A 60,948-nucleotide genomic window follows, 5' to 3' on the forward strand; every position below is an offset into this window, starting at 1 on the left:
AAATTTCAGCTGGGTAAAATTAGAAATGCCTCACATGTGGGAGCTTTGGAATTGACGTTTGCCTGGTAAAAACACTAAAATTCTATATACAAACACTTGTTCTAGGAGGTTTTTAAATGCCTCAATACCACAGACATTTATTTCCATCTTTTCAAACTACAGTGAACCAGATTTTTTGTTCAAGGCTCGTATTCATACTTTGTTACAAGAAACACTAATTTTCATAAAGGTTTATTGTGTTTTGGGTTTTTTAAAATTTGCAATTACATTATCTGTTAGGATTAGATAAACATCCAACCTAGAATTACCTTCCATCTTCATGTATTTCCTGCTGAAAAATCAAAGTGTGTCTCTCCTAGGTTCTCTTGTTTCTCTGATATTCACAGCAAATGGTTGCTGAAAGTAGTCACTGGAAAACAGCAAAAAGTACAGGTGCTAGCTTTCAAACATAAAGCCAAAGCAGTGTATTAGAACCATCCACACACATGCATTTCACACTTGCCAACCAGAAGTGTAGAACGGATATTACTGTTTAATAATATGCACATTTTCAAACATCTAACAAGCCATTACCAACAATGGTGGGTAACAAAAATTCAAACTTAACAATGGTAAGCAGCATTATCTTTTGAGCAAAAAAGAGCTAAAACACAGTTTAGCAGTTTTAACTGTGAAATGAGTTCTCACTAGAACAGTCTGCCTGCCTGCTGTTTATGACTTCCATATTCCAAGTGTTTTTCTGTAATGAAGCCACAAAACCACCAGGCATTTACCCCTATTGGCTTTTCTGGAGTTCATAGATGCATAATCAGGAAACAAGTTGTTCCACTTTTTACATCAGTATCCTGCTTATGCTCCCCTCAGCCTTATAGGGAAGAAAAATTTGGTCACATCTCAATGTTGCTGCAAGTCTTGTTCCTTTGTCACTGCAGTCAGAGTGACAAATGCAATCTGGGAACTTCTCATTTAGGACACATTTTAGCAGAGATGAACATTTTCTGTAGAGTCCTTCCTGTGGATCAGCTCTATGCTCCTCCTCATACCTACACTATTTCATCTGGATTCTCCTACATCAATCCCAGTTTTGTCTAAATCACCTTTCAAAGGCTTATGGCCTTCTTATGAAACAAAAGAAAAAGAAACCATCACATCTCTAGGTAATCTCATTCAACTCATAATCATGCTAACTAAAAAAATGCATTCCTATTTCTCATCTTAATTTCTTTGACCAACAGCATGCTGGTGCTGTGTTTCTCTGTTCCTTCACAATTTTAACATAATTTGGGCATAACTCATTTTGAATTAATTGAATGAGTTACAGAGCATTTAAAATGTACCTCCATATCATGTTTGCCAGTTTTAAATTCGTTTTGATCTTATTTTGATTTTTTTAAAATTTTCTCTTCTTTGCTAACCCATGATAGAACTTAATGCCAGTCCTCATGGTTCTGGTGGAACACCAGAATCCCATCCCCAATCCTAACACTGCTCTTGCTGCCTGTTTATAAAAAGTTAAGAGCTGAAGCAGCCAATATAGCCACATTGCAAATAAAGTTGCAACATATTTTTCACTAGAACACAATACTAGCTTTTAGTGATCACACTCTACAGCATTTGCATGCTGTATTGATCATCCCATTATTTGAACCACAGTGCTTATGAGGCTAAAAAACTAAACAGACAAAAAAAATCCAACAACATAAACCCATAAGATGAGCCTCACTGTGCTTGGTAACTATCAATTATGAAATGCTGAGGACTTACTAAGAGTCATTTTCTGAAAAAAGAGTCTTGCATTTTGTCATTGCTCAGTGGAGAAGGAGGGTCAGCTTTATTTTTTAGAAGGCAAAAATCTAAACCAGGGTTACTAAATAAATTACTAGAACTCACAGTTATGGATTACAGTAAGACCACCTTCCAAGGCTCACCTTATAAGTTATATTTCATTTATTCTGAGAAACTTATCTTTCCCAAGCTCTTCATGAAGCAACTAATGTTTTGATATTAACATCAGCTAAAAGACAAACCAGAGCAATGGTGTTTAAAAAAGAAACCCTAAACACCACACTCCTCAATTGCCTTCCCTATAATTTTTAGCAATAGATAGAATTAATATCTTATAATCAGCTCCATATTCTGCTGCCTTGAGCAATACAGGTGCCCAAAATGCAGATGAAACTTCAAGTTCATGCATACTTTCAAAGGTCATGTGTTTTGGGGTTGTTCCTTTTTTCTCCTTTCTAGTAATCTAAAAGACCCTTGGCTATAAATTGTTCCTTCTAGCAACCACATGCCAGGATTTTGCTGGCTATTTTTATTCATTAATACCAGCTGCCTCACAGTGCCTGGATGTAACAGCAAAAATATGTATATATGTTTTAACCATATGGCAAAAACTGATGAAGACCTTTCATGTAGGATAATCCATATACCCAGAGTGTATGAATCTCTTGTGCAAAGGCCAGACCAAAAGGCCTGTTCTCCACTTGAACTTTCAAGGACTCACATCACTACAAGTTTCTGAGCCAAACCCAAAAGTGCCTGTTTGTAGTGCTTCCATGAAGTCAGAAGAGCAACTCCAGCTTCCATCAGTGTGTCTTTTCTGCTCAAGTGGTGAGCACAACCTTCTGTCCAGAGGTAGATTTTACCATTGCACATAAAGATAAAAAAGCACAGACTTCCTTCTAACAACCATTTGTCATGCTACACTTAGGTTCCAAAAGTGTTCTGTTGCCATCATTGCTAAACAAATAAGATTCACTTTGACATTATCTAATACCAAAGTTTAACTCAGATAAAAATTAAAATAGATGAAATAGTTGCAAAAAATCATGTATTCAAAGCACAGGTTCTAATAATCTAAAGTATTAAATAGAGTCAAGGACATTAAATGCTAGCACATAATCAAGTGCAGAATGCTTTACTTCAGCTCATAATTTTTTGCACAAAATAACAAGCTCTGTACCTCTTAACCACAATAGTCCTGAACACAGAAGCATAGCTGCACATCAGAACAAAATAAAAGAAGATCAAATTAGAGAAGCAAATGTGACTGACAGAAGACAAACAAGAAAATATGATAAAAAAACCATTGATTTATTTTTCAAAAGGTTACAGACTATTCTACATTACTTTTCTTTCCATTATGATCTTCCCTTTCAGTTAATAGAATATTTTCAATTCATGATGTTTATATTATGTAACAGTAGATCAGGATTTTTTTTTTTTTGTATGCACAAGTGCATATATTCATGAGTTTTCTTTCATACCAGTCTCCCATTTCCTTCTTTACTACTGCCTCCAGGTCTAAAATATTTCTTGTTAATATACCCAGCATAATCTCTAGCATAGGAGAAAAGGACATTCCAGCCTTATGAAGTCTTGAGTATTCATTTGTGCTGCAACTTAATTAAAAAAGCAGACACTGAGAAAATGCTTGTATCATCTGGGACATAATGTCTTCAAGATTTTTCATTTCTAAGTGTGGGACAAAGTTACATCCACTCGAAAAGTCAATTACAGAATCATCAGATCATAAGGGTAGGAAAAAACATCCAAGATCATCGAGTCCAACTTTTGACTAAACACCACCATATCAACTAAACCATAGGACTAAGTGCTGTGTCCAGTTATTTATCAAACACTTCCAGGAATGGCGACTCCACCACTTCCCTGAGCAGCCATTCCAATGCTCGACACCCCTTTCAGTGGATAAATTCCTGCAGAATTCCTCTGTGTTATAGACTAGAATTACTCCTTTTAAATGACACCAAACTGAATTATAACAAATGATTAAATGAAAGTTAACTGTATGCATTTTCCTCACCATACTCTCAGTGAATACTAAGGTAATTCAAACCAGGATTCTTCTACTCTGTGTAGAAGAGGAAAAAGTGGTAAGAGCTTTGCTTGAAGCATTTATGAAATCCTGAACAATAATAAAACCTAATAGTGGTGAAAGATTTTTACTTTTGGCTTAGCAGGGAAAGCTTTTCTCAGTGGTATTATCTATTCTCTCTGTGTCATTGTACACACATCATGAAGTTAAAAATATTGCAAACCCACATTGAGTGTGCTTCTCTGAGCTGGGATAATGCTATCTTGAATTCTAAAAATTTTCCCTTGTGTGTCAAATCTTGGCTTTGCTCTGTAGTGGCCATATTAAGAGGCCTACGAGGTTTGTCAAGGTAACTTTGACAACTGAATTGAGTAACCTGAAAGTGCTTAATATAATATTCTGCATAATCCCTAAATATCCAAGGAACATTCCAATTCTGCAAAAGATACTGTTTGCCCTTCCTTCACTGATTTTCATTCTATTGGTTTGCAATAGTTCAGGCTTAGTTGCCTCGCAAATATCTTTTCCCCAACTGTTAGCAAAGAATGACAGAATCTGAAAATTCACGTTATACTGTTTCTGCCAGAGACTATGGCATCTGTCCTCTGCACAAAATAACTAGACTAACCAACCACTTGGCTGATTAAGCAATATGGCATCCAGCTCATTCTTCCATAGCTGTGTTAGCCAGCAATCTCAACAGGGATAATCAAGTGGCTTTGTCACTGAAGAAAACAGATGAATTTCCAGAGAAACATATGTTGTGGTTAAGACACTTTCTCTCTTTTCCCAATCTCTCTCTCTCCCTCTATCTCTTTATATGGATACACAAACACTTAAAAATACCTTGGTATTCCTTGAATGAGAACAACATTGAAGAGAAAAAAATGCTGCTCAGTTATCACTCCATGTAAAAAAATTATAAAAAGGCAGAGCTTTATTTTAAAAGGTCTCTTGTATTTCTCAATATATGATTTCTTCTAAGAAACACTTAGCACTAGAACTCTACAGAACTAATTCTGCAAGCCAAAAAGCATTAGTAACAAACTCACCTCTTGAGCAGAAATTGGGATAAAACTCATCTAGTAACATGATTTCACCATACTGAGTACATCTAACTCACCTATCAGGCATCTTGTCCAGTGGAAACAGACCAGCATATCTAGTGCACTTTTCTAATAAATGAGAAAAACATCACAACATGAAAAAATTCAGGCAAAATTAGTTCAAAAAATAAATTGCTTCTAAAAATGGCTGAATTTTTATGTTTATGGTTTTACTGTTAATTGAAATGGTTAAGCCACAAGTAAAATAATTTGGTTCATGGGTGAGCTCTCCCCAAGGCTGTAACCAAGGAGACCGAGAGAAGAAAGATAAGAGAACCTTGCAGCTGGACAAAGTATTTTTAGAAAGTTAGTTGAAGTCACTATAACTTTTCACCAATAGTATTATGTTGACTTATTGTGGCCAATAGTTAGGGTAGAAGAAGCACAAACAATTGGAAAGTGTATAAAAGTCAGCCATGTTCAATAATAAAGAGTTGCCAACTGAGACTGCTTGTGGTCTCTGCTTTGTGTCGTGACCGCCTCGACAGCGACAGGTTCACGGGTGATAACTATGGTTTAGTAGAAATCCAGAGAAACTAATAAACCAAAATTGACAGAAGTTAGATTTGACAAGTTCTCCTGAGAAGCAATAAAAAGCCCTGTCAGACTTTAGAAAGATTAATCTAGTCTGATATTATCCCCCTTATGTCTGATGAAATAGAACACCAAACAATTACATACCCTAAAAATGAAAATGAAATTTTTTTTGCTTAGGACTTATAGTGAGAAAAAAATTATTCCTTTAATTTTCTATATGACAGAACTATTTTCTTTATGACAGAAGTACCCTAATTTCATTACACTAATGTATGCTTCTGTGAGAAGCAAAATCACAAAAAAGCACAGATAAAGATCAGATATCTCCTTCTTCAGAAGATAAAATGGAGAGAGTAAAAAGGACCATGTTTCAAAAGTTCTGCTCTGATAAATATGACACTTCATGACTGTCTCCAAAAAACAAAGTTCAAATAAGCCTGTAATTAAATCCTATTCAGTTCCTGCTTTTTATTTGGGCAAAAGATCAGAGCAAATGCAAATAAGCATGTCACATATGAAAAACAGGTCTGGCTGGTACTTCATTTTGAGCAAGATTGATACAGTCCTGGTTATTCAGCAGAACGTTACAAAGAGAAGATTTTTATTCTTCTACAGAATAGAATAAACAGAGAATGTTTAGTTTTACTAAGACAGAAAAAGAAAAAGAAATCCCTCATCAACCACTAAGTTTTCAACAATATTCTAATCCTCCAATTAAGTTAGTCTAATATACAAGACAGCAAGGCTTGTTCAGCAATGTCAGGAAAACACCAAGTACTGACTCCTGCAGTGAAACCACAATGCACTTTCTTTGCACTTACAGAATTACTTTTCCAGGGACAAGATTCACCTCTGAACATAAGAGGGCATCTGCCAGCCCTGGCTGCCACAGAAAGTAAGTCCAAATGGTTTGAAAGCCTCCCAAAGCAAGAACATGCTTAAACAGCTGTTCCCATGGTAGCCTGTTTTCACAGAAATCTATGTAGCATTTTGCACTTCACCCATTAAATTAATCCCAGAGCACGAGCGCTAAGGGCAGATCTGCTGTTAGCCCACTGGGAATGACATCTTCTAATTAGTGCAAGGTCAACAGCCCTCAGAGGCTCTGACAGAGCCCAGAGACATGCTCATGTGTAATAACCATCACTGTGCAGATTAAGTGTTGTGTTTTCAGGCTGGGTTGAAAACAGTCATGGTACCAGAGACAAAGGAAAAATCTGAAACATTAAGAAATTTATCACTTTACAAATACACTTTTCAGTCCGCCTACAATTTAAAATTTTTATTAATTAAAAAAAATTTAGTAGCTCTTGGATAACTGAAAATCAGTTTAAAAACAAAAAATTGTGATAATTCTTTAAGCAAGTTTAATCTTTCTGCTTTTATGCAACCGTCTCTTTAATAAAGAAATCTGATCAAGAAAAGTATCACTGAAAATACTAAATTCTTTTAGTGTTTTGTCTGTATTGATTTGAAATGTTTATGTTCTCCCATCCCCTACACTTACTGCAGGATTGGCATGTTTCTACTTGGAAAAGAGTGGGCTTCTCTTTTGCTCTTTGTTTCCAGTGAAGCCTGTAAAAAACAAAGACTTTTTGACTATTCCCGAGGTTTTGCATCAGTACCACAGATGGTGTTAGAACAGTTCTGTGAACACTCTGCAAATTAATTACTACTAGATGCAGGTTAATTACTACTAGATACTACTAAAAACAAAAAGGCTCTCTTCATTACCATGATTATTTATTATTTCACCTTGAAGTACTGAGGAATCACAGCCTTTGTGTCAGATTAGTAACATACAAGGTTTAATCTCTTTGATCTATGTTGCTAATCAGAGAAGTATTAGAGACAGCAAAATACAGTACAATGAAGAGGTCAAAAGATGAAGTATGTATTATTTAGAGACATTAAGAGAAAAAGGCAATTCAGAGCTCCTTTCTTCAGTTCAACTCCTTCCATGTCTCTTGAGCTTGTAGTGTGCTTCCTCATTTTTCAGGAGAAACCACTCTCATTGTTGTACCAACAAAAGGAATGGCAAGAATAAAAAAACTACAAATAAATGCAGTGTTCTGCTTCCAGATCTGGCACAAGTTCTTTCAGCAGACTTCACCCATGCCTTGCCACTAGGTGTTCCACAGATACAATCTTTTATAATCAGAGCTAGAAGCAATGGAATTAGAGCAGTCACAAGTATTGCAACTGCCTTTACCATGTGGCCACATCAAAAGAGCAGTTTCTGCCAAATATGGAAATATCCCAGGATATCCAGAGCTAAAGCTGTTCCAACCTTCACAGCTCTTGTGAAGAAACAAAGTTTTACTGGGTTTGTTTGGGAGGGAAATACCTTTCTTTACACTAGCTCCTATGACACCGTATTTTGTATTTGTAACTTAATCAGCATTGGTAGCACACCAGTACTATCCAGCTGCTGCTGGATAATGTGAGCATTCGCTGTTTCTCAGCACGTAGGCTGTTGATTGGAAGCTGTAACATAAAAAAGAGCAGCAGAGGCAGAGAGAGATGGTAAATTAGGACATTTTGGTCTATACTACAGTATCTTGTTTTCAGTTCCACATATATGACGAAGGAGAGGGGGCAACCACATGCCCAAAACCACAGACCACAAAAACATGCTCCAGAAATAATAAAAATAGCAAAGCTCACTGAAAAGCATGCTCAGGAAACCCAAAAATTCTGGCTGTGAGAGAGTCTCAGCAACTGCCACAGTTAGGAAGCAGATGAGCCCAAAGAGAAGCTCCTGGAGCCCCTACAGTGCAGGTAAAGCCAAAGTATGAAAGGTCAAGGCCATCAGGTCCAAGACCAATAATCTCAAAGCAGCCATGATTAACATGCAACCACACAGCAGACAATGGTTGCTTTTCTAAAGAGAAAAGCAAATAGAACAACATGAATGCTCTACATTTTCTTCTTACACAGACAAGGCTCAACACATTGTGTAGACAAGACTATTCTAAATGAAGATTCTACCAGAGCAATAGTGGTATTTGGTTTGGCTTCAACTCAGTAGGTAGCGCACAAGAGATCCAATCTCAGAGTTCAGGGTCTCAGTTCCTCTTTACAAACATGCTAACCCCTCAAATACTGCCTACTCAATTTATAATATTTTTTTCTTTCTCTTTATTCTTGTTTCTTTGTACTTTGTAATTTTACATAGGCAAAATTAATGACAACTTGTTAACTGTTCTTGTAGAGCAATGGTTTAAAACTTGTGAGTTGCGCTTCCCCGAAGGGCTTGTAGACTACCATTAAAAGATGACAGGCTGACTGATGTTTACTAAAACAAACAAACTCCCAAACAAACAAAAAAATCCCTACACAGCTGTAATAGACTGCAAAAAAACCAGACTGTATATTCCTTTTATATTGATCCTGACCAACATCTCCATTGTCACGGAACACTCTCCAGTTCTTTCTCTCAGTTTGCACAGCTGACTGATGAAACTGCATGAGCTCCCTTTTAAACTGTGATGTTTCCCTCAGAACATCCGAGCTGAGAACATTTTCGGCCTGAAACAATGATAGTATCTTATGAGAGAAGGAAAAGGATTCAAGAGGGGAATGTATACACTGTTACAATATCTCTGAATGTACGACATTTCGTTAAAATTGCACTCAGAGGTGGAGCAGACATTGAAAATTCCACAGGAATAATGAAATCCAGAATAAATTCATACTGCAAAAAATCCTCTTCAGTGCTGGAATTCTTGACATTAGTGGTAGTGTCCCTGGGGAGTATACAGTCACAAAACTCTGGGTTTAGTGGGCAGACCTTCTTTAATTTGTACTGATCATTTTGTAAGCTGCATTTTTGTCTTTATTTGGCTTGTTAAGATAAGTCTGCTTCTTTGGAAAACGCAATTTTGTCGCATTTTTATAGAAACAGTGGCTTACTCCTTTTCTGTCAAAATAAAAGCTCTGTGTAGGCCAACATTCTGTCACAGCCTGAAAAAGAGAAGATCAGGAAGATCTCAATACAGTCAGACGAATTTTTCACAGGCAGACAGATCTTTCTTCAACTTCACATTGATGAACATCAAACATGTCTTCCAGATTTCAAGTCAGAAAATCAACATGGAAAACAACCTACTTTCTTAGCACTAGCTTCAAGGGCCACAGACATGTAGGATAATAATCAAACCAAGAGTACATAGAGAGGCTGAATTTTCTTTCAGTACTTACATGGTTATGTAGGAAAATCTCAAATGAGGAATTACTGCATACAGGTGAAAAAATTCAATTATTTATTTGTTTGCTTGTTTGAAACTGTCCAGTGCAGGATTGGTCTAGATTGACTGGGATTTTCAGTCCTTTGCCAATTCTCACTTAGCAAGTTCTCAAACTGAAGACAATGCAAATGGTTGAAAAAGAGAGAGAAAATAAATTGATCCCCTATCAAGGGGGGACACTTGCATAAATCAGAACTTCTATGTTTAATTTTTCAAGCACATTAAAAATGTGCACATGTTTTCGGCAGAACATGCTCCTTTAAATTTGCATTTGAACGTTAATTGTGATTATAGGAACAGCACAATATTATTTTGAAGTTGTGCTGGTTGCTAACAGCCCACCAGTGGGGAGGTTAGGGGTCCACAAAAAGCTGTGAGCAGACACAGCCAGGACATCTGACCCCAGCTGATCCAAGGAATATCCCATGCCATATGGCAGCATGCTCAGCATAAAAAGCTGGGGGAAGAGAAAGGAAGGAGGCTTACATTTGCAGTGATGGTGGTTTTCTTCCCAAGAACCCATTACACAGGACGGAGCCCTGCTTTCCTGGGAATGGCTGAACACCTGCCTGCCCATAAGAAGCAGTGAATGAATTCCTTGTTTCCTTTGATTGTGTGTGTGGCTTTTGCTTTAGCTATTAAACTGTCTTTACCTCAACACACAAATTTTCTCACTTTTACCCTTCTGATTCTCTCCCCCATCCAGACATGGGGGGAGTGAGTGAGCAGCTGTGTGGGGCTCAGTTGCCAGCAGGGGTTAAACCACATGTTGCAAGATGTGGGTTTTTATTGTCAGTGCTTGAATAAGGTTATCCTGGAATTCTCCACCACCAAATCGCCATCTTTTAATACTCTTTTCTCCAGTCCATAAAGTATTTGACAAGAAATCCTCACAAAACAAATGAATCCCTGAACAAAAGGCTAATATGAAAAAGGAAAGGGTTAGAGTTGTTTTGATAGTTGATGAAAATTCACCAATCTCTACATGAGACTGATGTTTAGAAGTCAACTTTGTACAGAAGGGAAAATTATCAACTACAAAAAGCAAAATAGGGAAGAACAATTACTAAGAAAATCTTTAAAACTTAAAAGTTCTTTGCAAATCCATTTCATGGTAGAGCTCAGAAGTGTCCATATATTTAAAAACACTTGCAGCAAATCAGAAAAACTACCAAGAATCACTGCTATTCTAAGCGTCTCCAACTACCAAGTAAGGAATACACATTTTCTGTTTTCAGGAAGAGGGAGTATTTTTCCTTGAAGAAATGAGGAACAAAGGAGTTATAAATAACTGTCTCTAATGAAGAAGTGTCAATAATACTTACCATTTTGCACTGTACTTATGATGTTGGCTCTGATGGTATGTTTATTGCTCTGCTGTCACATAGTATGATAGGAAATTTTTGCTCATATAACTGCAACACTCTATCTTTGAGACAGTTTATATTTAAACTAGGATGCAGTAATAACACTAAACTTTTTCCTAGTGGAAAGTTAAACATGAACTTGCCTCATAATTGTCTTCATTGTCTGGAAACAATTGAATCAAATCATTAAAATATTGTTTTTCACAGGTCGTAGATGAACTATAAACAAGGCAGAACTCAATAACACATGAGCAATCCTGCAAATGACCTTCCATTGACTAATCAGCTACAGTTTTCCATTCTACAGCAGGCAGCCCATTTGAACCCAATCTTTAAGGGTAAAGGAGTTTCTTCTGCTTCCACTTAAGTCCTTGAGAGAGCTGTCGATGAAATCAAATTAATAAAACAAAGCCTAAATAATTTCTCATTCTCTAAGGAGCATTGTTGAAATCAGAGAAATGTTTCCATGTTAAGAGTAGGTTTGTCCTGAAAAAACTGCCATGTTTTATAACAAATAAAATGTATCAACAATGTTCAGGGAACACTAACACATGGATACTGGTGTCTCTCATCTGTCTCATCGCAATTTTTGCAATGAACTTTACTATCAAGCATTACAAAAATAATTGATTTAGAGCACAACAATTCAAGCACAAGTCATCTGGGTAGAAAGCCTGGAGATCTGCAGGTGCTCTGTAAAATATAAAAACTCACAGCTTAGACTAAAAGGGTTTTTTTTACATGCACCATAACTGCTGCTATGAGATGAAAATAAATGGATATAGCCAAAATATTTGTATTCCTCTCATATGACAAAATTTATAGTGATGAATGTAGGACTCGACAGAAAAAACGGCTATGCTTGCAGAGGATAAAAGCAAGATTTGGGCACTATTTTCAGCCCTGTAAAGTTTATACTGAAATTGATATTTTTTCCTCATTTTATACATAGACAGGTATCACTCTTCAAAGCATTGTGTAGATGGATTTTAACATGACAGTCGGGTGACTACTCTTATACTGGATCCAAGGCTACTTGAGTTTTATGGCATATAAAATCTCTGTACTCTCTGCTTAAAGTTGGAGCCACTAACAGTCTAAGAATTCCAGATGTGGCTTTAAAGCTGTGTTTTCTAGCTTTCAGTGTAGTTTCCTTTCCCCCTCAACTTCAAAATTATATCAAGATGAGGTTTCTAGGGCAAACAGTTCTGGGAATACTGAATGCATGATTCTGGCTCATGAGCATATATAACCTCCATAGAGAAGAAAAAAGTGATTTTAATAAAGACTAAATAATGAAAAGGGATACAGGTAAAAAAAATTAATACCACAAGAACAGACACAGAGCTTGAAGGAGAAAAAAAGAAACCCCTTCAATGAGGTTTACTTCAAAAGCCTAGTAAAAATCCAGTTTTATTCATAATCAAAAAGTTTTTTGTGAATGAAAAAGCTAATTTAAAAGAGGCGCTGGTATTCCAGCCCTCAGGCTTTCTTCAAGGTAAAAACAACACAAATGAGCAAAAACCTCTGCACAGTCACCCTTTAAATCACATGTTTACCTGGAACTTGTTTAGCTGCTATGAAGGAACCCTCATATCCATTAAAATGGAAATCTAAATTTCCCCTTTGCAGTCTAGCTTCTCAGCTCCATCTGTAAAAACCAAAGCATGTAAAAAAAAAAAAAAATGGGACCAGAGTCACTCTTCTTTTTAATAGCACTCAAATCCAGAACTTTGGTAAGTAAGTTTCAAAGACCTGTTAAAAAAGACAAAATGCTTAATCTGAGCTGTCAGTTGTTTTCATTGCAGTGTTTAATTTGACCAGCTCATTCCAGGCTGAAGTGCCTGGCTCTTTACAGGTGATGGTGAAGGGATTCTACGTCAGGTTTGAGCAGAATGCCATCTCTACACATTTCTTACAAACATTCTACCACAGTAAATCTCATTCCTATAGACATACGTGCAAAGTTAGATGAAGATCCAGTTTCCACCTTCTTTCTTCCCTATCCATTCTCCCATATTAAGTGAAGGGTTAGTTTTACCTTTCCCTGTTTTTGGAGATGGTGCCATAGATGAAGTAATAGATCTTCTGACTCACAGGGAAGCAGAGATGCGAGGTTTTCTTCTGTGTTCCTACAGTTCCTAGCATGATAACTTTAAGGTTCATTACTAGAGGTAAAAGGAATGTTGAAAGTAATGCACACACACACTTGTTGAAGCTGTCAACATTTATAGGGAAAGGCTGTAATACACTGGTTAGCACCTTTAAACTATTGAGAAGGAAAAATAATCTTTTAGAAATCTATTAATATTTGTTTAGGATGCTCAGAGTAACTTTTATTCTCTGTCTAGCATGGAAAGACAGGAAGTTTAATGCTTTGAATGACCCACTTTTGAAACTTTTTAAAATTACAGAAATTTGAAATGCAAGAGAGGGTCAAATTCAGGCAAATTACAGTATTGACTACCCTTGTCCATTTCCACAACCACTATGCCAGGACAGCCTCTCATTTCCTTCCCCTCCAAATTTCTACTGCATTATTCCAGATGTAGAAGCTTGATTAGCTCCAAACTGCATCTGAAAAACAACTTGGGACCTAGTCAGCACTCTCCATTTTGCATCTCTAATGCACTACTGAATTGCTAGTGCTCAGATTCCCCATTGAAAGAAAAAAATCAGAAATCAGCATCCTCAGCATTTATCTACTATTTTTACATCACAACCTGTGGATCCTTATGTGAAAAGTTACCCTGAATACTCATGCCAGTCAAAAAGAGGCATAAAAGAACTCACAAAGGAAAAAAATGAATTCTCAGTCATAAGGTCCTTTAGAAAAAGTTTCTATTTTCTTTAGTTGCTTATGGGTACTGCAGCAATTATTTCACCTAGGAGATGCAGTAATTTTGTACCATTTATTTTAAGGTTTAGGGTTTGGTAATCTCCACCTACCTTGCTCATCTTGTACTTTGAAAAGCTGACTGTGTTTGTATCATATGGACCAAGAGTGTTACTACTTTCATAGAGCACTTGCCCAATACATCAGAATGATCCTATGGAAGAGAATAATTACCTCAAGACTGTATAAAAAGTACAGGATAATTGTCATAAAATATCCTGTACAACAGTAGCAGGTGAAGAACCATTTATAAGGTAAATCAATGTAGAGGCAGAAAGTATCAGGTAGGGGGAACACTTTTTGACATGTGTCATCTTCATAAACAGCGTAAAATTCCTCTTGACTGCTAAATAACCTTTAGAAAGATGGCATGCCTGGAAGTTTGATTTTGTTGCTCTTTGTAGCAACACACCTATACAACTGCTTAGATACTTGATTCCCATACATACCAGCATTTTTCCAGTTTAAAAAAAATTGGTTTAGGAAATTAAGAAGGGAGACAATGTAGCTTTTAAATTTTCCAGCTGCAAAATTAGGTCCTGCTTACATTGATGAAATGTAATCCTATCAAATGTAGTTCTATCATCATATGGAATCACACAGTGATCCACGGATCACGTTATTGCTTGCATGACACATCCTGAGGTCACAGCTCTTTAGTGCCAGAGCAGGTGGGAAGGCACATGTTTGGTGCAACAACCCTCACCTCATTAGTCCTGCTGCTGCCTCTGGAGAACCCCAGCTGCTGTCTCAGAAGCACCGCAAATGCCATAGCACCCTTAATGAAGCTGAACCTGCTGTTGAAAGCAGAATGTTAGGACCTGTCAATTGATAATGCTATCCCCTGAGAGAAGACAGGGAAAAGCTAGAGACACTGGCAAAAGAATAATTTCTGGTAGGATAGCATTTTCTTGTAAGTATGGCTTCCTTAAATATGCAAGCTGCAGACAGGAGGAAAAATTTGAACTCTAGAGTGAAAACTCATATAATACAGGAAAATTTTATTGTACAGAGCAAGTCCTGCCTACAAATTGATCAGATGCCAACAGCATTATGCTGGGAATGCTGTGGCTTTAGGTTCACAAAATACTGCAGCTTCTTTAATGCAGAGCCCTTCAAGAAATGCTTTGCAGAGGCACTGTAACAACAACATGGGTTACATCTAGAAAATGAGATATGCTTGTTATCACTGTTTTAATCTCCTTGAAGGCATTTCTGCTTCTAAATTCACTTCACAGGATCATTCAAATTCACATTCATCACTCCCCTTTATTTTCCAAGCTTCATATAGCATTTTAAAAACAAACTTCTGTGTTTGCTATTCTGTTAAAATATTATCTTTCATCACAGCTAGCAAAAGAATCAAACCTGACAGCAAAGAGTCCAAACTGCAACTTCCAACAGCAAATCCCATTTTAGCAGCTGACAACTCTAGTTCACCTTCATGGTTAAACTTGAAGTTTTCCATGAACAGCTGCACATGGATGAATGGACTCTTTCTTCTGGATTTTATACATCCTATATATTGATACAACCTAAAAAGAAAGTTCAAGTTTGAAGAAAATCTGTTCAGTGATTCTGCTTGACATTACTAAAACAGTCTCAAACAATTGCTGTGGTTTGCTAATAAACAAGCTTCTAGTTTTTCCCAATTTCACCTTACTGTCTATCAAAGTAAAGATTCCACTAAAAATATATTCTACATCTCTTCAGAGACAGAGGAAGAAAAGAGGTCAGTCTCAAAGAATTTGTCTTAAATGCTACTGTGAACAAGTAGACAAACACTTCAAGTAGCATTCGTCCAATTCATTACACAGATTCCCCACATCACAACCTTCCTGGCATAAAAAAATTAATCTAGATGAACACATGCTTCATCCAGTAGCAACATTCTAACAACAGTTTTGAGCTGGATATTCCTATATACACTGTTTAACAAGAAAAAAGTTTCTGTGACAAGGATATGAGGTAGTTTCTAGCTAAGAGAGGTTATGACTGCTCCACTGGTTACTTGCAAATGCTTGAAAAGACACCAAGGGACACCAGTGTTACTTTACACGTGAAGAAATGTTTTACTTTTCATTTCTTATGTTTCTTCAGGATTTTTGAAGAATCCTAAAAGAACATGTGCTTTGCCTTTAAAGCAAGCAAAGCTAACTCGCAAAAATTACTCTTTGGAGACCTTGAAAAATAGACAGAAAATTAATATCTGAACAAAGCATTTTTACCACAGGAAATACCAAAATCTAAGGATTTTCTTTATTTTTCTTGCAATTATTAAACATGAAATTAAGTTTGGGCTGTCATGCTTTTTTAAAAGTTGTAGTAGGCTGATTAAGCATATCTGGACTCAAAAACCAGTAAGTTACATCAAATGAAATAAAACATACCCTACTGACACCTATGGCAGTAAGCATATATGAGAGCAACCAAACAATATATGAATTTGTTACAATTGAAACTGAAAACTAGGTATTTTCTTTTATTCATTACTTGTCCACCTTTACAGGTTCACAGCAGAAGAGAATCAACATACAACTAAATAAACTCCAAAATTAAACAAAGAAAGCAAAATTTTAATTATGCTACATAAAAAGAAACCCTTCTGCTTTTTGATTACATAGTCAGAAATAAATTTTAAGTGCTTCTGGAGATGATAATAATGAGATAAAGATGAAGACACTTTTACAGACATTTTGAAACATTCTTTACTTTTTTGATTTATAGATAATCTATCCATAGTTAAAGGATTAAGTCTGACATTTTCTCCTACAAACTACTAAAACCAGACACTACCCAGGAGCTTAAACATATGAAAAAGCTGCATCTACTTAACAGCTGCAGAACTCAGGACAGAGGCAGTAAAATATAAAAAAAATACAGGAGTTAAAAATCCTACTGCATGAATATTAACTGTAATAAAAGAGAAGACATTAAAACCAGCAGCTAGTTAGGTGCCAGGACATAATAGAACCCATAAGGGCAGGCAAAGAATGATGCTAAGTTAGGAAGAAAGAATCTGTTTTCAGAGAACTTCCTGACAGACACCACAACAAAGCAACATGAATGGTGACTGTGTGGTCCCCTTCTCGTAAATAAATCAGGCGTCAAAGGTTGATCTGCAGTTAATAAGAGGCCTAAGCCTTCTCCAAGGATTTGTAGTACTCTGTCAGCACAGTCCAAGCCTTGGGAGCCATGAAGCCTTCCGGAGGGTTTTGTCCTTCCCGAGCCAGCCTGCGCATGCGGGTCCCCGATATAAAATCAAAGTCTTCATGGCTGACAGGGTAGGGGTGGAGGAAAAGGGAGGGAAAAAAGAACATACATTAAAGGCAGGCAAAGTTGCTCATATTCCTTCTACTTTCTTGATACTTTACACATTTTTTTCTTGGGCGTATAATGCTGTATAGCAGCTGTCATTTCAAGGCCAGCAATGGCAGTAAATCTCAGGAATATACATCCTCTACAATATTCAGCTTTGGTAACTCCTGAGGTTTTAGCAGTGTAGTCACATTTCTCTTCACAGAGAAAAGCAAGGCACAATTCTTACCAAGAATACTTCTGGGTTTCACATTCTCTGAACCTCAGAGAAAGAAAAAACAACTCTTATCTCATTTACTGCTCCTGTGTTTGTTCACAAGTGGAATGCATTGTGGAAGACTGTTTACCTGAAGCGAATTGATAACTGGATTCTGGTGTGAGTGCTTTGATTCACTGACCAACTGGATCCAGGTGTGTGTGTATTGGAACTGTTGGCTGACAGTCACAAGATTCAGCGCAGTGGAGTGCTTGGCAGATTCAGTTTAGATGTAATGTAACATAGTGTAATACAATATAGAATAATATAGTATAATAAAGTAATTAATTAGCCTTCTGACAAGATGGAGTCCTCCTCATCATTCCTTACCCTCGTCAGGGGCAAAAATATCTACCATATAGCAGCATGGTGCAACTGAACCCCTGTGGACTGAATTCAGTCTGGCTTGCTCTCTGTGAGGAAACAAACTCCTGTTGAAGGAGAGCCATCTACTCTACCTACTGTCTGAGCCCTCTGCCAAGGCAACAGCAGCCATCCTGATTTACACCTTGCCTTGCCAGGGCAGGAGACCAGCCTGATGAGCTGGCTGGATGTTCCTGTGCTGGTTCAAGGAGGTCATTTTAGTGCCACTAGAGAATGTGTAAAAAAAATTTGTACATCTTAGTGGCACTGTTTGGAGAACAGAGAACGTAAAAGCCTCAGTATCTAGAGGCAAGCTTCCCAGCTGTGCCTCTGCCAGACACTCAGCACACATATACATATTTATGCATATTGACAGCATGGCATATACAGCTCAAAATAAAGAGAAAAGCAATGGAATAATAAAAATACCTTCCTCTAAAGACACCTTTTCCCATAAAAAACAAAATTCAGTTGGACAAATGAAAAAAACTGAAGACAGATTAGGATTGTTTACCATTGTTTACATAAGACTCTAAATTATTATTAACTTCTCAGGTATGTAGTCATAAGCAGCAAAAGCTCCACAAATTAAGTTACTCCTCACAGGACTGAAAGTAAAAGCAAGACAGGAATGCCAGAGCTCTATTAAATGTTCCAAAGGAAGAAAATATGTATTTCTAAATTCAATATACAATTTTACTTATGCCATTTGCTCAATTTGCAACATGTATGAATTACTCATTCTTTACTTGTCTGTTTGAAATAAAAACCAAGTATTGATCTCAGATGTAAATGCCTTAGACAGAGACAGGAGCCAAGTGTGCACATCAGAGGGCAGAACTTGGCTCTAAGTGCTGGTCTATGCTCAGTAGGGTATGGAAGTTAGCAAGATGCAGAAAGCATTCCACAGTTCCCTTTCACAATAACACTAGCCCCATAACTTTTTGATTTGGGCTGTATACATTTACACACCAGCACTGCCATACATGCTCTTTTCTTGTTGCTCTAAATTTGGGACTGTGGGTTCCTGAAGTGTCACAAGACAAAAAAATCCTACTGTGCTTTAGTCCTGCAAAATATAAATCACATAAAAATGAAAAATTAAACTTGGTGTAGCTCCATGGGAGAAAAAGTTGGCACTGCTATTTATAACATCTGAAAATTTTATGCCTTAGCAGAGAGATGTCTGCTGTTCACTAACACTGCCTGAAGGTAACTTGAGTGCTTTGCAAAGAGCTATTTATATAAAATATATGTGGGGAAGTGATAAATCTGGTTAATTCTGTCAAAAAAATACCAAGTGTTCAGATGATCAGGAAGAGAAGAGAAAAGCAAGTACTGTGAAGTTACTCCATGTGTGGTTTCTCCACACTAAAGCTTGAGCATTAAAAAAAAAAAAAAAAAGGTGCTTTATTTCCACTTGTTTCTTAAGATTTCAGAAAAGCACTCAACTTTGTCCCATACCCTGCAAGTGAAATAATGCTACCAAACTACAACATTTAGATATGTCATAGAAGTTTCCATCAATAACACATACAACTCCTTTAGCTGCTTCTTATCCCTAGCTGCACAAAAAGCAGGTAAGAAGCAGAGATACCAAGGAAGAGAGAAACACAAAGCTAAAGAGATCTATAGAAATTATAAAAAAATGAAATGAAAAAAGTGAGTGAGCTTCAGATCAGAAACATAGTACATTCAGCATGTTATAATGTTTCCAAAATGCTATTAAAAATTAAAAATTATGTCCTCACATTATCCTGAAGGTCTGTTTTGAAAGGGTTTTTCTTTAAAAAAAATTCTTATTCAAATGGAGCCTTGGCAATATATACACAACAAGACAGTATTTTTGCCTTTTTTAAAAAATTAAAGCATTTAAAAATTTCAATAAAATTTCAGAAACTGAAATTCCTGCTAAGGAGAAAAACCTCATCAGTACTGTGACCACTGTGGCATGTGGCCCACAAGCATTTTGAAATAAAACATATCAGGATGAGTAATTTGCTTTAGTAGAAGGAGATAGTAAAAGGAGTCACCAAGAAATGTCGTTCAGAGTGAATTTTGAGGACATTAAGAGTTACTGTATATAAGGTGGATTTGAGTGGAACATGAGAGGAGGAAACACTTCACCATTAAAGATGCTATAAAAAAAATCATTCAAATTTCATTCTTGTCAGATTTGAAATGACCCTCAATGAAACTTAACACAAGCCTTTTCTGAGCATGGCATTTTAAGTGCCTTTAAAAATTTTACTCAGTAGCTGCTGGAATCAGCTTTCTTTTAGCCATGCTTGATGCTACTAAATACTCTTAACATTAACTTGACTTTTTACTGCCAATTGAGTTTGACTGACACTAACTTTAGTGCCAATTGAGTTTGACTGGTAGTAACACAATACTTTGTGCCACTGCAATTAAAAGCATCCTCCAAAAAGAAGGAGGAAAAGAAAGCAGAAATAGAACCACAACAAAAATTTGTTAACAGAAAAACAGTCCTGGCACATTTCACACTGAGGACTGGTATTTGCTCGGAGGCATAGCATCCTAGAACTCTACTACACTCACAGTATGGAAAAAACCATACCTACACACACTGTGAAATTTTCTTACTGATGGAGGACAGGGATTACAGAGACCTAACAGGTCCTGTGACAAAACAAGGACATGATTAGTTTGCAAGGAGGAAGTGACTGCCACAGGGAACCTCCTGTGCTGGATCTCTGAGGTGTCAATACAGTGCATTAATACAGTAACTGGAGAGAACATTTCTTCTGCTTCAGTATTCCCTACAAATTTAATCTAAGTATAGACCACATTACATAATAGATTTTTCATCTGGAGAAAGACTAAAGATGACTAAAGATCAGTCATAATCTTGGGAACCCTGACCTTCTCTCAGGTATGTCCAAATGATCTTCTAGAAACTCCCATTCTCTGGAGGGCAATGTCTGATGCTCTCAAGGTCTTAAAGAATTACTCTTAAATACAAGACTCATGATAAAAGTACAAACCATTCATTCACAGTTTTGCCTTTTTTTTTTTTTTTTCTTTTTAGGCAAATAGAACAATAGGGAAATAAAATAATAACATGACTTATTCACCCTGTTCTGTCTTCAAAACAACTGTGATGTTCTACTCAGCTACTAGACTTCAGACTAATTTCTGGGACAATTCACAACTCCTTATCTGGGGTCTAATTCTAACCTTAAACTCCTTCTAGAAGCACTTGCTCTGAATTTAAACTTGCCCTTGCAGCATCAAGTCATGACTTACTCTGTAACTCTTCCAGGAAGTCTACACTGTGCCTTGGGAATGAATGTCCCATGATGCTGAATGAACCAGCTACTGCCAGCTAGGTTCAAATCCCAACCACCCTGGAACAAACTTGTAAAATCAGAACACGATATTGTGATTAATATCAACATATGCAAAGCAAATCCTTTCCTAATTCCTTTCTGACTGGCAGGAGGGTTAAAGTCTCCGGGCCTGATGCAGAGCTTCAGTGTATCCTACATTATGTACTGATGGTAATTGAAAAACCATATTTCACATAACTAAATTAGGGAGAACAGTCAAGTGTGCTTATTGCAGCCTCTTACTACCACTTTAAAAAACTAATTTGAGAACAGTATGTACTTAGTTGGAACAGCTCCCCCATAAGTATGATTTTATAGGATTAAAGCAGTAATGGCAACCATATTAAAGGTCCCAGGAAAAAATATATAAAGTTAAAATCTCTCTTCTTCACAGATACCCATGCTTCATTTACATTTTATACACAGCATGAACAATCTGCTCCAGTCACCTTACTTATGGGTTTCTTTTAGCCAAAATGTTCTCTTTGGTTTTCTTTCAGGAAAAAAAAAAAAAAAAAGTAATTTAATTCCAGACACTGTTGTGGCTTTTTTAATTGCCAGACTAATTTCCTTTCTTAATTGCGTTTTTTCTCAGCAGCAGTCTGTGGCTGCATTTTATAGAACTGATCTTCCATAAAGAATTGGGAATCTCTGCTCACAAAACCAACTTCTATTATTAAGCCACCAATCCCAAATTACACTTGTCTGTGGTAACTGTGTGAGGCCTTTTTGGCTGAAGAATCTCACTAACTGATTTTCTGAAGGAATTTCAGCATTGGGTAAGCTTTTTTTTAGGGGGGTGGGTGGGTAGGGGTGTTATTTGTTGGTTTCTTGGTTCTTTGGTTGTTTTCTTTACACTTCACTCTACCAGTTGTTTACAGGTCAGACATTCAATTTAATTATCCATTATAATTAGAGTTCTTCCTATAAGCTTTTCTAAAACACATTTGTATATATTCAGTTACAGATAAAAAATTTTATGAAATATAAAAGTGCAAAAACTTTGATAAGGACTATAATAATATTCCTGCTAGCTTTTATATGCATTAATTCAGAATTCTATGCAAGTGGAAACGCTCAAGCTTCCCACACAGAAACTTAGATTAGGCTTTCTATCTGACTTGAGCAACAGCAAAAAACGGAAATTTTATTTTAATCATCCTCATTTTGACCAAAGGGAAAAGAAAATTAAATTAGTTCTACCTGTGCTGCTATACATCACTTCAAATACATTCCTCAAATCACTCTCCTAGATCTAAGTTTCAGACAAATTGTTTTTCAAAAAATAAGTTTCAAGAGTTCAGTTTCATGAGGTACTAAACCTAGTTCTAAGATGTCCAAGAAACAAATTTAAAGTTGTGCTGGCTTCATGAGGTAAAACATTAATATAATTCTAAGTCATCGGTTGTTCATATGTCTTAATGTTCTAAGGGGTAACTTTATTTAAACATTTTATAAAAGTTAAGCTTTGTGCACCACTTTGCAACTACACTTGCTGTGCAGCTGTTATTAATGCTTTCAGGTCAGTCTTTCCTTACCCCCTCTCCTCACAGACAATGCTGTTATCCTGAATGCAACCAGGGTATTTCTGCCTTTCCTTACTGACAGGGGCCAAGTGACTTCAGCTCCCACACAGCAGCTCAGCACTGTTAAGCAGCAGCACAAGATCCTGACCAAGTCAGCAGTCTCCACACTGGTCCCAAGCAGCCACTGGATCAACTGAAACCCCAAGGGCAGCACATGTTCTGGAGGGTACTAACAGAAGTGAGAAACAAACTGACCTTCTACACCAACTCCACAAAACTGTGCTTGTGCGGTCACCTCTGGGAGCAGAAGACTTTAAGCACAATATCACAGGCAGCACACCAGAGCAGTAAGGGCCCCTGGCACTGATTTGGAGGCAGGGCCAGTGTAGGCTTTTTGGTGCCTCCCAGGCTTGCCAGCAAGGTCATGAGCAGCTCAGGCACAGGCAGGTCTCACACAGTTGCCCAGCACCCTACTGGAGGCAGCTGACCAGTGGTGACCCAGCCTCTGAACCCATCCCCACAGGCATACAAGGAGTGCTGTCAGCAAGTGTTGCACCTTTCTCATAAAAGCTGAGCAAATCAACTCTCTGCCACCGCTAATTCTGCAGCCACAACTTTTCAGACATCCCTCTGGCAGCTGGACCAAGCTTTTGGCAACCTCTCACCATGAGCCAAAGATTCATCTACCACCATCCTCGTGTTAGGACTTCCCTGAGAAGCCAAAAGGTATTTCACTAATGGCAGCAAAGAGCCCAACTGCAAAATCTCTGCATGTCTTTGCTGCCAAGCCAGGTGTGGGTGCAACTCTACCAAATTACAGACACACTCAAGGCAGCAGATGGGGTCTACTATGGCTTCTCACAAGCACCTTCCCAGACAGAGGAGTCCAGGAGGCCTGAAAGAACAGAAGAGATGACCACATGGGGAAAGAATAACCACACCCAGCAGCTAAGACACAAGGCCAGCTATAGCTCAGTCCAAGGGAAACCCCCTTGCCATAAGCTTCCACACATTCATTAGTGATGTAAATTCTGGAATTGTCTAGTTGGCTGTCAGATGTCCAAGTCTCGAAAAACTGAGAAAGGTGCAAGAGATAACCAAATTACCCTTTTCTGATACAAGTCACAGCAATGCTTCTATGCATACAACCCTCCTTCCCACATTTTCACACTGTGTTTTTCACCAAGTGAGCTCAGGAAATATTTCCACAAACATCACTATTTCACATCCAAGGGTCTTCCACCAGCACTGATCATCTCATGTTTCCAGGCAATCTCTCTTCCCTGCCATCCTCCTTGCAGAGTCAAACACCACATGGTCCAGGAGTCTGCCACATTTTCAGCATTACACAGACTATCTTGGATGGCAGCCAGCTGCACCCACCCAGGCTCTGAGTCTGTCTGGAGCCTACCACAGTGCTCGTCTGGCAGGCAGAGCAGTGACGGGAGCCTGCACGTGTCCGCATTGCCACCTAGAGGATTGCTGCCACACACCAGCCCATCCACAAACAGCATCCAGGGAAGGACAAAACAAATGGGCAGCACCAGGGCAGAACTGCACACATTAGTGGCAGCATGGCCTTTTTTCCATGACACTTACAGAACCATGGAAAAAAATGCCCCAAATCAAGGCTTTATAGACACAGTGAAAGGATAAAAGGGCGCACATGATGTGCAGTCTGTGACCGAAGGCAAAATCTGTTCCCACTGCTTTTTATAAGGAAATCTCAGAGCTGTTTGGGTTCTCTTTAATCATTTGCTACACTTAATGACAGAGGTATAATTTTACTTGATTCAAATCACATCTATCCTACTAAGAGTACAGTACTGATGATCAGAGAATCAATATTCTGAATTTTGGCCTGTCACATTGCTACTCCCTTACTATTCTAATTTAGTAAGAATTGATATACCAATAAAACTACTTCACTTTGATCCTTCTGTATTGAAAGATCTTTCTGACCAGCAGGTCCAGGAAGGTGATGTTTCCCTTCTACCCCACTGTTGTGACAGCCCACCTGTACTGCATCCAGACCCTAGGGAGGACCTCAGCATAGGAAGTCCATGGATCTGATGGAGTGAGTCCAGAGGAGGGCAAAAAATTTGATCAGAGAGCTGGAGCACCTCTCCTCTGCAGACAGGCTGAGTGTTTAGTCTGTAGAAGAGAAGGCTCCAGGGCAACCTTATAGCAACTTCATGTTCCTAAAGGAAGTTACAAGAGAGCTGGAGAGGAACTTTTTGCAAGGGCATGTGGTGATAGGAGAAGGAGGAATGACTTCAAACTGAAAGAATGTAGGTTTAGATTAGATATTAGGAAGAAACTTATTCCTGTGAAGGTGGTGAGGCACTGGAACAGGTTGCCCAGAGAAGTTTGCATTTCAGTACCAACTTCAACTGCAGTTTGATGTAAAACAAAAGTACATGTCAATAATCTGAATAAAGAGGGTTAAATTAAAATGAGAAGTCATCTTTCCAGTATTATTCATTGTCACCAGAGCAACACATACACAAAGTTTTGAACACTGCTATCCCACACAAGGGAAAAATAACATTGAAGTATGCATACAGAAGATTAAATTAACTGTTCTGTAACTGGATTAAAAATAAAAAACCAACAAAACAGCTGAAAACCCTGGGACACAGAATACTCTTAGCACATCATTGTGCTTTATTACCAATAGAGAAAATAAATAGGTATTTGCCACCCCATCTTGTCCACTTTCTTTTCCACGCTGCACACTCTCACTGTGTCTCTTCCCTCCTATCTGATGCACACCTGACACCTGAGAAGCTTATTTAGAAAGAAAGCTAATTTTACCATTATAATAAATAATAATATCTTTTTCTGGATTTACCAATCTGTGTCATTATGTTCCAGAATCAGAGAAACTCCAGTACCTGGGGAGTCTTCATGTGGCAGCTAAAGTTAGATCAGGCAGCTGCACTGTGAACCAAATCATGCTGAAATTAAGCTACATTTGTTTAAAATCACATCTTCAACACTGCCCTATTTGAGCAATATAGATTTAATTATGAACAAGTTTTTTAATGTGGGCAGGGGTAAGAGGCCGCTATTGCTCAGAATTTTCTTAAAATGAAAATGCAACTTACTGATCAGAGTCATAATAATCCATGCACTTCTTTTTTTTATTATAGGCTGCAACCCTGAAGGGTACAATTTCCAGTGCTCGGAGGCCTGGAGCCATTGTGAGCACTTTGGCACCATGGGTTGGTTCATACAGGTCTTTCCCAGTGTCAGGGTGTGGCATCCCTGCTGGATCTCGCCCTACAATGTAGAAGTTAGCTCCTGCAACCATCCGGGATCTGCAGTGCCACTGAACCTACAACAGAGACAGCAAAAACAATTAACAGAAGAAAAGGCTCCAAAACTGCAGCTCTCAAAATGGGCATGCACTCTGTAAATACTATTTTTCCTTAATCAGATGTGATTTTTACTATGGAGCCACAACATAATAAAGAACCAGTTAAGACGACCACCATCAAACTTACAGCTAAAACATACTATCCTCTTTTTATCTGCACAGTAGGTACTCAGAAAGTTACTTCAGCACCATCTACACATTCAGAATGAAAAACCACCCATGTTCAGCATTTTCAACTTGTACATGTGGCAAGGATATTGTTCAAGGTAGAACTAACACTTTGTCTGCATGAACATTAAAACCCAAAGGACATATAAACCAGGTACACACTGCACATGAATGCTTGTAATAGATTAACTTTCCCAAGCAGGTGAATTTATTGCAGTTTGATACAGCTTTCCCTTACAGAACTCTTGCTTTTCTTCCAAGGCACTTGTCAGTAATGTTAAAAATACAAAAAAATCCTAAATTGATACATATTAAAGTTGTCCATTTGGATTTTTAAAGACTGGAAGAACACATCCGTCCTGTAGATAACCATATCACCAGCTGCTTGTTCTTCTGTAAAGCATTTATGCTATAGAAACAGATAGGGTACCAATGACTTTTAAATAACCTATGGAAAATTATTAAAGAAAGAATCTCTCTTATTACTTGAACAAATATTACTGTCAGGCTGTACTCTGAGGTCACTGTAAATGACCTCATAGGTCACAGGAGGAGAAAAATATGTAAGGAGAAAAAATTTATCTTGTTCAGAATAAGGAATGGGGATTTTGCTCCTCCTCACACATACAAGAATGACGTAGAAGATTTCTTTAATTCTCATAAAAAGCCTATGGAGAGCAGCAGAAGATTCCCCACATGAACTCACTCACTAGATCTGGACTGCAGTTCTTTCTCTGGACTGAAAGGCAGAAAAAGCTCTGTTTGACCAGTCAACTGGCCAGCAGAAAATAAGTGGCATCTGCCTAATTTAACTTCACTGGCAAGATCTCCTATCTATGAAAAAAGCTCCCCCAGAGTTAACCTCAGAGCCTGGAAAAAGGAATGAGATGGAGAATCAATATCCCCTCAAGGAATTGTCCTCAACTAAGAACATTTATTCTTTCTGCTGCCTCCCACAAACCTCTAGGGACTCCAACCCAAGACCTGGCTCCTAAACAAAGTGTTGCCAAAGAATTATTTCATACAAAAGTCTTGAAACAATTCTCTCTGAATTAAGTTTGCCAAAAAATAAACAGACTGGTTTTTTTCTTAATTTCTGAATGCCCCTCTAACATATAAACTTCCTGCTAAACAATCATAAAACTTAAGTATTTTTAACATTCAGAACAATCACTTGGTATGTTAACAGATCTTATCATTATTTCTAAAAAAGACCGTAAAAAAAGGAGGAAGGATTAAATTATTATCATATCCTTGTAATTGTAAAGAAAGGAACCTATAAACACAATATTTTCTCCCAGCATTTCCAGCAAAATCCTCCAATACAGAAGTTTCTTCAGAAGATAATGTTTTGGATGGTGACAGAGACTTGAAAATCTGCTTTCTCAAGCAAAATCAGTCTCTCCCTCCATTAAAACAACACAACACACAAACATCAGATGTCGCGCAAAATATCTTCGTGCACTATGAAAAGGGTTTTGTTTCACTTTCAACTCCTGATGTATTTACCTCAGTGGGTCCTGCATACATCATGGGGGAAGGGAATATAGCTACCACTGTTGTTTCTGGATTCAGGACTCCCTCCTCCAGCACTGCAGCGTGCTGCTTCATGCGCCACATGAGAGGAACATCATCCTCCTTTGTCCAGCCCCCGAGGGGGTGCAGGAGCAGAACGGGGCGCCGGTAGCCGCGTTCCAGAAGCTGCTTGTGAGTGTCCTGCATCAAAAGCGCGTGCCCGTTGTGCACCGGGTTGCGTAACTGGAATGCAAAGACAGCATCTGGGGAGGAAAAACGAACAAGACAAAAGATATAAGGGAAGCAAGTTATTTTATCAGGAGGTGTACAGGCATGGAAAAAACTTCAGTATATGTTTTTCTCTGAGGTCTATTAAACATGTGTAATAGCAGTGCTCGCAGGTCATTGAAGAATTATCAATTATTACAAAATCACTGCACTTAGTGTTATAAGTAAAAGTTATGTTAAATTAGGGTATAGTTCAATTATATTATATTAATTATGTTATATTAATTGTATTATGTTAAGAATGGGCGGGATTATTAAAAAGTTCTACGAAAAGGGTCCAGGGTTTGGTGGAAGGGTAGTCTGGCGGGGCAAGATGAAGTCGAAGAGGGATTGGAGAGAAGATCTGACCAATCATTCAAAGCCCTGCAGAAGCGACTGGTCCAGAATGAATAGTGTTAAAGACCAATGGGAAGCCTGGAAATGGACCAATGACCATGCAGATCCAAAATGGACCAATCCTGGATTCAAAGGCGGCTATAAATGAGGGAAGTTTGGGTGGGTTGGGGTTCTTCTTTTTGGAAACTTGTTTTCTGAGGAGAACCCAGTGCACTTGGGGTAGCGCACTGTTCTGTTTTTCGCTCGCTGTGTGGGTGCCTGGGCTTATCCTGGGTACTCTGTTCCTTACAGCTATTTTAATAAACAATAACCTCTTTCTCCAGAGAAAGTTTGGTCTCGCTCATATTCATAACACTTAGTAAGAAAAACTAATTAAAAACAACTGTACAAAAAAAAAATCAGCTTCCTTAACTTCTGAATTTTCTGCAGAATGACTCTAGTTTCTCCAACTTCCATTTGGATTTTTCACTTGAATATGGATATTGTATTCTACTAAGAAATAAAACTATGCTACCTATCTTAAAGGCTAAATATTTCATCAAGAGAACAAATGGAGCTGTTTGGAACAAAATTCATAAAAGGGGATTTAATGTTCCTTACTAAGTTTCCTTTGCCTTAGTTTAGAAGATTTTAAGCATGGTAAGAACCAAGCAAGACTAACTGCTATTCCAGAGTGTTACAAACCCTTCAATGAAAAACCCTGCCACAGGATTTCCCTCTCTCCTGCAAATTCAAATGAACTTGAGTGCCCTGCAAGACAGCAAAACCACTGAAACGAGAGATTCTCCAATATGGAACCAATGAAACCTAGAGAACAGGGATTTTTCAGATCTCAAATAATGTGTTTGTTTAGGGGTTAGCCAAAAGACTGATATTGCAGACCTACAGCTCCTACACAGAACCTACAGACCACACAGAACAATGACAGGAGCTCAGGACCAGTTGTGCTTTGCATTCTTAATCTCTCCTCACATTTACCAGTGCAGCTGCCTGCCAGTCACTGCCACAGTGAAAGCAGCATGTTTGTTCTCTGCTTTATGACATTCCTCAGCCTCTTACTTATCTGCCTAACACAACCACTTTTGTGAAAAAAACTGTTTTATTTCTTGTGCTGGAAAGAAACTTGGCACCAGCCTACCTGCACTACTTTCATAAGCCTTGTTTCCCAGAAGCAGCATGGAACAGACTTAAAAATAGCAGAGCATGAAAGTGCACCATTCAACCATACATCTGTAGTTTTGGCCAAACATGATCTTTAAATCACAACTTACCACATTTTAACATTATCTTTTCTTCCATTACTAACATATCTACAGTGCATGGAAAGATAAAGTTCAGAACCTCAGGCATTACCAGCTTCTGTTATGCATTTAGGCAATGCAGTTCCTCAGATCATAAAAATTATTTCATTTAAAAGCAAAGAAAGGCGCCTACAAGAGCATTCAAAATTTTCACCCTTGAAACAATGCCAGCCACACTGGTGGCAGCAGACATGGATAAGCCTCTGCAGGAAGAAAGCAAGCAAAAAAAATTTACTCACCAGCATTCATTTCCTTGAATTTTTGCCTTAGCTCAGCCGGAGTGAGGCGGTATTGATCTAGTCCATCATTCCAATAAATACGATCAAGGACCTGTAGATCTCCACCCACAAGCCAGTTCCCTTGCTCCATAACCATCTAAGAAAAAAAACAAAGTTCATGTCAGGATTAGTTATCAGCTTCTCTTATCAAGAGCATTGCAATGGGGACACATCTTTACCAAGGATTGTGTTCCAGGTTAATTTTGACAGTTGGAAGTAAAGCATCAGTGTTAAAAAATGAAAAAAAATTCACTGGAGCATAGTCCAGACATGTTATCCCATGATGCAGGAGAGATGCACAAACCTTCAGTAGGCCTTTCTTTCAAAATTGAGATAATATAAAGAAATGCAAATAGCCATTATTATTAACCAACACTGCATGACAAACAAAGATAGAGTCTTGAAAGCTCTATTACAATTTATTTAGCATATATTAGCATATATTTTTATTACTACATATTTTAAAATTTAATTACAATATAGCAATACAACAAAGTTGCACACTTAATAGTTACTGGTCAAAGCAAATGCTATTGAAGCTTTTGTACTCTCTAATATACAAGATTTACAATGCTGCAATAGAACATATTGCAGCATTTGAACTCTGTAGTTTACAAGATTCTAGTCAAGAATAAAGTAACAAACAAAACAATTCTGATTAACTATTCACCCATTTTAATCTACAAATAAAATCACAATCTTTGAAGTAGAAAAGCTTTTGGAGTTGTTTCATGGTAGCAGTTTACCCAAGTAACAGATGTTGGACAGTCACTACACTTCTTTTCATATCTTTAAATATCACCTCATGCTTTATCAAAAAATAATTATGGCAAGCTGCTTAACATCCTCTACAAAGAGACACAGACATTACTGTGAAACTTTTAATTTCTAAGAATGCATTTTCTTTTGAAGACAAAATCAAAATACTTTCAAGTTTCATACACATTTCTGATAACTTTTTTAGTCTTATGCAATTATAAATGATAATAAATCTTGATATAACAGAAGATACTACATAATAAACCTAAAAACCAAGGTGTGAAAATTGGGTGTGATTTTTCAATTTATTTTTTCTTTGACCTGCAGGAATTAAATTATCTCACAGTAACCATTCCCTTCCTGAAGAAAATACCAGATCTTGACAGCTTACAAAGGTGGAGGGAAGGTGTGATAGTGGTACAAGGATGAGAAAAATCTGCACTACAGAATCTCTCAGGTACCCAAATATTTCTGATTAAGAACAGCCACCAAATTAACATGCTGTTATGTTACTGCTATACACCCCAGTACAGGCATAAGAACATAGTTCCTTATCTTCTATATAAGTCATTCAAATTTTGTCTGCACAAGATTTTCTTATAAGTTATTAGATCTATGTTAATTTTTCAATAAAGTGATAATCTTATCTTCAACATCACAGAATACATCAAGGGCTTTAAAAATCTTCTATTAGTCATACAGATACTTTTACAACTTTTCAAAGGCTTTCCCTTTTCAAGAGCAAGCTCATAATTTGAGGTATGCTTGATTTCTCTTTACCTAATTTATGTCATACCTGTAAACAAAAATACCTCAGAGACAAATGGGGAAATAAACATATTTTGGCTCTGCAGAGCTGAGATGTAACATTCACATCAGCTTGCATAAGCCAACACAGCGTTGTGGTAAGTGTGTTACAATTAGAACATTTCAGTGTGACATACACAAGGCCAAGATAATAAAACATAACGAACACATTGGATGGGAAATAACTCCCCAGAGAGCTAAATGATGAACTCTCCAGGAACAGGGCCTGTTTGAAAAACATCTAAAGCAGGCAGGTCTCACGTGCACCACATGCAGGCAGAAAAGAAGTTTTCTATCCTTCACAATGCATATATCCACTGATTAAGGAGCTTTGATGATCCATCTGGTGACACAGAGGGATGTGTTTCCTAGGCACACTGGAGGGCAAAGTTCCCTCTTCTGTAGCACAGATTCTACAGTACATTTCTAAATTCATTTCATGTGTACATATTGACATTAGATTTTCACACTAAGTACAGACTATTGAACAGCTGCACAGAAAAAAATTACCTCTGTTTCTGCTCAGATATTTTAACTAATTTTCAGAGTGTTCTTTTTGTCAAAGTACATCGATCATAGACATGCACTTCACTGAATTTGCATCTCCACAACAGTACAGCGAACAGGACTAGATTTCCAACTTTCAAACACACACCTTGATATAGGGATGTTCCTTGCATGTGGTTCCCCACTGCCTAGCACAGCGTTCCTCTTTCCTGTGCTCGTAGAATTCGGGATTACGGAGAATGGCAACGCGGCGACCTTCGTACACCAGTGCAATTGCTGTGCACCCATCGAGCCTCTCCTTGTCTTCTTGAGTAGCTGTTAGCACTATAGGCACTGACAGATTAATAACTCCCCCTGCAGAGGAAAGGAAAAAAGCCCTTTATCCCTAGTAACAGTCATTGATGTTGTTATAAAAATCTACCTAATTAACATCTTACTTTTAAGGCTGTAAGTGTATTACATGACAGGTAGTTGAAACACTTAATTTAACGGGGATTAAACAACTTTTAGAATGAACTCATTCTTCCATAAGACACACATGCTATAAAATTGAGAAAACATTGAGGTTTGAGAAAGAGTACACTGAGGTTTGAGAACATTGTTCTGAAAATACAGCTCAAGCAAAATACACAGCAAGTACTTAGAGCTGCACAAAAATATTTAAACTGGCAGGATACTACTTTTTGGGAAACTTAACACCTTTCTTAAGAATCTCTATAAAAAGTAGAAATACACAAATAACATTTTAAAATAACTCATCCAAAATATCAGACAAGATTATTACTGGAGTGGATAATTAGTAGAAAGGAAATCATATTCTCAGTAGACACAATTTGGGCCCCTAAGAAAAAAGACATTGCAATAGGAGTGGGCAAATGTACCTAAGTAGTTACCATGCATAACTGAACTGTTGCAAAAGGTAACTTTTTTTGTATACTTAAAACTGTATTCAAATTCAAGCATTTACCTTCCAGAAAAAACTGCTGAATCAGGCAAACATTCTGCATAGTTTGTTCAGCTGAAAGTTTACCAGCTACTTCACTTCTAAAACTAAGGGAATATAGCTGAATTTTAAGGTTGTGTGGTCCTTCTTTTTAAGTACCTACTTCACTGCCAGATGCTGAAGTCTTCTTTTTCTTTTCTACAAGAGTGAGTTTTGAGAAACCCAACAGAGTAAATATTCTAAATCTTCTACAAAGGCCTGGGTTCTAAACTTTTGTGTGGTCTCCAGGAGAAAAGTCATGGACCCTTTAAACTTAATGGAGGTTTTGGCATTTGCAAAGACTCTAAAATAAGGCTAATTTTGCTATAATTTAAGCAATACATTTTTATTAGGCAATTAAATTTCTTAAGAAATTAAAAATTATAAACCTGGATGAAGAGTTTAAGAGAAAAATAGATCCCCCTTCTTTTATAATGCAAAATATATAATGTGCAAAATATATAATGCATGCTGTGCATCTCCTCCTAAATTCAGTTTTGGTGCCCAGTTATTTTCAAAGCAACTAGGTCATAAAACTGAATTTGGCAGCAGTCACACAGAGTGGTTTGACACCCCAAAAAGGATAAAAAATTGCTTTGCAGACAAGTAAATAAATATTTCAATGTATGAAGAGATGTCAAACCTGTTGATTATTTTGTCCATAACCAACAAATAAATACATAATATCTTCTACGTTTTTCTTCAGCGACTGCACAAATAAGAAACTGAGGCAGGGCAGTGAAGCAAGTCTGTTAAATCACAGATGAGCACAGTGTCAGGATGAGACGTTTCCAGACAACTTAATCTTTAAAGGGAGACTATCAACACATCTGCACTGCTCTCCACAGCTCAGAAGTCAGTCAGTACGAACACTGCTTTTAAAGGCCAAAGGATGAGATGCACTGCAGGTAATAAACCATTTCCCTCTCTTCAGAATCAAAGCCCTGCAAAATGACTGCTGCTGTAGGACCCAGAACTAACATACAAGCAAGGAGGAAACTTTGAGAGTGTTGTTTTGACTTAACTGTTGCCATTGCTGCAACTAGCAAAGCAGCTTTAAGGCAATCACATGTTTCTAAAAAGATTTGCATATGTAAGTGCTGTAGTAGATACCTAAAAAGAGAAAATCAGGAGCAGGACATTTAGAGGAACATAATGATTTTATCCAAACTTAGGACTGAAAATTGTTTCCATCAATAAGTTGCTATTTTTCATTACTTGTATTTTTTGTAGCACAGACGAAGTACTCAAAACAACAGCAAAAGAAGTTTAAAAAATTGTTACATTGTTATATCTGAAACACTCACCCATACAAGGTCTTAAATGCTTTATAAAAATCCTGATTTACAGAAAATTACAGGACAGGACTAGGACCTACAAGCTATTTTAGCAGTTGAATGCATTGCATATCATCTGCAGAGGACTTTTCACCTGGATGGATGTACAGAAGGCAAATGAAATGAGAACAAAACTAGCAGCCCAAAATTATACTGCAAAGTAACAGGATGGCATTATGCTGTCTGGGATCGCACCTAGACAAAAGGAAATTAAGAAATATAAGAAGGATGACAGATTTCTGTATTACAGAATTGAGAGAAAAGCAACTTCTTTTTGTTCTGCTATTTGGTCTCTAGCAAGACAAGAGTGATGCAAAAGGAAGCATGAATATAGGAAAAAGACTGGAGTAAAACAGCCTTGAAAGAGGAATAAATGAAAAATGACAGAGGATCACAATCAAACTCCAAAATGTAAGGATGTTATGACTTACTATCTTAACAAAGTTCTTAGCCAACTGGTAATGCAAAATAAAATTTATTCATTTAAATCATCCCTGGAAATTACAGTAATTCAATTACACGGGACAATTGTTCATATTCAGATTCTGATTTCACACTTGCAACAGCTCCAGCACTCAAGTCAGTTTGTTGTCCTTTCCTTCATTACTAATACAAAACAAATCTTGTGGTCACAGAGCTAAACAACAATTAAATTAGAATTTGGAATTGCAAGATAAATTTCTTCAAAACAAATAGAAGTATGCATTTTAGAATTAAATGTTTTTCAGAAATTAAGATATTTGAAAAAAAAACTGTAAATGCAAAAAGACAAAATATTCAAATTCTAATATGATGGTAGGTATAAAAAGAATAAAACCATCACATCTAAAACTGGTTATTTATAATATTCTATTCCCTTATCCCAGACCCAAAGTTGTGCACAAGCCTGATAATGTTTTACCACACCACCACTAGAAAGCAAAGCATCAAAAATATTTTGGAAGTATGGTTAGTTTGCTCAGTTTTACAAATGGTGTGTTTTACCCTACCATCAAGGAGACAGTCAAAGTGAAGGCACTGGAGGTATTCTCTCTCTCTCATAAAGCCATTCAGGGGTGTTGCCCAACCTTCTGCTAGCACTTGTACCCACTGCATATCCACCTTGTAAAGAAATGGAGAGATAGACTTAGAGCAGATAAAAGTTGCTGCTTAATTACTGGCATCAGGTATTAATCATAATAGATCATGCTTTAATTCTAAAATGCAGGACAGTACAAATGGAAGATTTCTCAGTGTTACCATTTCTAATCACAAATAATTCAAAGTTTCTACAAGTAAGGAAAAAAAACTTGTTCCTCACTGTTCATATTTTTGGCTATTTCCCAGTCTCTACACTGGATCAAATTTCCATGTTAAAAAAACCAAACCAACAAACACACATCAACAAATTTTATTTATAAATCTTGATAAAGTTCATCTTAGTAAAATTAAAGAATCCCACTTGCCTTTATCTAACAAAGTAAAATAACAAAGATGTTAAAAAGAAAAAGAAAAAGTAATAACAATATATATGATTACCACTAAAAAAATCAGAATTATGAAGGTAAATATTAAGAGGTCTAATCTTTAAAGAAATGTGAAATAATTTCTTTTCATAAACTAGTGAGACAATCCAGAACTAAAATTCTCTCTGGACTAGTACTTGTTTTAGCAGGAGATATCAGTTTACACAGAATTTCCTTCCTTAGCACTCAGTCACACTATGACTTAGTGTGTGGTCTCCATTATTTCTGCATGTGCATTACTAAGACTTGGTCAAGTTTTTGACAAGGACAGGCTTTGCTTGTGCAAGTCTCTTTTGCAAAGGGCATGACTAATTTTATTACACTGTTTAATTATACTGAGGCAAGTACAAAACACAATTTATTCCCAAAGTCACATCAGAATCTTGATTGATATTTAACAAGCTGGTGGTTGGGGGTGGAGGGAGAAATTATTTGTTTTTCTAGATAGGGAGCAATTTAGAAAGGGACCCTACTGAAGTTTAATAATGGTGACCTTAAGTATTTATTCCTCAACAAAGCAATTAATAGTTCTAAACAGATGTATGTGGAAAAAAATAGAAAAATGTGAAAGGAAGTATCAATATTCATTACTAGTAGAAGACCAAGAAAATTTTAAAATTACCTAGTTGAATGCTTAGTATGTCATCTCAATCCTTCAAGGTCTACTCACAATAGATGCTGAACTCTGAGCTTAGCCAGCTCCTAGATCAAATGCTTAGCTTTAACTTCTAGTAATACCATCAAAAAGCCAGTGCAAAAACTCATCCACTGTATCTGTGTTTAGGCTTAGTTATACAGAATGAATGAAGTAGAACAAAAACACAGCCAGAAGCAGCTTCATCTAATTGCTCTGAGTTGAAAAATAATGTATTTAACCAAAATAAGAATAGGGCTGATCAAGTTATTCCACGCTTTTCTATATTCTCTCTGCTGGAAACTAGAAACACAGCACAAGTATGCTCTAATCAGCAAAAAAGCAATTAACTAGAGCTGGTCTTTGCAATTGTTTGAGTTTGGTATGCATATTAAAAGTTAATGTTGTTCAGCTGAAGGCTACCAACAGGAAGAATCAAGAAGTAGTAATTGATTTCCCCTATATTTCTAGGCAATTACAATTCACAACAAAATGGTTTATGTAAGTAAACTAAAAAAAAAGGAAGCAATACTTCTAGAAACAATTTCTCATACAAGACATTCCAGGCATGGTTTCATCCATGGATCTGGAGGGAGTGTGGGAGGAAATCACTGTAGATTTTTGCTCCAGGGTGGGGATAAACTAAGTAACACTATACCAGACATTATTCATGAAAGTATGAAGATGTATTATCTCTGGTAAGTAAACAAAGAAACCACAGATGCTGTTGCTTTCACACAGGGAAAGAAGGAAAAAGTCTATCAAGTTGTATTCTGTAACCACTGCAGGTATTTCTGCTGCATCTATTTACACTAAGCAACAGATCAGACTGTCCTTCAACTGCAGGAACGAGACAGCTGAACACACAATACCTTATTTATTTCCAGGGTTAACAGAGACTCAGCATCAGTTTTGGCCAACTGTAACTTGTTTTCTGGCACATAAAGCTCTTTCACTTCATAAGAGGCATCCACTGGTACAATGTCCTGTATAGAAGGAATAAACAGAACTTAATGTTTGCTCAGAATGTCTCTTAGGCACTGAACACACATCAAGAAGTAAAATTCTAATGTTGCACTAGACAGCAGCAAGAATTTATTAATTATGCAATTTTTGCTCATCTAAAAGCCAGCACTATTCCACGATTATGACATATTGTTAGTTACTCAAGCCAGCAGACTGGCTAAAGTGAAACATTCTGACAAGAGGTTTTTTTTCTAAACCTTAAGTAACCCATATAACATTTATCTAGTAAATATTTAACTATTGAATTGAATGAAGTTTTTATGACTTCTTAATGCCTACATTATCTACAGTAGAAAGGCAGACTCAATGCTTTTAATATGCTGAAGAAGTAAGAAAAGATTTAGAGACTAAGCATTTATGATTTTCAGTTATTCACTATACAAGACATATTAGAAATGTCAACATGAAGGCAAAATACATAAAGCTCCTTCTCTACTGAAAATTAATACAGAAGTACACATTAAAAGTATTTCCTACAGCTAATGCCATAACACCAGTATTTTCATCTATATCCTAACTCTTAGAATATTTAAATGTGACATCATCTGTGCATATATATGCAATGAACCAAAACCTAGCTCTATAACCAACATATTTTTATTTGAAAAAAAATTCAGTGCTCTTCCATGTGTATTAAGCAAGATATTATCACTCCACAATGCTTAAGACTTTAAACTTGTTGGAAGAGATCAACAAAGATAAAACCATAATTAAAAGAAGAGAGAAGGGCATTATGATAAAACTGTTAAGAGTCTCCTCCAGCGAAGGATGGTGTAATATGTCAAAACCCAGTCAAATGTTCCAGTGATATTCAGTAGCAAAAAATCAGTGAAAAGAGGCTGACTATCCTATTTAAAACACATATTTTAGTGTTTGAGAAACCTTTGTAAAATAATGCTTTACTTTTGGAGGAAAAAAGCTCACCCTTAGAGAACAAACAATAATTAAATTATCTTGACTTTTCCAATATATGCAGGGTAGAATAAATAGGCATGCTTGCAGAAAACACAAGGTTACCTCAGGAATTTTAATGCATTTATCAGACCTTAGGCACTAACTCCAAGCAAAGAAAAACAAAGGCAGTAGAATAGGCTGACAAGTGAGAGATAAAATGACTAAGGGAGTATCAAGATGTGATGAGTTTCACTGCCTGTTGCATAATTCATATGCTCAAAGACGCATCAAACGAAGACAAATTAAACTAGCAATTAGAAATGATGTTTGATAAGGAAAAGCTTGGTCCATTACATATCAGACATCACTTTGGAAGCAGATTTTAATACATTGTGAGTTAGGCAAAATCAGCCTTTTGTTTTCTCTGCCTGAGCAGCAGCATGACAGCCCAGGAGAGCTGCAGCAGACTCCTGTGACAACAACAACCCCAGAATCAAATGAAGGTTTTGCCTCCTGTGAGCAACACTGTAATGATGGAGAGCCCATTAAACTGCCTCACAGATTTCCCTCTGGACCCTGGCTCATTACCAGGTGAGGATGTCCTAATTTTACAAACCATCAATAGCTTAAAATAACGTGCCTATTAAAAAGATCTCTTCAAGTATTACCCTGGTTTTAGTGTCCCACTAATGGGCAAAACAAAGGTTTCACAATGCAGTTTCTGTCAACAATCTACTTCATTATACAAATGTAAACAGCTTGAAGACAGTTCTAGCAACAGAGTCTGACATTGGGAGAACTTGTAGGACTGCTAAACCTAGACTCCCTTGCACACATGAAAGTGGTTCTTAAAACATCAACTTAGACTACAAAAACATCAACAAAACAAGAAAACCAGCAACAAAAAGAATCCATGCATCTTTAAACTGCATGAATTTTAGGAATTAGGAAAATGTTAGGCTAGCAAGCCATCTAGTGACCATTCTGAGGCATCAGTTTTACAGAAAGCTTAATTCTACCAAAGGACAAGTTAAAGAATATTCCACAATATTTGTTATTTCACAAGGCATTCATATAAAAAATGACAAAATACTAAAAAATAAACTAGAAGCATTATGGAAATGTGCCTCCTCACACTGGGGTGGTGGGTTCTTTGCTGATGCTGATTGCCTCCAGAAATCATCTAGTCCAGTCTCCTGCTCAAAACTGGTCCCACTACAGCAGGCTGCTCAGGACCTTGGCCAATCAAGAATTTAACATCTCTAAGACAGAGATGTTAAGACAGAGCACCCCAAACACTCAAAGCAACTTATTCTAATAATTGACCATCTTTATAGCAAAAGGTTTTCTCCCCTATGTCTAATTTTAATCTCCCATATTTTATCTCATGTGTGCTGCTGTGTATACTTGTACACCTCTAAAATAAGTCTTCATCAGTCTTTCCTATACTTTCTGACTTGGATGATAGAAACTGCAACAAGAACTCCTTTAGCCTTCTCCAGGCTGAACAAATCCACTTCCTCCCAGCCTCTCCTTGTGCAGTGACATACTCTAGCCTCTGGCCATCTTGGTGACTTTCTGCTCAGCTCACAGAAGCACATCAATGTCTGTTTTCTTCTGGGTGAAGGAGAAAGGCACAAACCTGGACAATGTATGCACACAAGGTCTTAACAAGTGCCATATAGAATTGGAAAATTGCTTCTCTTGAGTTCCTGGCTATGCCCCTGTTATTTAAAGTAGAGCATGTAGGTAGCCTTCTCTGCAGCACAAGCACATTTCCATAATGCTGAAAAATGTTTTTATAATGCTGAACAATTTATTTCATAGAATCATAGAAGCATACATTGGTTGGGGTTGGCAGAGACCTTAAGGATCATCTAGTTCCAACCTCCCTGCCATGGGTAGGGACACCTTCCACAAGACCAAGTTGCTCAAAGCCCCATCAAACCTGGCCTTCAACACCTCCAGGGATGGGGCATCCACAGGTTCTCTGGACAACCTGTACCAGTGTCTCACCAGGCTCACAGTAATTAATTTATTCCTGATATCTAAACTATCTTTTGTCACTTTAAAGCCTTGCCTTCTCCCTAAATGCCCTTATAAAAAGTCCTTCTTCACCCTTCTTATTCAGACTACAGGAAATCTACAGAAATCATATTCTCAAGATAGCACTGAATTAATATAGTCTAAAACCAAGACACGCTCATTTAGCCTTGCCTCGACTTCACTGTCTCTCACAGAACTAAGCAACCCCTAAGGTATCGTGCCATTCATTATACTGTTATCTTCAAAGAAGAGGAAAAAAGTGCTAGATGTGCCTTGAACAAAGCTGACTGGGCTAGGAGCCAGCATCAGCACTGTGTACCAATGCAAGCCTTCGGGAATCATTATCTTGACACATGTGACAAAGGTTTCTATAACTATGAATTGTTCTGAGCAGGAGGCACAGGGCCCCTCCAGGCAGAAACTGCCACCTCTCATAGGTGGGACTCCTACACAGCTCTCCTATTTTCTTCAAAAAAAATATTCAGATGGGGGTTTGGGCAAAAATTATTTTATGGTTTTCTGCCCTGTCTTATCTCCTGAGCAACCCCAAGCAAACAGTCATCCTTGAGGAATTTTCTTGAAAATTTCAGTACAATCTCTCCAGAGCTGTACTTACACAGAGGGTTAAAATTAACTCGTACCGGCTGCATGGTGAGCCTGTTTGCTTGTATCAACTTCAACACTTCATAGAGCTTTATTTACTCAAACTACTGTCTATACCCAAAACTTCCAGAACATCCAACTCACACAACTCACATAAAAAAACATGAGTTATTATCTGCAAGAGTATCTCAGTTAAAAAGAAATAGTTATCTGGAATATCATCCACTAACCACTGACTATAGATAAGAATGTAAAGAAACACATTTCTTCTACATGAGGATTAGCAAATTCTGGGGGTATGGTTCCAAGAGGATAAAGCCATCTCTTTACTGCCTTCACTTTTAGTGTTGGGTTTGGGGTTTTTTGTCTGTTTGTTTTGTTCTCCATGCGGCATTTGTCGGGGGTGAGGTTTTTTAGGTTGGGTAATGAGCCAAATCTACTTATCAGGCAACAAGAGAAGGCTTGGAGACTTCAAAAGGGATGGTGTTGATTGCAGGCATGAACAAGGAAAGAGATCTACCTTTTCAGAAGCTATGAACCATAAACTCAACTCAGCCATGTCAGAAGAAGATAGCTTTCTGAGCTGGTCATTACACAATTGCAGGAGTACTTTTACTAGTACAAGAAAAACAGTGGAAACAAGGGAAAGCAGACACAAGCACAGCAGCCCCTATTTAAGTGAGATCAAATCAATCTGTAAGTGCACTCCTGTCTCTTCACATGTGCAGTATATATTAATTGAGACAATGTAAAAATTCAGACTCTTTAAAATTGGTTGCTAGCATTTTTAAGTCAGCATTCACTGTTGGTTCTGTAACAATTGAGACAGCCTCCTCTACAGTTATTGATACAAATTAATTTTCCACTTGACCAAATCTTATTTCACTTGGAGATCAATGCTGTGCATTGTTTATACTTAAAAAGGAAACACACAATAAGACAAGTTTAAAAGTTTGAATTCAAAGATGCATAAGCCTTTATGTGTCAAAAACTGTCTTTGTTTTTCCCAGCACTTATATTCAGATTGCGCATACAAATACTTGGGAAAAACATTTCTAAGATATGTCTCCATTTCTGCTCACCCTCTCTTGAAGAAGTTCCACAACTTGTTGTATACAATCATTCACATCACAGGAATCAGTTTTCAGCACAAGCTCTGGGGCTTCTGGTTTTTCATACTCAGAGTCAATCCCAGTAAAACCTACAGAACATAAAACAAAAATATTAGGTGACTTCCTCCAAAAGATGACATCACTTTAATGCTGTTCACAAGCAGTTTTCTATATATAAATGAACACAACAGGCAGGAAGATGGAGTTTTAGCTTCCTTAATACAGGAATTCTTAGGGAAATCAGCAGGCTTTTTCTTTATCTTCTTTGTTAATCATAGTATCTGACAGCATCAAACATCAGCATTCTGCAGTACATACAAAGCACTTATTTGTTGGTGAAGCTATTTGATTTTTACTGTGAATTAAAAAGGAGCACTGGCAGAAGAACTGTGCACATCAACTCAGAGCTTGTCATGCTATCATCTGACTGTTACTCTTAAAAAAATAAATAAAGGATGAAAAAATATTAGGAAAATCCAGCATATATGTAAATTCACACTCATACCACCAAGCAGTACTCTGAAGTAAGGAATTCCAACACCTTTTACATTAGTTGAGCTAATTTACTCATCTCAAGATAGCTGCTAATGTAAGATTGATGACTGTGTTTATTATAATAGCTGTCACAGACTGTACAAGCTACCAGTGACACTTGTTCTGGCCTACTTAGCTTGCAACCTGCTTTGAAATTGTGGAGATTCTACCACCCATGCATAAACAAGGAAAAATCAAGCCCAAAGGCAAAGAGTATCAGCACTACAAGTCACATCTGCATCAGGAATATCAGCTGGGCTTCAGCAACTCAACACCTGCATCCTCCACAAATGCAAATGCAAACATTAGCACTCCAGTTTTTCCCTTTGGATTTAAATACCCTCAAAATTAGTAGTTTTGTTCCTCCTCTAAGAAAAATATCAATTACTGCAGTACCTCATGTAATAAAGAAAGGCTGGTACCTTTTCCAAAACCTGTATACTTTATAAGGATCTGATTACTGGAGGAGTGGGAACATGAGACAAAGAAAATGTCTCACTACCATTTCCAGAGCAAAACTTGATAACAATTGCTCACTTTCCTTATGAATTGGCAAGTTTGTTTAATTTTCATCCTTCGTATATCAGACAGGTCATAAGATAAAGTCACTGCTACACCCACTTGTATCTTACTCAGGCACTGTTTACCTCACTACCACTTCTTCAGGAACACAGTTCTATTACGTGGCTTGTAAAATTAACAAAATACTAAGGATGCATAAAATAGGCACAAATAAGGATTCTGTACAGAACTGTATCTTTGTATCATGTCAGCTCAAGCCATGTTGCTTTGACTTTGAACAAATCTTGGTTCAGCTTTATTTATTCCTGGTGCTTGCATTAAATATCTTGTAGCACTAGAAGTATCAAGCAACCACTCACACAAAATGTCTTTGATTTCTTGAATTTTGTATCACTTCTGATTAAAGTGAATTCATACAGCATCTGCAAACTCCACCCCCAGAAGAGATTACTTTAAAAAAAACTGCTTTGCTACAGAGCTATCTATCATCGGCTTGTGAAACTGTAACATAACACAGCAAAGCAGCACTTGAAACAATACTTGCAATGAATGATTGCACAGCTAAGCCTTTTTTACTGCAGGTTATACTTAAATCTTGACCTGAGGCTGGGAATAGGAAATAATGTCCATGGGAACTAGAATAGAACACAGATTTAAAAGTTAGTATCTTCAGAAGTGCTCTTAATGGTCTTTACAGGTGACAGTGGCCGTGTTTGACTTTTTAGAAGAAACTAGCAGGTTTTAGGAATGCAGTTCTTTAAAGACTTTAGAAAGGATTAGGCTCTTTTCAACTGGTAAATGCACACACAAGGAAGACAGACTAATCCTCAATCATTACGTGGTTTCTATTGCAACCTTTAATGTGCTCAAGGCTTTTTCTATCTGTGGTCAGCCACTTCCTCCCTTTTACTGTCCTACACACTTAGCTACTCAGTTCCATGAGTTAGAAGTTAATTCCAATTTTCTTCCCAGTCCTGTCCTGAATCCATGCTCTGTTTAAGGGTGATAGACTTGAGCACATCCACTCATCTGGAATGAAATTACACCAATGGTTCACTAATTACACCAATAATTACACTTCTGTAGAAAGGATGTGATTACAACTAAGCTCACCTTTAATTTCTCCAGCTCTGGCTTTCTTATAGAGTCCTTTAACATCTCTCTGCTCACAGACATGCAATGGGGCATCCACAAATACTTCAAAAAAAGGCAAACTTGCCCCTTCATGAATTCGTCTGGCATTATTACGATCCTGCAAGAAAACAGAAGAAAAAAACTAAAAGGTTGTCCCCATATATTTTTACTGGTTTTTGCCTTTGAAATTCATTTTAAAGAAGATGACAGCCCAACGTAAGCAAGCTTTCAAAGTTTCAAAAGAGAAATGTGATTTGATTATCTGATGCCCTGTAAGGTACATCACTTTGGCTACAGTACATCACATGGTAAAAGCTGACAGGAAGATGTGAGATATCTTACATTAAACTTGATTTATAACAAAAACCCACAACCAAACCCAGCCAACAGAATGCAGGGTTTTCTATATCCATACATATATATCTGAAGAATAACATCTGCCTAGTTGAGTACAGCAGGGAGGAGGTGTTATCTGCTGCTCTTGATATAACCACCCTTCTCTCCCAAGTACCAGTCTTCCCTACATTCCTTAATCTGACAAGACTTGTGTAGTCAAAATATTGTATTATTTGCATTATTTTATCGTATTCTTTTTATGGCTTGCCAAGCATTGGAACAATATTGGTGACTTTCACTGAGAGAACAAAAAAATTCTTCCAAAATCCACTAAAATCTTCTCTTACTAAATAATGTTCATTAGTTATTTTTCTCATAGCTAGAGACTTCTGTTATACTGTAGAGTTTGAGTTCCCCAAATTATTATCAGAAGAAGTGTTTGCACCACTTTAACCAAAGAAATAACACATTTTCATTCTGTGAAACACCTAAACTTAGTCCCTGGGTCATTCTTCAAGAAACTTGGGTGTTCACACATCCTTTTTGTCTCTCCCCTCCAGGTTCTTATGTACAGGTGAAAACAGTCTTAACACAACAATGTGAACATGGATTTACATTAATTTTAAGTTTTAAATAAATGTCATATTGTATACACAACATGAAATAAAGTAAAAAGAACCTACAGGCAATTAAAACACTTTTCCCTTAAGTCACTTGGTAGAAATAACCTTCTCATCATTCATTCACTAAAAGAGAAATTGCTTCTAAAAGCAATTTGCCTAAGCCTTCAGGTTAAGTGTACACCTAGTCTTCATATTTAAAAAGTACTGGAATCTACATGGATCAAACAAGATATTGCAATTTTAAGAGTCTTTCTTGGAACATCACTTGAGCTTGTTTGTATTATTAGAGTAATAATTCTGTCTAATGGACTGAAGGATAGTTCCACTTATAGAACTAATGTCAGCATTTTATATTTTAAATTAATATTTCTGTTTTGAGCAATCACCTCCATAAAGCACAAACGCCACCAAAAAAAAACCAAACAACCAAGTAAGTATTAGATTCTGGCTATGCTCAGAAATGGATTTTTGTAACTAGGATTCTGAATGATATTTTGCATTTTCCCTACACTTCATCTAGATGTTTTTCACACTCACCTGAGCATAAGGAGAGATGAAGCTAGTAATGCACACCAAACCAGCATCTGCAAACAATTTAGCAACTTCAGCAATACGACGCACATTTTCCTCTCTATCTTCTGGTGTGAAACCCAGGTTCTTATTAAGGCCTTGGCGGATATTGTCACCATCCAAAGTGTAGCACGGAATACCATGGCACACTAAATACTCCTCCAGTGCCATGCTCACTGTGGTCTTCCCAGCACCAGACAGACCTAAAATAGTCAATAATAATATAAATATATAAGCATAGGAACAAGTTAAGGCAAGTTGTAGTACATGTACATTGTGAAAATCCCAAAGTGACAGGCATCAGCAGCAATGCCTTCTGGATAAGCTTACTTGGAATATAAGCCAAGTGGCTTTTACACAGACAATAGGTAAAGAGAGAGTAAGGTAAAGGGTTTTCTCCCTCTTGTCTATCTGGGAGGAGGCTGTGGTAAGTTCACTGATGATTTCCTAAGTTAAATCAGCTCAGTGTTGAGTTGGGCAAGAGGTACAGCTTGTGCTAGGCAAGAGAAGGAACACAAGGCAGGAAACAGAATGGTCTTCTTTTGGCAGCAGTTACGTACACCCCCATCACAGAAAATAGGCACAACAGTCCAAAAGAAGATTTCAGCAACTTCTTCATTTACTTCTCACTGAGGTCTTTGGCTTGCCATTTTTGTCCCCACATCTAGCTTGCTATTCACTCACATGCTCTGTCTTTTCACACATCATTTGGTCTCCAACATGCAATGAATTGCAAAAGTTAAGGTTATACATTAACGTACTTAAAAACATTCCTCAAGCTGACAAGTCTTTAAAATAACTTACACTCTAAAAATTGCATATTATTTTACACATTAAAGCAATGGTTTTCCACATTTTTCCTAAATTCCTCAGTTTTCTTTACGAAGACCCTCTGACTCAACATTCATTAAAAAAGAGCTCTCAATAAAGGTTACCTTGAAAAATGAAAAGCAATCCCTGAAAGATCTTTCCATACACTCCAACTCCATGAGTGCTGACAAAGTGAGAGAGTCTTGGAGTGTCCCAATATTTCAGCTTTTATTCTATTACCTATTAGAATTTTGAGACTCATGTTTGCATGGTTCTAGAATGGCTAGTATTGCTTACTTCAATGCCTACAGTCCTTTTCACCCTTTCTCATTACTGCTCAAACATCTTCAAAAACCTAGCTTCCCACACATATTCTTGATATCTTACCACCACCCTCCTTCCTGAAAAAAAGGAAATTGAACATTAAGATTACATTTGTTTAAAAAGAACATTGACTGGAAAATGTTGCCATGCAGATAACTGAGAACACATTTTTATCATGACCTTTTTCAAAATTAGATTAATGAATTACCAGAAGAAACAGAAAGGCAGCCCACCAGATCATTTAAGCATTGAGACAGGCTGGAGCTGTGGGATGCAAAGAGGGAGAGAAAGGGCTCCATTCTTTTCCTAATGAAATACATGACAGCAAGCAAATCTGCTTGGAATGGCTCTCAGCAGTTTGTTAATGACTGCTTTACATTTCACACACATTTACTAACACTAGTGGAAATCAGTTTTACTTAATGTAAATGTAGTAAGTTTCCCTAATACTTTTTATCTTTTATGTTGCAATACAACAATGTTCTAAATGTTTACAAGCCAATTAAATTGTATATTTTGCTATTTTTTAAATTACCAGATTAACTAAAAATAAAAATAAAACAACTTTACAGGGAATATTTTAAAGCTTCCAAAAACTTTGCAAGACAGAAAAAATTTCCTCACTGTTACAAAATAAAAAATGTCTTCCAGAATGTATTTATCTTCTCTGTATACAAAAAAAAAAAAAAAAAAAAGTCCCACAGAGCTGACTTCAAAACTAACTGCCAGTATGCATTGCCTAAACATGCAATTGCTGTCCAATGGCACAGGTTTATATTGAAATGTTATTTCAAACCAAGGAGACAATAAGAATCCAAAGAGAAGAGGCTTTTACAGAAAAGATCCAGAAGTACAGACTCTTACAAAAACAAAGCTGTGTTGCATTTCATTTCTAAATAGATAAAATAGACAGTACAAAGAGACAGAATTGGTTAAAACAAAAAGAATGGGGGAAAAAAAGCAAGACACACAAAGGAAACCAGAATTAAGTAGCAGACAGTATCAAAAAAACAACCCTCTCAGAGCACTGAACAAAATATATTCTCAAGTTACTATTTGTCCCAGAGCAATTTCCTGCTAGTCTACCTAAAAATAGTAATAAAATTGCATCAAGGTCTTAGATTTCACAAACATTCAGTGTTGCATGCAAAAAAGAGCTACAGCTAAGTAGCTTTTCAAAGGAGTAACTAACACATAAGGATCCTCAGAAATCCATGGCTGTACCTGTTAACCAGACTGTGCATCCACGAAAACCACTTCTTGTTCCTACCACTTGGCCTCTCTTATTCCTGCTGACATGATGAGCTTGGTAGGTAACATTGGTTGCCCTTTGCATTCCCTGCAAAAGAAGAAGTCGATTAAGTCTTTGATAAAGGGTGAGTTGGCAAAGCAAACAAATTCATCCACAGGCACAAAGACTTGAGGACAGAAAAATGGAAGTAAAACCAATACTGATTCCATCAGCTCCAGCATGGACCAAAGGCGGCACAGGAAATTAGAAGAGTTGGCCAGAGACAACCACACCCCTGGGGCTACTTCAGTGAAGCTTGGGACTGACAGGTTAATCAACTTCTACTTTCAAATAAAACTTGCTTAAGAAAAATCAACTATAAAAAAAGAGAGATAAACTGCTAGAGCTGCTTGAGTTGACTTCTATTCAAGTAATGTTAGGGATCTGCTTGGTAGAGCACCATGACAGAAAGACCTTAATGGAACAGGGGCCCAAGAAAACTGGTTAATATTCAAGGACCCTCTCTTCCAAGCTCAGGAGTGATTCATCCCAACGAAGAGGAAGTCAGGCAAAACCAGCTAGGAAACCTGCATGGATGAACAAGGAACTCCCGGACAAACTCAAACCCTAAAAGGAATCCTACAGAGGGTGGAAGACTAGGGAAAATGTGGGCTCTCTCTGGATGGAAAAGGGAGACATGGCTACCAGAGACATGGAAAAGGCTGAGGTAGTCAATTATATTTTTTGCCTCAATCTTCATTGACAAGTGCTCCAGTCACACCACCCAAGTCATGAAAGCAAATGGAGGGACTGGGACAATGAAGAACCATTGCCCAAGGTAGAAGACCACATTTGAGGCCATCTGCAGAGCCTGAAGGTGCACAGTCCATGGGACCTGATGAGATGCATACACAGCTCCTTAGTGAACTGGTGGTGGAGGATGTGTCTAAGTCATGATCCACCATATTTGAGAAGCCACAGCAGTTTCTATTGAAAAAGGAGGAACATAATCTTGTTTTTGAATAGGAAAGTAAGGAAGACCTGGACAAGTACAAACCCACCAGTCTCTCTTTTCTGCCCATCAAGATCATGGGGCAGAAGATCCTGGAAACTATGCTAAGACACACAGAAAATAAGGAGGTGATTTATGACAGCCAACTTGGCTTCACCAAGGGCAGATCGTGCCTGTCAAATTTGGTGGCACTGGCTCTTTGGCTCATTTTTAACTCCTCAGAGGCCTTTTCATTGCAAACCATGCACATCTCTTCCAAATTTCAGTTAAGCAAGTGTCTTTATGTGTGGCACAGTCTCCAGTCTATCATCAGTCTCCAGACAAGAGATAGTTATCATTGATTCTAAATGTTTAAAGAAAGTATTATTTCAAGGAACTTTTTAAAAAATCTATTTTAAAGATAGGGGTTTTAAAATATAATTTTAATTAAAATAAAGCTGGTTACCGAGTTTCTTAAAACTATTCAGCATAATAACCTGCTCTACAAATAAATTCAGTAAGATAAGTCTACTGTCAAACACATGTCACAATCTGAAGTGAGAGAGCCCACAGGAAGATCAGCCTTGGCATCATCCCAGACTTTAATGGTATCTGGTTATATGAACTTTGTGAAAGATCAAGACCTTAGATTGTCAGACCATGCATGAACAATCAAACAAAAAATAGGACTTTAAAAAAAGAGAGAAGGGGGCAGGGGATGAGAGGGATTAGTGGTATCTTTAATGCTGCTTTGGCTTCCCTTGCTTGCAAATATATTGCCACTACCTTCTCTTTCATCATTGTTTCAGTGCCAGTCGAAAAAGAAAAGATGCAGTATATTTGATATAAAAGAAAGTAGGGACTATTTTCCTCTATGGAGTACTAGCAGAGAGCTGTTCATAGTTACAGAGAGGGACACCACAAAGCAGAATTAACAAAAATATGGTATCTACTTGTGGCTTCAAGGACTGCTGCTACATCATTCTTCTATTCAAAAGTTTATCCATAACTTATTTGGAAATCATGAAGTTGTGTGATTTTATGCCCCACTTCTAGACATGGCTGGGCTCACAGCTAGTACAAACAGAAGCCCAAGGTAAGAACCTGTGCTCAGTTTTAAACACAATAACTCTGTAATTCAGTGGTGATAGTCCAGCAACTAAAGTTGGATGAACACTGAATATCAACCCAGAAGAAACCACAATCTGCAAACAAGTTATAGCCATACAAAATGACGTTATGCTTGCTGATCATGTTACTTCAAATAATTTATCTCCTAAAACAAAGCTGGTTTGTGCACAAAGTGCACGCAATACAGCTGACTAAAACCAAAAGTCAAAAAGTCAAAATCTTTCTTCTTATAGCAGGAACAATTATGCAGTACATAAAATTGGAGATCTCAGTGAGCAAATTGTGGAATTAAAACTAACACAAATAATTGAAGTGCTTCAATTAAAAGCTATATAGTGCATAATGAATGTACACAGCCATTCAAACTAACACAGTAATAGCTACATTCTCTCTCATTAATTGCAGTTGTACTGCATTGTACCAGCCACTGGAGAAACAGCAGTCTCAAAGCACAAATCCCATGCCACTGTCTCAGTAAGCTCTCTTACAAGACATAAACCCACACATGCTTGGCTTTTGAACCCTGGCAACAAGTCTGTCATCAGACTCGTACATTAGAGGTCAAATGTCTCATCCAAGGAGACTTCTTCCAGTCCATATTCCATAAGTTATATCAGCTTCCTCTCTTTTCTAGGAAACTAGGAAAGCAGCAATGAAACTAATCAGGGTATTACACTAAGTTTAAAAAACTCACGAAACCCTGAGGAAGTAGGCTGGAGGGATTCTTAAAATATGAAAAAGACACAACATTTATGAAAAAAAAAAAGTATTAATATCTACTTAGCAGAGATGAGAAATCACAGCAAGGAGAAGGAGAAGGCCTTTCTCGAGGATGAGGCACACGTGTGCAGTGGAGCAGCCAGCAAGCTGAGCAGAGTGACAATAACTCACCTGTACTTCAGAAGCAGGCACCTAAGACTAAAGGTTACAGTGCCCAAAGAGTCTGCATGCACTCAAACACACACCTGCCAGCCACCAGCTGACCCACCTTTTGTGTCTGTGTACAGGCACACAAACAAGGCAGCTCAGCACTAATCCTGGGCAAAGCAGTACCCAAATCCCCCTTATCTTCTGAAAGAAAACCAATTTTAAAGAGGTGCTCTAAAAAGTTAATAATTTAGCAAGTCATTCTCCGTTGCTGAAAAAAGAAAAAAATAAAAAAGTAGTTCCCGAATTATGTTCACTTTCCTATTAAATAATTTGCTTCCCTATGATTTGCCCACACCACTGAGCATATATAGCTGAACATTGTATCTTCAATAACCCAAGTTTTTAATTACTATCCCTGACATACAAATACAAATATTGATGTGGCACAAAAAAATACTCACTGGCACATATTGTTTGTGGTCTTGAATTATTTAGGAAGTCTTCAAATTCTTGTACATGAAATTTGATGACTATCAACTGATGAAATTAAATGACCAACCAAAATGATACCAGACATAAAGAACAGTCATTTCCTTTTACACTATATCAAAGCATCACTTTGGAGATCTATATTAATAATGTTAAAAGAAATGAAACTAAGGAAACATGGGATAGAAAAACAGTGTGATGAGCAAGTTCTCTTTGAAAAAGCTATTTTCAAATTCTATGCCAAATTACATTCACTGTAGTAGTCACTGCTGTAAGGACACACTACATTTTTGTAAAGTGGCTAATGAAAAAAAGGGCATTAATCACCAAGGTTTATCTGCATTTTTAACAGCCATTGGATATTTCCACTCTGACATCCCCATAAAAATGTCTTCCACCCTGCAACACACTGCTTCTGCATTCTGTAGACAAACACTTCACCTTAATATTTTCCCTCCTATTTTGCCACGTAAAACAGAAATAGTGCTTCAGTCCATTGTGCTTTGTTATAGCAGTAATGTCAGCTGAGAATGCTGATTTACCCCTCCTTTCTTCTCCCCCACCATGCTGGTTCATTTCTCACAAGAAACTTAAATTGCTCCAAAAGGCAAACATCTTGGGATTGAAGTAAAAAAAGGGTACTAAAGAAATCCTTTCTTGGATGTGCACTGGAGAGCTGCAATGATAAAGAGGGAAGGACAACCCCAGTGTTTACTTTTCCTGCCATGAAGGTAAATTTTAGCTTTGCAGGTAGTTGACCAAGGAAATTAATGATTACAGACACCTTGAACAAAAGAAAGAAAGAAAGATGATGGGGGTCAAAAGGAAATACTAACTCTGTCAACTTTTTTATGTACAGACTTCCTAAGATGACATAGTTTTTTTATTATTATTCTTGATGTTTTGCCCAGTTACAGCTATAATTTTTTTATTGCCAAAACCAAATCAGACTTTCAGTGCCAAACACCTTTGATGCAAGAACACAGACAGGGAACCAGATGATGGAAAGCAAACCCAAGCTGCAATGCCAAGATCATAAGACAGCCAAAAGAAGAGATTATATCTTAATTGTTTTATGGTTAACAGACAAATGGCATATACACTGGCATAAGCTGAATTTATTCCTCATTACTTCCAAGCAACAATAAAATATCATGATTCCACGATCAATATCAAATTTTAAGTTTTCACAAAGCAATTTACTCTCTTCTGGGGAAGGAAGTAAATCTTTCCTTGGCAAGCTGAGACTCCCCAAGCTGCATCATAAACTTGGGACAGCTTGAAGCTGGAAGGATCAGAAAACAGACACAGTTTCCATATAAACCACATACACTGAAGAAACTGTAATTCCACATCTTTCTGCTCTAAGATGACAGTATTGGTTTCCCAAGCCAGGAACCCCCATAAGTTTGCAAAAGCCACACATGCAATCTCCCCTCTGAATTGCAGTCTTACTTTCAATGCCTTTCTCACTTCCAGTCTTAACAGAAGTTCTTTAGGTCATTTGTTAACTTGCTCACCATGGCTCTTATAAACCAGTGACTCCCTGATAACAACACATCTTTATGACATTTATTATTCAGCACTGATAACCAATTGGTAGCTTTCTTTTTATTCCCTGCAAAGTGTTCTGCTCAATAGCCAAACAGAAACTCAAACACATGGAGCAGTGCCCATCTTTTTTGTCTACATACAAACACAAATAAGGAAAACAGACATGGTTCCAACACAAAAATTCAGCTACCACAGAGGTTATACCTACATATTTATATGAGATTTCAGGACTAAAAGATCTGTCAGGAATACTTCCCATTAGCTACTTTCTCAATTTCTCAAATTCTGGTTTGAAAATCTGTGCTTTGATTAGGACAACTGTGCTTGGGAAGGAAGGGCAAGCCCAGAAATTATACCTGAGCAATATCTTTTACTCTTTTAAACTCATAATTCCCCAATCCATATTCTGCCATAGCCTATACCATTACATTTTCTCCCATTTACAACAAGAATTCTTACTTGGATCCTTACAATAGCCCACCAGAAACCAGATTACCACAGTGACAATAAGGCACTTAAACACCTCTACATAAAGCACCACCCAAGCTGCCAAATGCATGCTCTCAACACAGACTAGCTCCCCTCTGCCAGGTGCTCTAAAGTTGGGACAATTTGAAAGATCACAGCAGCAGCAATCACCTAGAATCTTCCTCAGTACTGTGGATACAAGAAATTCAGTGCTAAAGATATTATTAAGGAGCATGTCTTTGCTTGCCACCTGCTGCCATACCAGTATGACCAAAAGCAGAGACAGCTCATTGACCAGTGCTGGAGGGGACTCACTGCCTGGCCTCAGAGGGGATGGATAAAAAATGAAGCCAAAATTACCCTACTGAATATGCTCTCAGAAACAAGAATTGGAGCAAGTTCTCATTCTGAGTCACCTGCAAACTGACATAACAGCTGTTAGGAATGTTAGGAATCCAAGCCACTCTAAAGAAAGTGTTCCACATGTCTCCCTATTAAGCCGTGTTCTCCACACTTAATGGCAGTGTCTGTGGCTATGCTGTGCCTGTAAATGGGGAGTAACTGTTTGCTGTGCTCAGAGGTGGGCTTGGCAAGGGCATTTCCACAGGCAGAGGTGTATTTTGAATCACACTGCACACACAGAGAAATTCTGAAAGACGGGGCTCTGCCTACTCTCCTGGGGGCTGCCAAGTCCATCAGGGTAAGCTGCTTTGCCTTCGCTCTCAGCTGAACAGATGCAGAGCCAGAAGTGCCAGAGCATTTGCCTGTGGAGCATGTGAATCAGCAGCACTTTTACTCTTGGTGCAGCTTATTGGTTTATAGAGAGCATTTCAGCTGAGGTCTTCTGAAGAAAAAGGGAGAAGTGGAAGACTTCCTCTGCTTGCCACGTAGCACAAAGGGGGTTGCCAACCTCAGCTGAGCTCAGCAAACACTTAATGTCCGTTAAGGAATTGCCCCCGTTTGGACAAAGCTATCTTGGCTTTGCTTGTGATGAAGGAAATGATACAGAGTAACTTTTGCATACACTCTGTTAACCCCACGCAGACATCGTCTGTTTCACTATCTTCTAAACATCTGATTTTGCTTTTTTCTAGTGGAAACTGAAAGAATGTAAATTGCCGATTACTCTCTTTGTGAACGAGTTTGAGCTTGTATGCGGTGTCAGAGGCTTGGACAGGCACAACATCTACCCAGAACTACGACAGCAACTTCCCCGTTTTTAAGGCAACAGCTGCCTTTATCAAGAAAGCTGTGGCCTGCGCTACTCACAGCAAGACTTCAAAGACTGATTTACACTCTTACATTCACATCAAATTTTTTCTGGATCTTATGTCTTGCCTGTTTCAACTCAGCATTGATTGAAAGAAATCATATTTTCTTTTCCATTTCTTTTCGCTTGTCTTGCATCATCAGAGGTATCAAATGCTCTCAAAGGCCTGCAATGTCTCTTCTAAATAGCTGCATTTTGGTCTTTGCTGTAAACCGATCTTCCCCCATCTTTATGAACAAGAATGAAGGCTTTGGTTAGATTTTTTTAAGCCCAGTCTCGACAGTTTTCCACATAACACCCGCTATACAAAGAACCCCAGTCTCTGGCCAACTCAGGTTTATGAATGGCCACATTGTACATCGCATTCTTAAGTCTTCCTTCTTCCAAAAAGCTGGAAGCCGAGGGCTCGCGGCGGAAGAGGCAGGGATGAAGCCTTCAGAGCTGGGCGCTCCCCGGAGGGGCTCCCTGCCCTTCCCCGCAGCCGCCCCGCGGGGCTCCCGGCCGCGCTGCCCCCGGCGCTGCCGCTCCGTGACCGGGCTCGCCCCGCCGCGCCCCCGCCCCGCATCCCTCCCGGCCCGGCGGGCAGCGGCGCCCGGAGCCCCGTCCCGGCTCCCGCTGCCGCCCCCTGCCACATCACCCCGGCGCTCGGCGCTGCCTCCTCCCCGCTCCCCTGCCCCCACACGCCCACCTGCCCCCGGTGCACCGCCCGCCCTCCCGCCCGCTCACCCAGCTCGGCACCCTGTTGCTCAGCTTGACTTTCTTGCACTGGCTCTCGGGCAGCTCCATGGCCGCGGGGCAGCGAGAAGAGGAGGCAGGGGAGGAGGACGCGCCTTCCCGACTGATGCTCGGCACGGATGAAGCCGCTGCCGCCGAGGAGCTGAGCCGTCTGCGCACTCCCGCGACTCGGCCAAAGGTGGTGCAGGGAGGAGCCGCGGCCCGGCGGCCGGAGGGAGGGACGGCCGGAGGGAGGGAAGAAGGGGAGGAGGGAGACGGCTGAGGGGAGCGGGAGCCACGGCAGCCCCGCCGCGCGCCTGCGCCGCGCCGTGACGTGCGCGGGGGGGCGGCCGCCGCCACTTCCGCCGCCGCCGCCTGGGCTGCTACCCTCGGCCGTGTCCGTGTTCCTGTCGCTCCCTATCCCTGCCCATGTCCATTCCCCTGTCCTTGCCCATGTCCATGTCCCTGCGACCCCCCGCTGCCCGGCCTTGCGCCCACGAACGCAGCTCGCTTCATTCAAGAGGACATAGCCCTAAGCTATGACGAAAGGAGACAGCCTGGAGCTACGCCAGGGGAGGAGGTGTAGGTTGGACGCTGGGAGGAATTCCTTCACAGAAAGGGTGATGAGACCCTGGAATGGGCTGCCCAGGGAGCGGATGGAGTCACCGTCCCTGGAGGTGTTTAAGGAAACACTGGATGTGGCACTTGGTGCCATGGTCTGGGTGACAAGGTCACAGTTGGACTCGGTGATCCCAGGGGTCTTTTCCAGCCTCGTTGATGGTGCGCTGCCCGCCTGCTCTGCCCTAAGCATTCCGCCCGGCGCCAGGGCGGAGATGTTCTCTCCTGAGCGTGTCCTCCCCACCTTGTGCACTTCATGCACACAGGAGAGAGAGGCTGAGAGCGGAGATATTCTCTCCTGAGCGTGTCCTCCCCAATTCATGCACACAGGAGAGAGAGGCTGAGAGCGGAGATGTTCTCTCCTGAGCGTGTCCTCCCCAATTCATGCACACAGGAGAGAGAGGCTGAGAGCGGAGATGTTCTCTCCTGAGCGTGTCCTCCCCACCTTGTGCACTTCATGCACACAGGAGAGAGAGGCTGCTGCGCCCCTTGGGAAGAGCTCGTCCGGGGAACCTGCGAAGTGGCTGTCGCATTATTCCGTGACAAAAATTTCTCCAACAAACAAAGCCCATCCCGTGCAGCGCTCTAGGAAATTTCTCTTACTGTGGATTTAGAACCAGAAGTCCTTAGGTTCTTATTTCCAGAACGGAACTGGTTTAGCAGTTAGGTGCTAATCTTAAGGTGGAGACGATGCCATGCTAACAGGAGTGGCATTTACTGTATAAGTCCATTTACAATAGTTAAAGAAATAAAGTACTTTAGCACTTAAGTGTTATGGGTGGAAATGGTGCTGTAATCACAGGAGTTGCATTTACTGTAAAAACATTAGGCTAACATCTGGAGCATGTTTGTTCGCTGACAGTTTAAACAGGAAATAAAGCTTTCTTTGTGGATCAATGTTTACTCCTGCTATATCAGAAAGATATCCTTACAAGGAAAAGAAGGTGTTGGCTTCTTTTCCTTCTAAGTATTTACTTTATAAGTATGTACTTCTAAGCAAGTATTAATACTCTGATTAAAGTCCTTATGCAAAGTAGATAATGTCTCCAAAAATAGAAAAATAGTTAGAAATGCTCTCAGCCAATTTGAAGGTCTGATGGAATTAATACAAAGTCACTAAGAAATTCAAAAATTGCAGTTATTTATTTAGGCTTGACTTGAATGCTATACCACATATTGCCCTGCAAGTAACTGTTCAACAGATGGTCCCTGGCTGTATTTTGATCATGACAAACAGTGAGAGACAAAACCTCCCATGCAATGCTCTCCCAGCTATGGAAAGAGAACCAGCACACTGCTATGGAACAGTGGCTTGAGAGCTTCCACCTGCTGACTGTTCAGTTATGTCTAGGGTTCGTGTCTATGTGCTCAGTTCGTGTGCTTTCACAACATGGTTTTACATGGCTTAAGAGTAATTCTCAGTGTTATTTGTGGTCACGATCTTTTTAAAATTCTGCTGTTATTTTATTCTGATTGTATTGGTATAGGTTGGTGCTGTTCATTCTGCACTCTGAGATACAATTGTGGGAAAACCATAGTTTGCAAGAGTTGTAAATTAAATCCAAAAACAAAGGCAGCCCACTTAACTATGCAGCAGTGATTTCTTCCAGGTCCATTTGGCTCCCCTGTAATACTCACACATGGGCTGGGAGCAAAACACTGGATTTTTAAAAATAGTCTGCATAGGAGTTTAGCCTTGGTCAGCTCTTAGACAGCAAGAAGTCCCATCCCATCACAGGATCTTTTCTGCTACCTACGTTCTAAAGAAATGGTCAATCTGACTTGAAGGTTGAGAAAACAAGGCGTTGAGCACTGGTGAAGTTTTAGGCAACAGTATTTAGGGTTTGAAAAACCACAAGAGAAGAAAATGCAGTTGTGTTGATCACCATGTATACACAATACTGCCCAAACAGACTGGAGGTGGGGAGCTGCATGATTCCTTCCAGAAAATGCTGAAGAAACCCTAATGAATGAACTATATACAAGTGAAATGTGAAGTATGTCTGCAAATGTGGAGACACTAGTGGTCAGACAGATGACATAATCTTAGAGGTAATTAAAAAATCAATTTCTGAACAGCAATTCCTAAAACAAATCACCTTTTATGATTACACTAACATTCTAAAATAATGTATACTTACATATGCATATATAGTATAGTAAAATATTACAGTAAAGGCTCACACTTGGATGAGGTATATCACAAAACTGGTAAGTCTGGAAGGGAACACTGGTGGGCTCGTCTGGTCCAACCTCTCTGCTCAAGCAGGGAGCACATGGCACATGAATGCTTTTAGATGGTTCTCGAGTATCTCAGTGAAGGAGATCCCCCAGTCTCCCTGTTCAATCTGTTAAGTGTTCACAGAATGGCTTGGGTTGGAAGGATCATCTTAAAGATCATCTACTTCCAAGCCCCCTGCCATGGGCAGGGATACCTGTCAGGGACCAAGTTGCTCAAATTCAAGTTGAACTTGTGAATCAGTTTCTGTCTGTTGCCTTGTGTCCTATTGCTTGACACCACTGAGAAGAGCTTGGATCCATCATCTTGGCACCCTCCCTCCAGATGCTTACAGACACTGATGAGGACCTCTCTGAGTCTTCTTGACACTGAACAAGCCCAGCTCCCTCAGCCTTTCCCCCTCCTAAGAGTGATGCTCCAGACCTTTGACCAACTTAACAGCTCTCCACTGGACCCACTCCAGGAGCTCCATGTCCCTCTTGTGCTGAGGAGCCTGGAATTGGACTCAGCACTCCAGATGTGCCTCACCAGGGCTGAATAGAGGGAGAGGATCACATCCCTCAACCTGCTGGTAATACGCCTCCTAATGCAATATATCAGACAATAACCAACTTCGATATATTTTACAGAGGCTGTTGTCACAAACATAGGTCACATCTCATCAGCTTTTGTCAAAGCTGTTTCAGTGGAAATGTAAATGTAATTTTATTGTTTGACATGTAAGTCCATCCAGTGCTGCCCACACATTTTGCGTATTTAACTTCTTAACCTCCTCAAACTATTAAAGAGGGAGATGAAAAGAACTTTCTTTAAACATAGGAAGCAAATATATATTCATTTACACAAAGATCTGGGGAATTAATCCTTTACCTATAAATTCTCTGTAAGATAATGTGCAAGTTCTGCAGGGCTATTAAGGGGTAGGCTCCAATTCCACTTCCCTGAAACCTTTCAAGAATGGATTAATTTTGATATGCAAAATCATATGCAAAAGTTTCTGAACTTTAAAAGCACATTTCTGTGGGAGCCCTTAGTGAAATTCAGGTCAATACGAACTGCTGCTATTTCTTAATCTTCACCCAATCTGAATTCAAAAACTCTTCTCATGACAGTGCTCTTGCAACCCCTCTCTATGGAGTAACAGAGCTGGATATGGAGCTAAGGCTGTGCCAATACTAAATTTTAGATTCTGCTCAGAGAATGAAGGCAGAATTGAGCTAAAGTTCATGAGCTATATTTCTGGCTAGTCTGAACCCCCAAAAAGAAGACCTAGTCAACCTCTGAAAGAACCATAAGGATTTAGTATCCTTAACCTGGTTTTAATGCTGAATACTTCTGTCAAAGAGCTACTCTGTAAAATGACAATAATAAATTTGTATTTAATGTCTTGCAGGAGCAACAAACCCAAAATATCCACTGATTTTGGGCTTAGTTTCAAAAAGGGAAATTACATTAAAATGGAGTTATTTGTTAAAAACAAAATACTAGAATCTTCATAGCCAGCACAGAGACTAGTTAAAGAAACTATTTTGGATTTTGATATGAAGGTTGGGAAAAAATACTCTTTGAGCACAGATGAAGTTTTAGGCAAAGCTACAGACACATAATACCCCTGAAGAAGGACTCTCAGCCCAGAGCAAACTGTACACACGGACACGCTGACCAGACCAACTTAGGGAAATCCTTTCAATCCTACATAGGGCCACTTTTATAGAAAATAAACTTTTATAGAAAATAAATAGCAACGCAAATTATCTAATACCAATCAATCCCAAACTTATAGTAAGAATCCCAATGTGTATAATTTAAAATTACTGAGGAGGCACATGGTACCATACAGTTTCAATCTCCACTAAAATCTGAGCAACTGATCAAATTAGGAACAAGACAAGATTTCTTTTTAGGTTATATTCCAAAGAAATGTGTAAATTTTCAGCAGAAAAGTCAGCATTTCAAAGAAAAAATATTTAATTACAATACTAAAAAGTTATTTTGCCTGATAGTTTCTACTACAGTGTTTCACCAAACAACAGAGATAAATCAAGCTTTAGATGTTCAAAAATATTGGGTATTAAAAAAAATATTTTGAGTAGCTTCTAGGCATCAATTCTAACATAAGAAGAATGTTTAATTAAGACTTGTCTACAGACTAGAGACAAAGTATTCTCTAATACTTTGGTTTAATGTTTAAAGACTGACCATCTACTTGTACATGACTTGGTATACAAGC

The 60,948-nt window shown here is 38.3% G+C and overlaps 1 protein-coding gene across 1 annotated transcript; it reads right to left on the minus strand.

Annotated features, from left to right (window-relative positions):
• Positions 1-16,231: 16,231 nt before the first annotated feature.
• PAPSS1 (3'-phosphoadenosine 5'-phosphosulfate synthase 1) lies at positions 16,232-56,124 on the minus strand. Its single transcript, XM_063156459.1, has 12 exons — positions 55,874-56,124; positions 48,368-48,482; positions 45,977-46,212; positions 44,460-44,598; positions 42,261-42,379; positions 37,482-37,595; positions 35,460-35,571; positions 32,300-32,505; positions 30,040-30,175; positions 27,870-28,138; positions 25,921-26,150; positions 16,232-17,270 (listed from the first exon to the last, which is right to left on the minus strand). Exons 1-12 carry the CDS (start codon positions 55,931-55,933, stop codon positions 17,132-17,134), a joined length of 1,875 nt encoding a protein of 624 aa, XP_063012529.1. The 5' UTR covers positions 55,934-56,124; the 3' UTR covers positions 16,232-17,131.
• Between the last annotated feature and the right edge of the window lie 4,824 nt (positions 56,125-60,948).

The sequence above is a fragment of the Melospiza melodia genome, chromosome 5 (assembly GCF_035770615.1).
Source record: "Melospiza melodia melodia isolate bMelMel2 chromosome 5, bMelMel2.pri, whole genome shotgun sequence".
NCBI lineage: Eukaryota > Metazoa > Chordata > Aves > Passeriformes > Passerellidae > Melospiza > Melospiza melodia.

What these genes read in the sequence shown, in the direction of transcription:
- PAPSS1 (XM_063156459.1), bottom strand. Translation starts at nt 55,933, where the DNA reads ATGGAGCTGCCCGAGAGCCAGTGCAAGAAAGTCAAGCTGAGCAACAGG. An exon ending in CAGAGCTGGAGAAATTAAAG is followed by an intron (nt 42,380 to 44,459) that starts GTGAGCTTAGTT and finishes TATGTTCTGTAG; the next exon opens with GTTTTACTGGGATTGACTCT. An exon ending in TGTATGCAGGACCCACTGAG is followed by an intron (nt 26,151 to 27,869) that starts GTAAATACATCA and finishes TCTCTGTTGTAG; the next exon opens with GTTCAGTGGCACTGCAGATC.